General features: G+C 35.3%; 5 protein-coding genes and 1 pseudogene across 10 annotated transcripts; 4 read left to right on the top strand and 2 right to left on the bottom strand.

The window, feature by feature from the left end:
* The first annotated feature begins 3670 nt into the window (after window positions 1–3670).
* Window positions 3671–8057, top strand: LOC130720323 (uncharacterized). Its single transcript, XM_057570951.1, has 3 exons — window positions 3671–3856; window positions 4409–5347; window positions 7573–8057. The coding sequence occupies exons 1-3, from the start codon at window positions 3851–3853 to the stop codon at window positions 7852–7854; spliced, it is 1227 nt and encodes a 408-aa protein (XP_057426934.1). The 5' UTR covers window positions 3671–3850; the 3' UTR covers window positions 7855–8057.
* A 13867-nt stretch (window positions 8058–21924) lies between these two features.
* On the top strand, window positions 21925–27240 carry LOC130720577 (IQ domain-containing protein IQM6-like). The gene is made up of 9 exons (XM_057571228.1): window positions 21925–22168; window positions 23522–23828; window positions 24132–24246; window positions 24393–24458; window positions 24539–24627; window positions 24719–24806; window positions 25224–25454; window positions 25698–25799; window positions 26077–27240. The coding sequence occupies exons 2-9, from the start codon at window positions 23527–23529 to the stop codon at window positions 26800–26802; spliced, it is 1719 nt and encodes a 572-aa protein (XP_057427211.1). The 5' UTR covers window positions 21925–22168; window positions 23522–23526; the 3' UTR covers window positions 26803–27240.
* An 8047-nt stretch (window positions 27241–35287) lies between these two features.
* LOC130717844 (notchless protein homolog) lies at window positions 35288–41964 on the top strand. Its single transcript, XM_057568221.1, has 13 exons — window positions 35288–35846; window positions 35933–36014; window positions 36121–36210; window positions 36315–36440; window positions 37151–37278; window positions 37525–37724; window positions 38112–38175; window positions 39052–39162; window positions 40515–40652; window positions 40878–41020; window positions 41106–41160; window positions 41297–41353; window positions 41445–41964. The coding sequence occupies exons 1-13, from the start codon at window positions 35679–35681 to the stop codon at window positions 41526–41528; spliced, it is 1446 nt and encodes a 481-aa protein (XP_057424204.1). The 5' UTR covers window positions 35288–35678; the 3' UTR covers window positions 41529–41964.
* Window positions 41965–49752: 7788 nt separating this feature from the next.
* Window positions 49753–59489, bottom strand: LOC130719320 (homogentisate solanesyltransferase, chloroplastic-like; annotated as a pseudogene).
* A 2509-nt stretch (window positions 59490–61998) lies between these two features.
* LOC130720185 (homogentisate solanesyltransferase, chloroplastic-like) lies at window positions 61999–68243 on the bottom strand. The gene is made up of 10 exons (XM_057570807.1): window positions 67930–68243; window positions 66184–66308; window positions 65944–66090; window positions 65489–65714; window positions 65233–65306; window positions 64193–64285; window positions 63872–63989; window positions 63712–63774; window positions 63242–63274; window positions 61999–62379 (listed from the first exon to the last, which is right to left on the bottom strand). Exons 1-10 carry the CDS (start codon window positions 68134–68136, stop codon window positions 62305–62307), a joined length of 1161 nt encoding a protein of 386 aa, XP_057426790.1. The 5' UTR covers window positions 68137–68243; the 3' UTR covers window positions 61999–62304.
* Window positions 68244–68688: 445 nt separating this feature from the next.
* Window positions 68689–71188, top strand: LOC130721130 (uncharacterized). 6 transcript variants are annotated; one of them, XM_057571869.1, is made up of 5 exons: window positions 68689–69022; window positions 69301–69364; window positions 69802–69925; window positions 70057–70157; window positions 70805–71188. In XM_057571869.1, exons 2-5 carry the CDS (start codon window positions 69303–69305, stop codon window positions 70812–70814), a joined length of 297 nt encoding a protein of 98 aa, XP_057427852.1. In that variant the 5' UTR covers window positions 68689–69022; window positions 69301–69302; the 3' UTR covers window positions 70815–71188. The 6 variants fall into 6 exon arrangements, 3 of the variants coding, with proteins under 3 accessions (XP_057427852.1, XP_057427850.1, XP_057427851.1); XM_057571867.1 differs by having other exon boundaries at window positions 68693–69022; window positions 70682–71188; XR_009013348.1 differs by having other exon boundaries at window positions 68696–69022; window positions 69802–69909; window positions 70682–71188.
* The last annotated feature ends 901 nt before the right edge of the window (window positions 71189–72089 follow it).

Raw genomic sequence — 72089 nt, 5'->3', positions numbered from 1 at the left:
TATTTTAGAACGGTGAGAGTATAAAAGAACATAATATTGGCTGAATAACTTTAAAATGAACACATAGCAAAATCAATGATATATAAACATATTTCTTTATTTTCAATTGTAAATTTGGAAGAAGACAATAAAAAGTTATGCTCGCATTTGCGTTGAGATCAACTTGGATGATAGCAACGCAAAGGCGAGCATACCTTTCTCTCTAATTTAATTATGAGATAATAAATTCATGGATTATAATTAGATAATTGTGTAAGTTATTTTTTACAACGTATGTACCTTATAATAAAACACTAATTTTAATAGTAATATGTTATAAATGTTTGGACAAAGAATATTGATACAAATTTTGTCCCCACAACATAAAATTCTATTCTTGGATCCGTCATTGGGCATAATTCTTACTTTTTCTGTCCTTGGATCATTTTAATTTTCTCAAAGTGACCCTAATTTATATTTTACTATTTCATAGAGTCTCTTATGATTTTTAAAATAATGATTAATCTTCCTAATATTTTTTCTATAGCTCTATGAGTTAAATTCTACGCTACCTAAAACCAATCTATACTTATATTCTCATTTCAATATATATCCATTAAGCCAAATCCTTGGCCAGTAGCAGTAAGGAAACAAAAAAATAAAAAGAAAGAAGAAGTATAGATGTGAGAAACAGAGGAAGTAGTCACGAACCTGACTAAGAAAAGAAATATATTTGATCCACGTCCTACTCATTTGCATGTTTCTAACATGGCACCTCATGCTTGTTTGCATGGGTGGATTTCTTCCAAACACACCACGTCCTTTCTTGCTGTAATGGATAAGTCATGCTTCTGACATAGCTTTACAACTCCTCCTTTCTTGCATGTGTTCAGCTACTCATAGTTGCTCCACGTCCAACTTCTTACATGTCACTCTCCAAGAATGGCACCTCAAGATTGTTGCTTGCTGCCTATCCTCCAAAGCCTCCACGTTATGGTTCCTTATTGCATGTTCCACACCTTCAGCTTAGGTGCATGCTCCATTGCCACCTCCGGCTAGGCTGAAGCATATAAATAGAACGAGACTTGGAAAAGATACATAAAAGAATATAAACGAGAGGGAATTGATTGACGTACACTTGTTTTCTGTCATTAACTTTTAGTGAAAATTCTTGAGTGGTTATCTTGAGTGTTAGGAGATTCTTGTGTTTTGGAGCGGAAGCTAGATCTTGAAGCTTAGGATTTTTGAAAAAGCGATTAATTTTCTAAGGATACGAAGTACGATAATGCGTTCGTGTTGGAGCTAAAGAATCGAAGAAAAGCTAGCCGGTACAAGGAGCGATGACGTGATTGGATCGAAGTCGCAACTTAGGAAAGAAAGTGGCTAAGGTAAGGGTAACTCGGTTTTAGCGCGTTTTTGAGTCTTGCATGCTTTTATCGCACTGCATGCGTTTGAGATGAAAGTGTTTAATTTGATTGACAATTGATTGAAATATTGGTATGCTTGCTATGTTGTATACTTGCTTATGTTGAATGTTTTCTGAGACTTGTGTCAAATGTTTTCTAAGGCTAAGGTCGTTGTTAAACAATAGAGACATGCGTCTCCGTTTCCTAGGCTTCGGCCATTGGTTATTGTTGAAATTATGAATAACATGTGGTTATTCTAAGTTGATTATTGGTTTGGAAATTGTCGTTGACTGACTTGGCATATTGGGAAAGTGGCAATGAGGTGGGTGTGGTCCCACGTGATTGTCCCGTCTTTCTAGGCGTTATAAAGTGGCGATGAGGTGGGTGTGGTCCCACGCGATTGTCCCGTCCATAGTGACGCTAAGTGGCGATCAGGAGGTGTGGTCCTATGATTGTCTCGTCTTGTGTGACACTTAAGTGGCGATCAGGAGGTGTGGTCCTATGATTGTCCGTCATGTATGACGCTATAAGTGGCGATGAGGAGGTGTGGCCCTATCATTGTCTCGTCTTGCGAGACGTTATTGATCGATCCATTTTTTTGGTAGCGGCATATAGTTGCATTATAGGGAACTAACATCTCACCCTATGTTGTTAAATTAAACTATGATTTTAATTATCATGTTTTGTAATTGAGTTTCAACAGCATGCTTTTCTCTTTTATATGTAGTAATTGCATGGAGTTAACCCTTTCTGTTTACTACTTGTTGTTTGGGCGCTTAACGCTATTAGGCGATGGAGAACCTTCGATGAAACTTGACATTTGTACGAGTCGGAGAGGAGAACTTAGAGAATAATGGAAGACTCAAAGAGTAGAGTCGGGTGTAAGGCTAGAGCCTTGGGCTAGAGAGCTTACCGTTTTTGGTTTAAGCTTGCATAATGATTTTACAGATTTATATTGACGTTTCGGGTAGGTTCCGAGGTATTACTTTCCTGCGGTTCCCGATGTGGAAATCGTAGTTAGTATGTCAAACATATGGATTCATTGCATAATCGGTTCCTAGTTGAATCTGCTACTACTTGTCAGGATTCGTAGGATGTGTTCTTTCGTTCTTACCTTCGGGTACTTGCCTTGTTCAAGGCTTGATGTAATTTGAGTTACAGTTGGGTTTAGGCATGACATGTTTTGGAAATACTTTGAAGAAAAAAAAATATATACCCATATTTATGAATACTTTTGAAAAACATTGCATATCTATTTTAGCAGGTTACTATGGTGACCCCGTGAAAATCGGGGCGTTACAAGTCACAACTACCACCATCCACCGCTGCCACCAACACCGCCATCTCTACCACATCCACCACCCAACACGTAAAAGCCTATGTGAACTAGTGTTTGAGTAAAAAATAAATGTCTGATAAGTGTTACTGTAGATTCAAGTGTATATGTGAGATAAAACATATTCAGTAATGATTCATGAACCACTATACAGTAGAAACACCCCTTTTTCCTGCGGATTTTGCTACGGGATTTCCTGCGGATTTTGCATCGGAAAAATTTGAAGGTAAAATTTGTAAGAAAATCCGCAGGAAAGTACTATTTTCGAACGAATTTTCGCAGGTAATGATTTTGCGGCGGTTAAATAACCGCAGTGTAAAATTGAAATTCCTAAATTAGGGATTTGACCAAATAATACACTGAACTAACCACCTAAATACACATGACTAATCATAAAGCACATAACCGTGTAAAGTTGAAATTCCTAAATTAGGGATTTGGCCAAATAATACACTGAACTAACCACCTAAATACACATGACTAACCATAAAGCACAGAACCGTGTAAAGTTGAAATTCTTAAATTAGGGATTTGACCAAATAATACACTGAACTAACCACCTAAATACACATGACTAACCATAAAGCACAGAACCATGTAAAATTGAAATTCCTAAATTAGGGATCCGAAGCAAAATCCGCAGGAAAATTGGTGTTTAGGGGTGTTTCTACTGTATAGTGGTTCATGAATCATTTTTCAAACGTATTTAACCTTTTTTTGTGCTTATATATATTGTCAAACGGGAAACAATTCTTCCGATCTCCCCGAATCAAAAACATTCACATAATGTAAACTTAATTCTCAAAATGAAATTTTTTTCATTTACAAAGACTCTATTTTATTTTATTTTTTAATTTCGCGGAACTAATGCTATTAAAAAAAAAAACAAAAAATCACATTAAGAAATGGGGAATGTGTAGTTAAATTGAATAGCACATTCCTCAAAGTAACCTTTGGACGGTTATAATGAAACAGTTGGCCATAAAAGAAAAAACAGAAAACACATTGGACGAAAGAGCTTCCACCGCTCCGATTCGCCGCCTAAAATTAGCTACGAATTCTTCTGCATTGACCATGTTCCAATCAATTATCCTATAGACCTCAAATTTTAGATCTCAGAACATAGCACATGTCGGTAAGTTCTTTTTCTTCGAATTTTTTCGTACAATTTGTTATGCTAAAATCAACTGGCTCTGTTATTCAGTTTCAATTTTGTTTCCATGTTCAATACCGATCATTCAGAGTGGAACTCCACTGGAATTTTTGGAAATTTATGTGTTGGGTGTCTTGGATTCTTTTTAAATTTATCAGATTTTCTGTTTAATGTGCGAATGTGTTACTGTTGACAAATTCCTCCTTCCCTGGTGATTTTAACAATTTATGATGATATCTGAAATCCTGAACTATTCCCTTTACTGTTACAAAAATTGTAGAACAGAGAGAAAACGCCTCCGGAGTCCAGACTACCGGGCAGGGTGCCGGGGATACCAACTGATGCCCACTCATAGATAGGAGTGTCAGGGGATCTCCCTAATGAAAGTTGTCTACCAACTTATATTTTACTTACACAGAGGATATAGAAAGAAAATGAATTTAGAAAAAAAATATTGAAAGTTTTTTAAAGTATGTGATATGGAAGAATATGTAAATGATGTGTTCTTTTTTTCCTTTCTGAACTTGTTTTTAGGTTTTATCAAGCATGGAGCTGCCTACAACTAATGTGGATCTTAGTCCTGAGAAGATTAAAGATGAGAAAGAGGGAGGTCCCATGATCCATTGTGATCTCTGTGACACAGAAGTAATTCACAAGATGGCTCAAATGTTCGTACCGGGACTAGCCTCTGCCTGCGTTGATAACACAACGGGAGATCCCTTCAAGACTCCTGGTTCAGTGGTTAATGATCTGAGGAAGGATATGATTGATTACCTTACCCAGAGAAGTGAATCGTTTGTTGCCGAGTCTGTTATCTTAGAAGGTACTGGTCCGGATGATGAAGTGTCGGATCATCCTTTTGACATTGTTTCTTATTTCGTCGATGACTTTGTAGATTCAAAGAGGAATTTGTTTAGTAAGGTTTCAGGGTGGCTCCTAAGCGACAAGAGAGAAGACAAGATAGATGATTTTGTGCAGGAGATAGAAATGAATGGTTTTTGGTCGCTAGATAGAAGAGAAACGATAGCAGAAACTTTGCTTAAGAATGTTGACTTCAAGAACTTATTTCATTGCAGCATGAAATTTAATTCAGCTGAAGATCTTGCCAAACATACTGAGAAGTGCAACTTCAAACCTATGATCTGCCAGAATGAGGGATGTAATAACAGATTTAGCACACGTCATTTGAAGGAGCATGATTCAACTTGTCCTTTCAAGATAATTCCCTGTGAACAGAAATGTACCGATAGCTTAATGAGGCGTCAGATGGACAGGCACTGCATAACTGAATGTCCAATGAAGCTTGTGAATTGTCCTTTCTATTCAGTGGGGTGTCGATCTGCTATCTCACAATGTATGATTGAAAAACATTGTGCAGATGACCTTCATTCTCACTTATTGCACATCCTTAAAGGCATACATAGGGAAGCATCTGGTGAAGATCTTAAAAGACGAGTAGAGCAAATTGTACAGGTTAGTCAGTCAGATTTTTTACTATTTAAAATGTTAAGCATAAAATTTGTTGTGTATGAAATCATTGTAAACACTTGAAAATATTTTCGATTTTAAGTATTAACGGACTGTTAAAGGAATACTGTGTCATTTATATACGTGAATGAGGGTTGATTAATAGAGTTATTGTTTAAAGTATGGCCATCAAACTTCTGTCCACTTACATTCTTTGTTAATTATTCACAAACATCATTAAAAAAATTTCAAGGCTCACTTTTCATTTTAATTTTAGTGGGTTTTCAAATGCCATCATAATACCTTTCAGTTCCAAGAGAGGCCTAAGACCTAATGGTGGAGCTTAGGTTAAAGTTCAGGCAAAGGGTCTTGAATATTCGCTTCTTGAAACAAATTGTCCCCATAGACTTGGTGCCACTTGAGCTAAGTCTCTTAGGTATTATTTATGAGAATGGATAGTTAAATATATGCTTTATTTCTTAACATTGGCTGCGGCTGTTTTAACAGCCAAATTAGCTACTACCACAACTTCAGTAATGTTAAAGATTGTATTTGATAGATGAATTTATCTTTTATGCTTGTCAATGTAAAATAATTGTACACTTTTGTCTAATGATGTGTTATTACATCATTTAATGAGTTTGTTATCTCATATAATTGTTAATATAGTTAAACTCATTAAATGAGGTGCTACGGTAAGATTACATGCTATTGTGGAAAAAGTTACTCAAACAGTGCATCAAAAACAAACACTTAAAAAATTGTGGTCTCAATAAATTCCACTTCAATTTTGGTTTTCAATATCACTTGAACATGCCTAAAGGGAAAATGTTTCTAACTTTTAACCGTTTGAACGAAACAAGTCTCTTGTATATTATTACTATCTTTATCATGTCGTTTGCATTAGAATTTAAGCAACAACATGCTGCTCTGAAGCATTTGCTTTCTATATTCTGTTAAAATTAATGCAGAATGCAGTTTCTTGAGATTGAGAAATATGAACCCATTACAATAGAATTTTGCATTAACTTGCTAATCACATCGAACACAACATCATTGTTATTGGTGTCAACATGTTTGCTCTGTCAGTTTTATGACTTTTGTTGGGTCATGAACATATGGTTTTCTTGTCATTGCCCTGTTCATTTTCCTTGATAAAGACAATACACAGATTCACAGAAAGTTATATTGGTGGTTTTTAGTTTGTAGCTATCTAATTCCTCTGTTCATATTCTTACCCAAATTCTAGTGGCTCTTTTGACCTCCTTTGTTATCTTGTTTCTTATTTTGATTTCTGCTGATCTTAAACATGATTGAAATTTAGACCTACTTAATTTTTAAAGATTAAAATGATCAATGATGCACACCAATTTTCTGCTTGGTTGACTGGTATACATTCTGAAGTACATTGGATAGAAGGTTTAGACAAAAAAAATGGATAGAATGTGTGTAATAGTAATAATTTGATAGTTTTCTTAATATTAATTTTTAAACATTAATAAGGATGTGGTATAAACATTTTGGTTGTGGCTATTCAGATGTTTTGTATCCTTCGCTATTTATGTGAATGATATTGTGTTCTAGTTATTTCAGAACTTCCTCATTAGATTTCTGCTTTGGAGCAGTTGGTTTACACTTGACCTCTCATTCAGCAATTTTCTCAATTTCTGCTGACTGGCTTTTTGTATATAATTATGGCCAGAAAATATTTTTCACAAATAAACGGCATCAGCAAGAGTTTGAGGGAATGAATTTGATTTTATCTTAAAGTGGATAGGCTTAGTTCGTAGCATTAAATCGTCTGTTTGTGGAGCATTCCTGCATATTCTGACCGGCAATAGATACTAGGGCTTTGCAATATTTGATTGATTACAATTCTATATACTCTCCATATACTATTGAAGTTCCATGGAGATGCGTAAGAGAAATGTTTCCAATAAGAATAGTTTATTTCTGCTGTTTTTTCCGAATTAACCTGTGGATACATATAATTCAAAGGAATATGTAATTGATTCATATAAGGTAATTTTTTCCTTTCATCTAGAGTTCCACTAACTTATATGTTTCCACAAATAACTGCAATTCAATTTCTTGATCTGTATCTTTAATTTTTAGAAACTTAAAAAGACTTCTACCATGAGTTTCCATTTATCTTCTCATATTACTTGGGACAGGCATACCTAATTTTTCTTGGTATAATCAATACTGAAAAGTTATGTTTCTTATGATAGGCATCATCAAGCAGCAGTTTAGCAGAGGCTAAGGAAGTGAGATCTTTAAAAAATATCGTCAAAGCTCTGGAAGCTAAGCTAGGACCTTTGGAAGTGAGTGCGGAGAAAACTAGTGCAGAAACAGCTTCCATGAATGAAGATAGTGAAGATAGAAGCACCGGAACAAAGGGCGGTGAGCAGAGCTTACAAGCTTTAAATTCACCAGACAAAGTTGAAGTGAGTGCTATCTTGAATAAGAATAGTGCAGAAAATGCTGTGAATAATGAAGACAGTAAAACATGAGGAAAATGGAAAGGGTAATGTGAGGAACAATGATTTTGAAATTGTTAGCATACAAACTTAAAAAGTAGAATTTTTTTTTGTTTGATATGTTATGTTGCCTATTCTTTACATGAGAGGAGGGGTTTTTCCATTATGCAAGTAACTGGTCACATATGCTGACTTTTTCTTACTGAGCGTTAATATTATTCAATTAATATCTCTTATGGTTCTCTTCTCCCTTTGACTGTGAAGTTCTGAAGTTTTTGGAGATGAGCTTGCAGTGTGAAATTAGACATTTCTTGAAATAAATATATGAGGATCATTTCTCCAAAATTAAATGTTGCAAAAGAAAGTATGAAATTTATTCGGTATAAGTTCCTTTAAATCAAGGAGTTAAATATACTTAGACCTTTTAATTCCAATCACCTCTTTCTCCTTCAATGGCTGCCCAACTTCAGCTTCCTTCCCAAACCAGAAGCTGAATTGAAAATGTTCCCAAAATTTCTGATAAAGGGACCAAGGGGTGCCAATTTTCATACCAAAGAGAAATAGAATTTCCATTTTACACCACACATTTTATCATGTCTCGTCCTAAAGATCTCACTTTCAGTATTTTCCTTCATGTCCGAGAAAAAGTAGACTCCGCAAACATGGCTCTATGAGGTGAAACTTAACCAGCGTGTGTGCACTGAGTACTATCTTTGGGAATTCTTCATCATGATTCTCTACTCCATACCTTAGTTGATGCATCATCTTCCTCAATTAAGTCATTCTCTTAATTGAAACTCTAAACCAGTACAACTTTCTTCCGTCCTTAGCAAAAGTAGTCTCGAGCCCTTTTTTAATCTCAAGCCAAACCTTTCGACCTTCATCTCTCTTGTAGATATTCTGAATCCTGAAGGAAAGTTCTTACTGTCTTTTCTCCTCTTATTTGATAAAATAAATGAAGGTATATTTCATTGCTTTGGTGGAAAGAATAACCGCCAAAATCAAGATCAAAAGATGGACTTGCAAAGGTCTCTCCTATGTCGGTAGGCTCCAAATGGTAAATTCTTTTCTTTTTTTCTCTTTATGCGTATTGGTCTTCTCTCTTCATTTTGCCTAAGGGTTTTGTTAAGCAAGTGGAATGAGTTTGAAGATTCTTTTATTTTCTAGAAGGGGACTGAACTCAAAAACATCTGGTGCAAAAGCGGCTTGGGATGTAATTTGTAGGCCAAAGAAGGAAGGAGGGATGCAACTAAAAGATATTTTGAATCGTGAATCATGATTAAACATATACAGAAATTATTTTTGTTCAAACATTTCCTAGATAGTTATGTCTTTTGTGCGGATTAGAACTTACACAACAATATATCGTTATAGTTACAGTCACTGTTCACCGGGGCCTAGGTCGTCGGCTACCTAGTCATCGGGTTACTAACTTCCATGACCTTCTGACACTGAGCAGGTGTCAATCCCCATACACGGTCTTACGAATTTTTTGAAGACTTGTGTTTTGGGTAAACAAACACATGGGCATGGTCATTGTGACCCTCTTTAAGCCTTCCATGTAAGACGAGTTATATATCATCCCTTGACACATGGGGGTGGAGACAACTCGAGGTAAATTGGAACGAATAAGACTCTCAAGTCGGCATTTATGCTCGATGAGGGTCTTTGTGGTTAAATTCTCCTTTTGCTGGAGATGGATTTTGGTCGAGGACGTAATCGATCTTTCTGGAAAGTTCGGATCAACAAAACAGAGGTTTGAATCTAAAAGCTTTGAATATGCTGGGTTACAAAGCAGAGAAGGATGTGATGGGTTAGAAAGTTACATTTTGTGTCTAGTTAATGACAAAGCACGAGATCTTGATATTTCTCCACCACCTCTCTCACTCAAGCAGTCAAGCCTCAAGCCACCACCACCTCTCAAGCCTCAACCCTAGACTCCAACCATCGTGTTCCATCACGCCGCAGTCGCACCTCCACAACTCCTTCTCCTTCTATGAGGGCTCCACCTCCTTCTCTGAGGTGGACGAAGTGACCTTGTCACGGCGGAGGAGATATCATCACAGTGAAATCAATCTCGTCGCGGTGAAGGGCTTTGTCATGACGGTTGCGGAGGCGGTTTTGGAATTGGGTTCATCTTTGCCTCTGGTTCTAGATTCGTCGTCGCTGATCTCTTCTCATTAAAGTTAGATCTGTCGTCAGCCACCAGCACCAAGCCCGACCTCCTTCTCTTCTTGGTCTTCTTATCCCTTTTCTCATTTGCATTGGAAAGCATGCGGTGGCAAATCTCGATGTCGATGGTGAAGACGGATTGCCAGAGGGAGGGCATGCAGCACCACGGTGAAGATCTTGATTGATTTCTTATTTCTTCATAAATCGTTTATAAAGATTTTTTTTTGTATTTTGGAGGTATTCATTTATTTTTTTAGTTGACTTGTGAAGGAAGTTTGGTCTTATGGACTTTGGATGTTGTATTATGTATTTTGCCTAGAACTCCTCCTCTTTCCTCTCTTTTTTCTGATTTTTTCTTGGATCGATAACTGTGCGACCCAACTGGTCTAAACCACTAACGAACCAAAGTGAACCGACAAACCCGATTCTACTACGTGGACAGTGGCAGGCTGATGATTTGGTGTACTTTCACCTGACTAAGACCGACGTTTGGGCCCGAATCCACCCGTAACTGGCCGATGAACAACCCTGTCACATAAATCATTTCTCGTTCTTCTCTTCCGATCTCTGTAGACTATGATGATATCTACGCTCAAACTCAATTGAGTATTCCCTCCCTTCCACAAAAATTGTTGTTTAAGGTTGTGACACAAAGATGAAGATGACAATTATTAATAGTATAATGTCACTATAGTACCCTTATTTAATTTTAGGCTAAAAAGCATTTTTGGTCCCTGATGTTTCAAGTTTGTGCAAATTCTGCCCCTATCTATTTTCGTCGATGTTTCTACCCCTCATGTTTTCAAAAAGTGCACCGTCTACCCCTCCGTTAGGGGTAGATGATGCACTGTTTGAAAACATGAGGGGTAGACGATGCACTGTTTGAAAATATGAGGGGTAGAAACATTGACAAAAATAGAATAGGGACAGAATTTGCACAAACTTGAAACATCAGGGGCCAAAAGTGCTTTTTAGCCTTAATTTTACTACTAGTACTATGTGCAAGAATTCAATTCTACTTGGATAGAGAAGAATGTAGTTTTTTTAAAAAAAAAAGAAGAATATAGTTAATAAAGAAGAGTTGTAGTTTGTTGATATGAGAGGTGATAAATGAGAGAAAATGTATTAAATAATAGTATAAGTGAAAAAAATTTAGCAAAAAATGCATTGACTTACTAAAATAACAAATATTTTAATATATTGAAAAAATGTCTAAAACAACAATATTTATAAAAAGATGTGAGTATACACCAATATTTATTGTAATAATTAATTAAAGGTTGAAAGTGAGAGTGACCGAAAGTTGTTCAACGGAGTCACAGGCTCACAGCTATACCCACGCGCACAGCCACAATATATATATTAGTAATTAAGGAGCACCGAATACCATTGTCAACAACACATGCATATTTCCGACAGTCTGAGTCTGAGCCAACTTTCATAATTACAGCTACTACGTGCGTCCTTTTGGCCCTTACATGGTACAACCTATGGTACGGACCTTCCACCACTACATACGCGGCTTCTAGACTAGGCATGTCCTCTAACCTGCAGGCCAGATTTATCAATACTCTGAGGTTGGTGGTTGAGTTTTATTCTATCTATAAAAAAATGCTTTAGATATGATCTTAAGTTTTAATACCATTTTCATATATCTAAACTTTACTGATGATGGTTTACAAAAAAATACAGGTTTAGATCCTTATGATCTTAATTACCATGTAGATTTTATAGGCCTTTTCACTCATATATCTAGACAAACCTTAATCTAACTGCTCTCTCTTATGACGTAGGTAGTAAGTGTACGTCGTAATTTGGGGTATGTGGACAATGACGTGAGGAAAGTATCTCGATTTTTTTTGATAAGCCAAAATTATATTGAAGGAAAGTATCTCGATCATTGACTGTTTTACAAGTTTTGAAATAAGTAAAATAAAGACAATATCCCTACGGCTTGAGATCGTCAACCGCTAGTGGTCGCCAAAGGCTGTTGAATCTAAGTGGAGATATCTAAAATTCTCCTTAATAGGTTTTGATAATAATAATGCAAAAGTTATGAGGATATAAAGTAAGCAAGTACTTAACCATGGTGTTTTGAAAATTTCACGAACAAATTCATTCATGCACTAAATCAATGAGATCAATCAACTTCGCCTTACCTTGATCAATGTAAACATCGTCTATCATCTCAAAGTAAAGACTGTCTGACTTATGGCTCGCTTGACCTAAAAAGACAACTTCGTCTATGATAGCTCCATCTGATAAAGTACATTGAAGATCTTAGACCATATACGGGCCAGAGTGATACTGACATCTATCATATGACATTAAAAGTGATATTGTACGTCTGCCCTATGTGCTTTTCAGCAGACAAAAGGAGCTTAAGCAGAGTCCACCAAGAAACATGTACAAAAGTGGAAAGCCTTGTACAAATACATCTAGAGTACTACTTTGTGCATCACCATATTTGGCAAAGATTAAAGTTAAGCTGCTCATTGAAGATCTCAAGTATAAGCCAGTCAAATGCACTAAATGACATTTGATACTTATTCAGAAGCCATTGGAAGCTTGAAGGCTAAGAAGAAAGAAGTCATAATCCTAATCTCCCAACATATACATTTTTTTTTGGGATTATATATAGAGGACTTGAATAAATTTTGAAGACTAGTTCTCTCATTGTATATCTCACGCAAGTTGTCTACTTTGCTTAAGTCTTCAAGAGTTTCATTTGTAATACTCTTAGTGTGTACTTCATATTAATCACTCGGCACATACACGAAAGTACTTGAGCTTACATATTCTACTATCATCTCTTATAAAGAACTTCAAGTAGAACAAACCTCACACTTTATCTAAGTTGTGAAGAATGAAGAGGCTTGGAAGAAAGAATACTTGTGTAAGGAGAAGTCATGTAGAATATTTATTTGAATTTAGTGAATAATCATGGTTGGATACAAATGACTAGACGTAACGCAAGTTTAGGGTGAACCAGGATAAAGTCTCTTGTGTTCTTCTCTTATCTTTTTATTTTTATCTCTTTACTCTTAGATGTTTCCGTTGCAACTAACAAAGTGGTATTTTAAGAAAAGAGTTTCCAAAAGAACTAAGTTTATTGATCTATGCAAAAACAAAATTTGAAACACGATTCAATCTCCCTTCTCTTGTTACTCTATTCTATTTCAAAGGCCCCATAATATGAAATTACCCATGGAACCTTGATAGGATCGCGTCACCTCGAACAAATATGTCCCAAATTCTCTTGCCCATTTATTAATTGGTGATGAGGCTTAATAAGACGACCATTCATTCAGGTCATCTCATTCCAATCCACAGGCCCACAAAATACCGTGCCTGAAATATGAAGGCATAGCATGTTTTATAAAATAATTACAGCTTTTACGGCGCTCTACCTGTCAGCTCGCCCAACCTGGTGCAAATAACTTTTAAATTTTTTTATTTCCTGGATCAAATAACCATTAATTTTTTTGATTTGATTGAAAGACCTGTTCAAGCTTTCCAATGTTGTCACATATATATGTTGGTTTGATTATAAATGTCTAATTTTTATTAAGAAAGATTTTAGGTTTGAGTTTTATATATATACAAAATATGAAATAGTAAGCTCGGGTAAAATTACAATCGATGGAATATATTTGCGGAAAAAATGCCTCATATTCAAAGTACCAAAGAATAAGAACTTAGTTTGCTCGATGATGATGCTCTCGCGGTTTGGCAGGCAGGTGTGTATGCTCTTTGGGAGGCGCGTAACCGTGTTGTTTTTCAGGGTGGTGAGGTGCCTGTCCCGGTTGCTGTTGTGGTGCAGCGTTGTTGCATGCTAGCTGCTGCTCCTGTCGTGGACACAGCCGTGGTGCCCAGACCAAGCCCGACGCTGCCATCTTCTAGGGTAAGGCCGACGCACGGAATTTACAAGCTAAATTTCGATGCAGCGGACGGGGTTGGTGGGTTTTGGTTTGGTTGTGAGGGATAGGCATGGTGAGGTGCTTGCTTCTGCAGCTCAACATCTCCTTCATGCTTCTTCGCCAATCCTGGGGGAGGCTATGACCCTTAGGTGGTCCATGCAGCTTGCTGTTCAAATGGAGTTTCGATGTGTGCTATTTGAGACGGACTGTTTACAGCTCTTCCAGCGTTGGAAGAAGCCGCCAGATGGCAGATCGTATTTATCTAGTATTATTAGTGACTGTTTCATGTTATCTCGTTTTTTTTATTACGTTGACTTATCTTTTGTTCGTCGGGGGACAATTCTGTTGCTGATTTCCTAGCTGGTAACGCTTCCAATTATTCTGACATAGTTTGGTTGGAAGAGGTTCTAGTTGAGGTTATTAATTTGGTTCATGCTGATGGAATGGCTTCTATGCCTACTTTTGCTTAATATAATTGCAGTTTTCATTAAAAAAAACTTAGTCTGCTCATGTTTTAATAATTCAACCGCCTAGTACATCTGTAAAGCATGGTAGTTTATATGTTATGTTCTTTCTTTTCATTATCCATTATCATAGTTTCGTCTTCTTCTGATTTGATAATTTTCTTAATTTTCATCCCAGAGGATCATTCTATTTGGAATCTGAAAGGTTAAAATATTGAATTCTACTTTATATCCTTTTATTTCTTAATCGCTATGAGCTTATTCAACGCGGTATTTTATTTCCTTGCCATCGAGTTTGATAGAGGCACACACACTTATAGACACCGACACCATCCTTTACTAAGATCTAGTATATACACTTCAGTGCTTTATACATTAATTATCTACATTACGCACTCTTGGTCGTAAGAGGATAAAAATGGAGATCATGCACACTGAGTTAACATGAGAAAATCACAAGTGGATTGGACACCACATCTTTCATCCAAAACTTTAAGGCATTGGTGTGTGAGTCCTCTCACTTATAAAGTGTTCAACACTCACCTAATCTTCTAATGTGAGACTTCTTTACTCACACTTGACAACTTTACATTCCAACAATCTGCCCCTCAAATATAAGTCCATCTCAAACGGAAGCCTCCAACTACTTGCACCGCCGTTGGATTTTCATCAACGGGACACATCACCTAACCACCATTGCTAGGAAGACTTTCAACACAAGGAGTCGTCATCATGGTCGTACTAACCATCGACTCTGATATCACTGTTGGGCCGCAAGAGGATAAAATCGGGGGATCATCCACATTAGGATAACTAGAGCAAATCATCACAAGTGGATTTGATACTATATCTTTCACTAAAAACCTTAAGACATTGGGTGTATGGGTCCTCTCACTTATAAAATGCTCAACACTCACCTAATTTTTCAATGTAGGACTTCTTTACTCACACTTGACATCCCAATACGCACACAGGTTCATTTTGGCTAAACTTTTGGGACGATTGTTTTGGGGCCGTAGAAAAATCTTACAAAGTTAGTTTCATTCCAATTCTTTGGATGAGTCACAATCCTCTGAAGAGCAAATTCAAAATTCAAATGTACTATATCATCATAACTTTGCTGCTGCATAACATGGTGAAATTGCTTTATTTTTTTATACTGTTTACATTTTTTTGTTTAACTATCATGGCTATGACTAGAGGAGCCGCATTTGCAGGTGCAGCTGAATGTAGTTGTGATCACACAAATTACCAACTGCATCCAACATAACACGTGCGATTCCTCAAGAGGAGGAGCTAGCGGCTGCCACCAGCACAGCAACCGGAGCTACCACCACTTATGAGGTGATCATAGAGTACCTACATGCTTATCATAGAGCCAATCGTTCATTTCAGAACATCGCTTTGTACTTAGGGTGCATCTGGTGGTCACCCATCATATGCTAGACAGGATGCTCAGACTGTTCAAGCCCTTGTAGTGAATCTCTTATGCCTCTCAGATTGTTACAAGCAAACAACTTATAGCTGATGAGTCAGATGAGAGTTGGGCCACATTCGCCACTACAATCATTAACTGAGGGCTTCATGCTGGGATTTCTGGAGAGTGCGTACCTAAGCGCTTGATATGATATCGCCAAATCTCACATCCCCTACTGGTACCTTCGAGTCATAGAGAGCTTGACAATCTTTCAGCAGTGGTCAGTTTTTTGTGTATAACATATTTTCATCTATTGTACTTTCATTCTTATCAAATGTGAAATTATGTTTAATTTAGGCTAAGTACCTACGAGTTCAAGAGTGGCTGGCCATGGGGCTACCCGGAGAACGTCGAGGACATGTGTAAATAAGGGCAGAGATAGAATATATATATAGACCTTGGACTTCGTTACCTATAGTACATAGGCCAACGTGACATATCAGAGGGAGAGGAAAGTTGCATTCATTCCATTCACATACACCTCCACTCTATAGAATATAGTTTTTTTCTCTCTCACTTTGGACGATGTTTTATCATGACTATAGACGGTGTTGTGTGGGAGGCCCCTAATATGCACAAGTTTTTTCCTCGTGCATCTTTACACAAGCCGGTCCGACCGGGTTTTTTCTATTGAACCGGGTTTTTTGGGGTACTATTTAGTTACAAAATATTACTTATCATTTTAACCCCAAATTATTAGCCCCAATAATCAGTCCCAAATTATCAGTTTCATCTTTACCATCTTCATCTTCATCATTATCAAACCCAGAAAACTAAAGGATTCAACACTATATTGACAAAAAGAATTACATCAATGCAAAAGTGTTGCTTTATCAAAGCTGGACAAATACATCACCTTGTACAGACAAATTCTAAGAACACAGCAAACAACATGTCTAAGAACACAAGCAAACAACATGTACCGACAGAAGTTTAGTTGGAAAAGTTCAATGGGGTGCCAAAAGAAGTTAATATATTAGAAAAGCTTGCAAATTTAGAGAGAGCTTGATGTGGAGAACGGGAAAAAGCAACAGACCGAAGAAGGAAAGGAAATTTGTGCCTTTCCTGGAGCATGAAGCTAGATGCAACTCAACAAGATCTGGAACAGTTGTGCCTTTCCTTTACCTTCATCATTCATGAACCCTGAACCCAAATTGTATGAGTTGCTCTTCAAATGGTAACCCAGAAAACCCAAATCGAAAACTATATTTATCAAAGATGAACTAGGACTGATAAATAAAGAAAAACTGGAATTGGAATTCTTTTCTTGCAAATCTGGAACATCCCCTTCAACAACCACCTTCCACCTTAGAGCAGCCCCTGCCATGACAACAAGGAGTATCAACAACACTCCAGCTTCAACCAAATCGAAAAATCCCCCAAAGCCTCCACAGAACCACCGTGAAAACACTACCCCCGTCAACCAAACCACAAATCTGCCAGCCACCACGCAAATCCCTACCATAACCACATCTAGTACCAAAAAGCAACCCCGACCATATTCTCCCAACCAGATCCATGGTAACCCAGATCCAGTTCCAACCAAAAATCAAACATTTTCTTCCGGAGGAGGGCACCGCCGCGACCCTTGACGAGGATGAGGTGAGATCGACCCCGTCGGCACCGTCAATGGCGAGATCGAGATCGAGGTAGGGTGATTCGTGGGTGAGAAGAACGGTGGTTGTGTTGGGTGAGAGGAGTGGAGCTGGTTGGTTTCGTTGTGGTTCTGTGGTGGCCGGAGTTCCGATTGCAGTGGGAGCGCCACTGGTGGCTGTGCGACACAAACCCATAACTGCAAAAGCCACAGGATTCCAGACGATGGATTTTAGGATGAGTTGATTGGGTTTGCAGTGGTGGTGGATTAGGTTGAAGATGAAGGTAATTAGGCTGAATTAAATTTAAGAGTAAAATACACTTACCCCCTCAAGGTTTGCTAGAAAAACACCCCACCCCATTCTTATTCAAAATATACACTCCACCCCACTTATTTTATCAAGTTAACCTCATTCAAAAAGATGCTAACGGAATATTCCATTCAAATCAAAATTATTTAATGTAAACTTATTTTTCCTTTTTTTTTCTGGTTTTTTTTTCCAGAAAAAAACGTCACTTTCTAATATTTGACCAAACAAATATTCTCAATGCTTACATACTGTTGGAGCTGGTATATAAAGTAACAATTTTATAAAATAATTCAAGAATAAATTATGAAATAATTTTAAATTAAAAATTATGATAAAAGTACGTTAAACTTCCACTCCATAAAAGAATATAAAGTTATATTATTATTTTAATTAATTAATTAATTTGGATAATATGATCGCGTTGGTTATAACATGTTAAATGTTAAAGTATATATTACTTTTAGTAATTGAAAATGAGGGATGTTATTGATATATGATAAGAGAATTTTATTAAATAATATCCATACATTACTCAATGAATTCATAAGCATCATTTTTTTATAAATCTAGGAAAAAAAAATTAATTAGTATTTATTTGGTGAAATTTTAATTAATATGAAATTAATTTCGAAATATTTTTATATAATTCACTATTTATAAAAATCCTTTATAAACTGGGTATTATTAGTAATTGTGATGTTATATTCTTTTTTGTTGAAACTAACGTTTTTTTTTTAAATGGAACTGACGTTAAACGATTTTTATTTGAAAGTGAGGGTTTTTTTTTTGAAAAAAGTAAAATAAAAAATAACCAGAAAAAAAAAAGAAATGGAAAAATATGTTTACATTAAATAATTTTGATTTGAATGGAATATTCCGTTAACATCTTTTGGATGGAGTTAACATGATAAAATGAGTGGGGTGGAGTGTATATTTTGAATAAGAATGGGGTGAAGTGTTTTTCTAGCAAACCTTGAGGGGGGTAAGTGTATTTTACTCTAAATTTAATCAAGTATTACCGGTTCAACCAAAAAATCCGGTCCAATAGAAAAAACCCGGTCGGACCGGCTTGTGTAAAGATGCACAAGAAAAAAACTTGTGCATATTAGAGGTCTCCGTGTTGTGTGTATATGATTTTATGACTTTGACTTATGTTTTTGTAAATATTGTGTTTGTTACTTAACTTATGTAACCTATTTAACATTATCAGATTCTAAAACCTGATAGCGTTAAGACACAAAATATACAAAACTTAAATATTTGGTATGTGATTTTAAGCTATTGGATTTTGTATTTTTCAATATTATTAGTGGACAATACCAAAAACCTATATATGATGTTTTAATTAGCCCACTCGAATTTTTTAAGTAACGTTTTAACGATGGACATTCTTAAAAGATGATGATTTATGAGAGAATGTTAAAAATACTGTCATATTTAATTGAGAGGCGAATTTGCATAAGATTTAATTGTGTTGTTTATTTACAATTGTCATTCCTCTCCTCCCCCCCTTATAAATGTTATTCTTCACTTCCTTTACTTATATCTACCACTCATATTGAAATTGAGATTAGATGTCACAAGATCAATGAAATACTCATTCTCTATTAATTACTTGCACATTAGTACACTTTATAACATATCCAAACACACGCGCATAATTTTTTTTTATGAAACAAATGAGAAATAAAATAAAACTAGATATAAAACCCGTTCGTTGCACGAGTTTGTTTATAATATTTTTAAAAATTATATACAATTATTATATTTAAAATAAATATATAAATATTTAATTATAAAATATAATAAAATAGATAATAATTGAGGTGTGACATTTCATTGAATAGAATTAGAGTTTTATTGGTGTAGATAATTAATATTACTCAAATTTAATAATTGATGCAAATAATTAATAGACATTTCATTTAAGATTTTTTTTATATAATAATATAGAAAACAATTAATTAAATTTGAAATATTTTAAATCAAGTAATAATTTTTGCCCGATTTGCATCAAGAGAAGGCTCTTCGCATCGCATTTGGCGAGTTCTCCCGTTGTTCATTATAGCTTCGTTGTATTTGGACATCGCGGTGTAGTTTTTTTGTGTTCTTTTAGCCTTCCTCTTGTAATAAAAAATAATAATTTTTTCATATCATAAATAAGTTATAATGACATTTTTTTAATTTATATCAACAATAAATAATTTTAACAATTATAAGTGTAAAAAAATATTTATTAAATTTAATTTTATTCAACTTTGGTCATGGTTATTTTCCTCTGTTTATGCTTCATCAAATCAATTTTACTAATATAAAATCGATCAAATAATTGTTTCAATGCATACACATATTAGGAGCACAAAGTTAAAGAGGTGAAAAAGGTGCAAACAACAACCTTTCAATAACCAGAGATAAAGTAAAAGTTAAACTAAGGAAAAAGATGTAATGTTACAGTTTGAATGAAAGAGTTATATTTAAAAAGTAGTTCTGCAATATAAATCTAAAAGTAAAAGAATTTTTTTTCCACCCATATCATGAAATGCTATTTATTTATATAGTTAAGCATACACATTACACAGTAGTACATGTGAAATACATGTTTCTTCAAGTTTTAGTATAAAATGAAAGGGAATGATGAAGAATAACTAAGATAAATTAAAAAACCAAAAAAAATAGTAAAAGAAAAAATGTGCAAAAACAGAAATCCTTGAAGAATTTTGTTTATACATACAATATATATTAGAGCCTCAAATTAAACACCCCAGTGTGAGCAAGGAAAAGGTGAGTAAGAAACCGAGAAGGGTTAAGCAAGGTGGGGTAAAAGGGTAGAAACAATGGTGGTTTTAGAGCATAAAAATATCAAAGTAGGTGAGAGAACAAAGAAGAAACCATAAAAGGACAAATAGGACCTTACCAAAGCAAGATATGAAAACAAATAACAAAAGAAATACATGTAGCACCCAAGATGGGGGTTGAATGAAAGTTACATAAAACTCAAAAAGATGAGGTGTATTTATACTTGAAGATTAAGCATTGAAGAATATGGAAGGTCTCACTAATTTTAAATAAGAGGATGAATGATTAATGGCTCATAAAAAATGAAACTGGTCCTTATTTATAACTGATAGTATTAATTGAATTTGGGAAAAGGAATTGGTGAAGATAAAGATGACATATTTCCATTAGTTGAAGGGAATTTGCACTTTCAATAACGATATGTATTCAAATTTGCACTAAGAAAGATTGACATGCAATTATTATATATATTTTTCAAATATAGAAGCTATATGTATTCTTTTCAAGAGTGACATTATATTATATAGCATGTGTAACGTAAAAAACACAAAAAAAATTAGAGAGATTCAAAAGTTTTTTTTTTTTTGTTGAAATGGAGATTCAAAAGTTACATTATACTAAAAGTTGAATAGAAATTTGTTCAACTTCATTGTTTAAATGCTAGCATGTGTAACATAAAAAAAACAAAAAGATTGGAGAGTTTCAAAAGTTACATTATATTAAAAGTTGAATGGATATTTGTTCAACTTCATTGTTAAATACATTTAATATTTATAGCTGAAATGAGCTTTACATATATATATATAGAAGATTATGTGTATCATGCAAGTTTCTAGGAAAAAGAAAAACCCCATGTGGTTGCTGGTTGGACACCTTGCATTTCTCACTTCACTCCAAAGTTCAAAGTCCACACCCACCTTTTTGTAGTATTTCCATGTCATTATCATTATTCACCTCCCACAATCCCTTCCATCCATTTCTATATACTCCCTCCGGTCCTATTTATAAGCAGTAAAAAAAAAATCACATAGTTTAAGAAATGTAGTTAAACTAGATAAAATGCATTAAATATGTCTTGAATCAAAATAAACTTCTAAAATTACCCTTTGTTATTAGTGTTGGAAAGTGGGAAAGAGAGAGAATAATTAATGAGACACATTTTACAAGTTAGAATTAATAAGGGCATCATCGGAAAAAAATAATTAATATAGCTCAAACTTTCATTTGGTTCTTATAAAAAGGACCAAGATTTTTCTTCTCTTTCATGCTTATAAATAGGACCGGAGGGAGTATAAAAGATGGTGCAAGAATAGCATAGAAGCCAAGTTGTTGCAGGAACCATTTACATTCATTAAGCATTGCAAAAGAGAAAAAAACAACACACCTAAGCCACCCTGTAACCTTGTGAGCCTCCGAAAAAAGAACACAACCCCATCATCATCCTCTCCCTCCCACATTGTTCGGTCTCTCTTTCATTCTTACCTTCCATTGTCTGGGTTTCCTCTTCCTATTCTCTCTCTGTCTCTCTCTACACCCCTTTGTTTGTTGTTGGCTCTCTCTATCTCCCAGAGCCTTTCTTCATCTCCCCTGGTCCCACTGTCACAAATTAACAAGGTATGGTTATTCATGCCCTTCATAATATTGAGGGTAGCAAAAAACATTGATATTGTGGGCCTTGTATAGATATTTCTATTTTCATGTTTTAAAAAATTCAAGTAAACTGTGAGGGGAGAATGTTTTCTGAGAATATTTCTCTGCCTAATAATTTTATTTTTTTCATGTATTCAAACATTTAAGTAAACTGTGAGAATGTTTTCTGGTTCTCAGAATTGAATTAGAAAATTTGCATTGTTGTAACATGTTTTTCTGGACTTGATGACAATTAGGCCATTATTTTTAATTGTTTTCTTTTTGCTACATTGTTGGTGTAAAAAGGGTAAAGTGGCTTAAAAGCTGGATTCGGTGCTCCCCAGGGGACACTATGATCATTCTCCATGTGGGTTATTGATTTATTCCAACAATGACAATGTTCCTTGATCCTTCTTTTGCATTGCTTCTGAAATGTGCAGAATGAGATAATGTTTCAAGTAACTTCCCTAATATCCACTGCAGCAACAACAACAACCATAAACTTTTTGTTTTCATTAGATTCATGGAGTCTATAAGCTTCAAATAAGGCTGTAATATTTTATTATACAAATATTTTCAAATATTCACTAACATGGATATTTACAAATGTGTGTACAAGGAGTTTAAATTAATCATATCTTGTGCATTGATTGTATTGTTTCGTAACCAAGTATTTGAAGATTTGATTACTCATTCTTATATTGTTTGGACTCTGTTGAATCATTTCCGTATCTGTTTCATTCCTCTTTCCTTAAAGGATCAAAATGCTGAGAGTTAAAACTATGAAGATCTTCGTAAACATTTTTAAGGGAAGAATTTTTTTTTAATCTAACATAGGTATCTTCACGTTAGACAATCGTCTTCGAGCCCAGGACATCCACATTCTTGTGGGGCTAGCTCTCCCGCGGAGTTTCTTTCATACACTAGACTCGGATACGAGACCTTACTTAAGGGGAATCAAACAAGCACCATTTGAATATTGATCCTTATATCTCCACCATATTATATAATGCAAAGCATAGCTTCCAAGCCTCATGACTTTCTCCTACTCCCTCTTCTCTATTTTGAAAAATTTACATGTTCTACTAGGAAGATGAACGGTCTAAATTTTGTTCATCGGTATCTTGATTTATTTGAAGATATATATTCATAAGTCATAACAATTTATTAAATGGGAAAATTGCTGATTTGTATTGTACCTTTGAAGTTTATCTTGACATCTATCTACTTGGTGCATGAAGATAAATAAAGCATATTAGCATACTTTCTGTTCCCTTGGTTTGAGTGGTTTTGTGGTTGTGACTCAAAACCTGCCTTAACAGAAATCACACTGTGCAGGGAAGATGATGCTTGAAGGATCGGTCAGCATTAATGGCCGGGAGTTGGAGACAATGCTTTCTTTCAGATCTCCCACTGCAGATGTGGATAGTGAGTTATTTGGTAAACCAGTAAGCACAATGAGTATAAACACATATGATAAGTTGTCAAGATCATATAGTAACTTGTCCGAGAAGAGCTACTATTCACCGTTGCTGGAGCCACGACATCAAAGAGACCTAGCTGCACTCAAGTTGCAGAAAGTTTACAAAAGTTTTCGAACAAGGAGGCAGCTCGCAGATTGTGCAGTTCTAGCCGAACAGAGATGGTTAGTTCCAATATACTCACTTGGCTAAACAAACAATTGAATTTAAGTATAAATTGATTCATTTTATTTGTTCATTTCTAGGTCAGTTGATATGGAAGTGTATATGTTCATATTTGTTTTTTGAAAACAGAATATAGAATTCGCCACCCTTAAATACAAACTTAAATATGTATATGTTCATATTTAAGAGTCTTTACTTCGAAATATCTCATCAATTACTGTCAAATTAAGTTTGTAATCTCTATCAAACGTTAAGGTGTTTGTAATTGTGTTCATCTTACAAGATTGCATTCATGTGTATAGGTGGAAGGCTTTGGATTTTGCAGAACTAAAGCGCAGTTCTATATCTTTTTTTGACATCGAGAAACCAGAGACTGCGGTTTCACGTTGGTCGAGGGCTAGAAAGAGAGCTGCCAAGGTAATGGTTTGAATGAGAAACGTGATGAAAAGGATATAAGGAACTGAATTTATGTTTTTTCCGTTCTTATATGATTTGTGTTATAATATGTTCTTGAAGTAAGTTGAAAGTTTAGTCATTTTTTCCATTTGTTCCCTTATTAATAGGTTGGAAAGGGTTTATCTAAGGACAGGAAGGCTCGGAAACTTGCTTTGCAGCACTGGCTAGAGGCAGTAAGTCTCAAATCTAAAGTAACAAAATTAAAAAAAATATATATATGTTAGCTTCTCTAACTGGTTGTCAATTTGAACAGATTGACCCTCGGCATCGTTACGGCCATAACCTTCAATTTTATTATGTCAAATGGCTCCATTGTGATAGCAATCAACCTTTCTTCTACTGGTAATACTAAAACAAGAATAAAGAATGCAGTTTGTTTTCTACAAGTAACTTACAATCAAACTAATGGATGTTTACCTATCTACAAGTGTAGGCTTGATATTGGGGAAGGCAGGGAATTCACTTCTGAGAGATGTCCTAGATCAAAGCTTCAGCAGCAATGCATTAAGTATCTTGGTCCAGTAAGTTTTCTCGTTCCCTTTAATATCCCATTTTCTTTCATCCAGATGGATCAAGCTCATGTAACTAACTCTCTCTAACAGTTACAAATAGATGTCTATCAGTAAAACTCTAAATTATTTAAAAAAAAGGGAGCCTATGAATTAAAACTCCTGCTATGTGCGGGGTCCTTGGAAGGGTTCAAATACATGGTTCATTGTACACAACTTTAACTTGTTTTTTATTTTACACAAGAAGCTGTTTCCTGGACTTAAACCTGTGACCTCAGTCACATGGTAACATTTACCATTGTGTCAAGGCTCCCCTTAATTATGAGCAGGCCAAAATTTTAAAGGAAATTGAATGAAAAACCCAGAGCTATTAGATAACTTAACTGTCAAGTAAGATGTGAAGGTGTTCTTATCTTTGTTCTTTTCCAGGCAGAAAGAAAAGTTTATGAAGTAATTATTGAGAATGGGAGGCTCTTCTACAAAGAGAGTGGGACAGCTGTTGAAACCACAGGAGATTCTAAGTGGATTTTTGTACTCAGCACATCCAAGACTTTATATGTTGGGCAGAAGAACAAGGGCACATTTCAACATTCAAGCTTCCTGGCAGGTGGTGCCACATTGTCTGCTGGTAGATTAGTGGCGCTGGACGGTGTTCTTAAGGTATGAAATGAAAATAAACCTAAGACTTTCATGATAAATCAATACGTGCATATTTGGATTTGTGTTAGACGGGTTCTCCAAAGCATGTCCACGGAGAAGATCCATGTTGTAGCTTCTGCTTTAACTTGATTTTGAAGTCTAACATGAACTCGAAACGTCAGACCAAAAATGCACTACATTGAATTACTTTTTCTATTTTCCTGTTATTTAGTATACTGACAGTAAACCTTTTCTACTCCAAAGGCAGTTTGGCCTCACAGTGGGCATTATCTCCCAACTGAAGAAAATTTCCTCGAATTCGTGTCGTTCCTTAAGGAAAACCATGTGGACCTTACTAATGTACAGGTAAAAGATGAATTTGCCTCAGAATATAGCATCTTTCAATCTATTGCAGACTTTCATTCAATTTAACATGATAAGAGGAGAAAATTAAACTTCTAGAGTTGCATACATCCACACTCATCATTATCTCACGCTAGTTTACTTTGGAATAGAGAGTTAAAGATAGCTGTTATAACTTGATCCATGACATAATGTGTAGTGAATTAGCCAATAGTCATGTTCATTACATCTAGAAGATAAAATATTTTCAGGATATTAAATGTCTTTTTCTTGTATCTAGAAAAACCCGGAAGAAGAAGATGACGCAGCCAAAACAAAGCAGGATCTTCTCTCTCGAGGATGTTCTTTAGAGGCCAACAAGTTTCCTCCAAATGATGAAACTGAGAGTTCCAGCACACTGACCGAAGAGCTAGCCAACGGGGGCTCTAATAATGCCGATGATGATTCAACCTCTGATCCACCGTTGTCAAGATTGTCACAACGACTCGGATCAAAGATAGCTAGACTTGAAATACCAAAACGAGGCAACGTGCCGGTGATTTTCGGAGAAGATCTTCTTAAAGATACCCAATTCTTTTCTCCAGTTTATGAACCTGATTGTGGTTATGAGACAGCAGAAGAATCATTTATCAATGAGGAAGAATTCATGGTTTCCAAGTCTAACTTGTTTGATGTAGATGAACATAATGAAGAAGAAAATACTATTCCAAAAGAAAAGATAATGAAGAGGATAAATTCACACAAAGGCATGAAATCATATCAGTTGGCATATCACTTGTCTACCAAATGGACAACAGGTGCTGGTCCTAGAATTGGTTGCATGAGAGACTACCCACCTGAGCTTCAGTTCTTAATTCTGGAGCAGCAAAACTTATCTCCAAGGACAAGAACAACAGCTCCATCACCCCGGATCCCGCCATTGTCGCGCTTCAGCCCTCGTGTTGCTTTCCCAATTCCTTCAGCTGATTCTCAAACCCTTCATGTGCCTGAAGCAGCTGATCTATAGACAACAACAACAACAACAAAAGTCTTATCCCACAAAGTGAGGTCGGGTATATGGATCAAACAATGCCATTCAGCTCGATCAAAATCCCAGATTATTGAGGAATATTACTGAAGCAGCTGGTCTATGAACTAACAAAAACAGTGCATAACATAAGGTGCCAATTAAGGGATGTTACTTCTGTTGGGGGTTCTTGGAGTTAGAGAAAACGGAATAGGATTTGTTTTTTTTTTGCAATGTGTGTTTTCATCGCATCCATTCTTTAAACCCATACAGTTTTTGTAGGTGTTGTGGTGAATGAGGGAACACAAAAGAACTTCGCATGTTCTAGTTTCAAAATGTGAAGACAGAATATGATAAAGTTCTTCCATGTCCTAGAGATTGAAACAATAGCAATTTGCAAATCATTAATGATATGTATAATTATAGTTATGTAGCAAACCCGGTGGACATTGCTGAGCATTCTTTTTTTTTTTGAAATTAGCTGAGCATTTTTATATAAGTATGAATGTATACATATTGTACTATTTAGGCAGTGACTATTTGCGTCTCCTATTTTGCTAAGTGCACCATCCCAAAACTGGAAAAAGACCAAAATACCCTTCAGTAATTTAAATTTAAAAAAAAAAAAACTACCTCATCTTCATCTTTCCCTACAAACCCTCCCCCCTCTCTCAACCGTATAACCCCTCTTCCTCTCCAACCAAATTTCAAAATTTTCAACCCTCACAAAATCAAGTCTCTCAAACCCATATTAACCCACAACCAAGTCAAGAAGAGGAAGAGAAAGGAGGACAAAACCCACAAGAAGAACAACAATGTAAGTTATTTCTTACAAGTTTTCGAGGCTTAGGTTGTATTTTGTGTCTTCATTCAGTCCCTCGATTTGATTCTTCCATGGGAGGATGTTTCGTGACTTGCCCGCACTCTAAACTGCGGACATGTTTTATGACTACCGCATGTTGAAGTGCGGATAGCCTGTGAGTTGTAGAAAAATATGTTCCGCAATTTTAAGTGCGGAGGCTTCCGGAACTATTATTCCAACACATCAAGTTCCGCACTTTTAAGTGCGGGAAAATCAATTTTATTTAGGTAGCAGTACCAGACCTTAACACGATTGAAATGACTAAGTTTTTCACTTCCGCACTTATGTTAGCGGGAGTGTGTAATTTGTTTCACTACCGCATGTTTAAATGCGGGACTAACCAGTTACGTCGGGAAGTCGCGAAATCGCGATGAAAGCTAAAAAAAAGCTGAAAAAAAGCTCGGAAAAAGGTAAAACTTACATGGGTAAGCTTCTATTCTTGACTTGAGATCACCCAAAAGAAGTTGGGAGTGGAGGATGAAGAGGAGGGTGAGGAGGAGGGTGAGGTGGAAGAATGAGATGGTGTGTGGGAAGTAACCTTTTTATGTTTTTTTTACTAAGGGCAATGTTGAAATTTTTAAAAAAGGAGATGGCGGACTTAGTAAAACGGAGAGGCATAAATAGTCACTACCTACTATTTATTGTGAAATCATGTAATTTAATTTAGTGGACAAATATTGGTAAAATCACGACAGTCAAATTTGAGATCAAGAAGTAGAAATAATTTCTTCCAATACAAATTAATGATAAAGGCAATTTTAATTACTGAAAAGCAATTCTAGGGAGACCCAACAATAATTTGCAATAGAAGTAATGAGGTTTGGAAAAATCAACCCAGATAAGTGTACACCGAATTTCTATTCAATTATTGCACACGGGGCTATACTCCCAAACTAAGAAGAGTGATCCCCAAGTTCAAAAAAAAAAAAAAAAAGAAGAGTGATCCCCTAAATAAGAAGTATTACAAGAATTAAACATAAGAGGAACACAACAAAAAGAAGAGGACAATCATTAATCCTAAAGGGCATCAGCAAGCCCATTCCACTCATCGCAAAAGCATCAACAACTGAGTCTGCCTCTCTAAACTCATGCTAGAAAAGAATTAGCTTAAAGTTACCGAAAATCTCAAAATCCTCTTAATATCCTTAACCAGAAAAGCATAAGGCTTAGCAGCCTAACAATCATTGTCTATAAGTCTAATTGCAAAATCAGAATCAGGTTCCACAATGATCTTGCTCAAGCCTCTTGTCAAAGCTAGCTTAGCACCATGATAAACTTCCTAAAGTTCAGCATGATTAATAGAACAATTGCCCAACATGGTTGAATCAACAAGGAAATTGCCCTCATGGTCTCGTAGGACACCCCCACCTTATTTTAAAAAGAAAAACTCTATGCATTGCATGAGCTACTTAGTACTATGAAATTAAAAACCAATCTAAGACATTAGAGACTTTAAATTTACAATTTTCAAGCCTCTACATGACTTTGAGATCTTAATTTCTTTATCACTCATCCTCAGCAGAGTTACTTTTAGGCTTAGTTGTGTCATTTTATGTTTTTAGCATCGTTATTTTCATTTTAGTCTTTTTTAGTGTCTTTATTGCATTTTTAGCCTTTAATCTTGTCTTTTTGCGATTTGGTCCTTGGTCTTGCATGTCAGAGGAATTGATGGCAGGAATGGAATTGTGGAAATGAAACATGTTCTATATATAATTTGTATTCCTTGGCTTAATGTTGCTTAATTTGATGTTTACAAGTTATAAAGAAGAGCTTGATTGTTCATTTAGTGTGCAACCCAACATTTATTGCTCATGAAGCGTTGTCTGGGAATCTTTTGGAACAAGGAAAGTAAAATGTTGAAGGAAAAGATTCATGAGGAAGGTTTCATAAGTTAGCATTGAAGAGAGTGAAGGTACATGAAGGCTAATGATGATCCTTAATTGCATTGAAGGCAAGAACTTGAGCTCATGGAAGTTGAAGAAGAGCTTCTTAGTGCGTGGAATGTTTCTCATAGCAAAAATATTTTCTTAATGATCCGACCGGTCAGATTGAAGATATATGTATTGTGAATAACATATCAAAATTTCAGCTCGATCCAACGATTAATGAACCCACTCGTCGTGTACCCATTTAGCAGGTTTTTACCCGACCCATAATGGGTATTTTTTGTTGGTACCCTATGGGTCTGAGACTCATTGCCATCCCTACCACACGGGCCATTTTAGGAACACAGGTTGAAACTGTCAGCACATGAGTGGCTAGTCAGTAGCGTGACCATTTTGCACAAATGTGCATGCTAGAAGTGCACGCACATGCATGGCTCATCAATTTTCTGCTATGAATACCACACTTTGTAATCTTAGTTGATATGATCTACTGGGAGGAACTTAGAACCATTTATATACCTCAATATCTTGTATTTCAGGTTAGAATTATGTTTCCCTTAGCCATGCTTGGCTAAGTTCCTTTTAGCATTTGGGGATGTGAATCATTTTCTTGTTCATGTTCTAATTTCTTAGTTTGTATGAAATAAGGTTTTCCTCTATGAGTTCATGATCTTTGTTTCAATATTAGCCTGAATGCATGCAAGTTATTTTACTTACTCTTTTCACAAATGGAAGTTTGGTTTATAATAAAGGACCTGAGATGAGATTGATTAGTTGTGTGTGCCTTAGGAATAAGGGTGGAGGCTGGTAGTTGATGGCCTAAAAATAAAACTTCATCTTCAATTGAATTATTCATAGGTACCGAAGGAATTAGACTGAGATTTAATTGAAAGCTTTAGGGCCTATTTGGCGTAGCGTTTTTTTGGTTCAAACGTGTGTTGCGTTGTCTAAAACGTGGTTCTGAAGTTTCCTGTAACCGTTTGGATGAGCGTTTACTCAAACGCACCAACGCCAATCCACACAAAAATAGTGTTTTAGGGGAAGTGAAAAATCCGAGCGGTGGCGTTGGGCGTTGGCGTTCTCAAACCTCTTTTTCGCACACCTCTGTTTCTGCTCAAACCTCTGTTTCGTACACCTCTGTTTCTGCTAAGATCCATCCACCAGAGCACCGATCGCGCTCCAGCGTTCCCACTCCATCGTTCTTCGTCGTTTTCCGTTTGCACTGCTTGGATCCACCTCTGATTTTTTAAGTTTTTTTATTCAACAGATCCTTCCTCTGTTTGATTAATTTCTTTCATTCAACATAGTGTATGACGTAAAAAAAAACATAGTGTATATATATTATAATTCATAAGGGTAATGTCTTATTTTTAGTTATAATTACAAACTTGATTTGATTATTTTTCATTCAAACAATATTCATTTTTTTAAATCACGTTTGTTATAAATCATCCAAACATAAATCACGTTTATTTAAACACAACTTTACTCAAAATCATTTTAATAAAATCACGTTAATTCAAACACCACATTTCTAACGGGATGCCAAACGGGCACTTATTGGATTTGAGTAATCTACACTTAAAAAATTAGACTAGATCAACCATAGAATAAATTTCATGAGCTTTATACACTCTTAGTTACTTTGAACATAATCTGAATTGGTGATAGCTTTACCATAATCGTTCATTTGTTTCATAATCAAGATCATCTCCAAACTGAATATACATTTCTTCTTGCAATTTGGTTTAACACATAATCCTTATAGTTCAATAATCTCTTATATTACTTCGATCGATCCGTACATTTGCGCAATCTATATCACGTTTTTTGGCGTCGTTGCTGGGGATTCTGTTTGTTGAGTGAATTTTCAAATTTTTTTTATTTAGAGTTTTTGTTATGATTGCTTCATTGAATGGGTGCTACTAACCTATGTGTGAAAGTGATTTTTACAAGGTTCAATGGATGGTTTTGATTTGAGTGGATTCCATGGATATGACCAACGACTTAGGGCTGTTAATACGGGTAGGCCAACCCATATGGGTCAACCCTTACGGGTTGGGTTGAAAATGGGATGAGTTATGTCAACCCGGGGTCTTGACGAGTTAGTAAAATATGAACCCAACCTGGCTCGCTACGAGCTCGCGGGTTGAGTGAAATAAATATAAAAAATCTGAAAAATGGAGGAAGTGGATTAGGAAATGTTTAAAATGTTATAAAAAAATAATGGGTTAAGCGTCATATTGATCTCTGTCTTTGTCTCGCCGTCTTTTCTAGGTCCCTCCCCGGAAAATTTATTGTTTTGGGTCCTCGTCTTTGAAATATTTTTGGGGCAGATCCTCGCCGGAGGGCGGAGCTCCGGCGAGTGCATGTGTAACATGCTGACTAGGTTTAATGAAGTGATGTGGAATTAAAGAAAAATAAAAAAATAATAATAAATACACAACATTAGATAATTAACAAAATTAAAACCTATTACTAATTCTAACCCTAATCTAATTAACAAAATTATTTTCTCCCCCAAATTAACCCAATTCCCCCAAATTAACTCAATTCTCAATTCCATCACAAAAACAACACAGTCTTGAACCCAGAAATCATCACAGAGCTTCTAGAAAACTCCAATGGCAGCCTCGTCATCCTCTCCTCCGGACCCTCTCTCTCCAAGCTCATCTCCTCTCTCCTCCTTCTCCACTCCTCTTCTCAAGGTACACTCCTCCTTCTCTCCTTCTTCCACCATCCTCAAATCCATAATCAACTTCCACCTCAAAACCCTAAACCCCCAATTCTACCAAATCCCCTCCGAAATGGACACGTGCTTGAAGGAGACGAGGAAGACGAAAAAGGTCGACGTCAAGATCTGACGGTGGAGAATGGGTTGGAAATTGCAGGTGGGTGAGGGTGAGGGTGAGGGGTGAGGGTGAAGTTGCGGGTTGGGGTTTGGGGGTGAGGGTGAGGTTGCAGGTGGATGAGGGTGAGGGTGAACAAGACCCTAGATTTTCTACGTTTCTCACTCTAGAACCATTCATCGAAGTTTGATTCTGCTATGTGTTTTTCATGAACAGGACCTGGATTCCAAATTTTCTCAAACGATGAACAGTAAGACCTAATTTCATGTACCAAAAAATTCATACCCTCATTACAATTCTGACTTGTAATTAAGTGTTTCTCCTCTTCCTCCTCCTACTGGTTCGTACCCTCATTCCAATCCCCCCGTCTTTTGAATTCTAATTTCTCTCCCTAGTGTGTAGTTTTGCCTCGTAGCGAAGCAGAGGAAGAATCAAATCCCATTTTGCAAAATCACGATGCTGCTGTAGAAACCCCTAAATCCAAATACCTCCTACATGTGAGAACAAAGTTTCAAGTGTTCAGAGTTTTGAAATTGAACCTGTACGAGACCCACCTGTACCACTTCCAGATTCATCATCCCTTGAAAGTTGAAACTTCCCATTACCAAAACCTATAGGAACGTGAACAACGTTTCACTATCATCCCAAGTGACATAAGTTCTGCCATCAATTCCTCAATTTGGTAGGGATGATTGGGGGTTTGGGTTAATTGGGTGGGGAATTGGGATAAGTTTGGGGGAAAATTAATTTAGTTGATTAGATTAGGATTATAATTAGGAATATGTTAATTTTGTATAATAAATCTGACTTGTAATTTTTTTTAATTTTTTAATTTTTTTTATCACACGTCAGCTGACTTAACCCAGTCAGCTTGTCATTTAAGCATTCGCCGGAGCTCCGGGCTCCGGGGAGGATCCGCTCCATATGATTTTCAAATATATGGATCTAATGCAATAAATTTTCTGGGGAGGGACTTATATCAGACGGTGAGACAAAGACAGGGACCAATATGACGCTTAACCCAAAAATAATTTAAAAAAAATACTTACAGATTTTGGTATTAAGGTGTCTCCGAATGATAGCTCAAGTGGTAAGAGTTAGGGGACATGTGGGTTGAGTGAGGGAGGTCCAGAAATCAACCCATGAAAGGTACAATTTATCTTTCCAATGCTCCAAAAAAAAATTCACAAGTAAGAGGTTTATCAACGCAATTATTTTTTTGTCACGTTTTTATAAGCCAGTCACATTTGCAATATAGTAAAAGAATTTAATTTACAGGATTTATCAACATAATTATATTACTGCAACATTTGAAATGAGATAAATAATAGAATAACAATAAATAACACAAAAATTCATCTCAAATTAAAGAAATGTGAATTTCCATTTTTCTATAAAAAAAAATCCATAAAACTAATCTTGAATTAAGACAAAATAAAATAAATTATTTAATGAAAAATAACTCTAGCCCACGGGTTGACTCGCTTGACCTGTGACTTGACCCGTCCAACCCGCGGGTTAAACGAGTCAGGTTGCACTTACCTAGGTTCTTTTCGAGCTGGAATACCAAGCCCAACCCGGCTCGTTTAGCCAACCTGTCGAACTGGCCAGTGGGTTATAACCCATATTAACAGCTCTGTCCAACGTCATTACTAGACAACCCAATATCTTTTGAGAAGGTGATGACAATTTCAATCTATGGGATCTACCAAGTCATCAATACTATGGAGAGTTTGAACGTCAACCATTTGACCAAGAACAACCCCATCAATATCAAGGGAGAGAAAGAATAGCTTAGAAGAGGTAGTGGAGGAGTTGACACTCGCCACTCAAAGTTTCATAATTGAAATAAGAAACATCTTTCGGAATCAAGAAGCTTCCATTAAGAATTTGGAGACTCGGGTGGGTCATTTAACCAAAATCATGGTTGAAGGGGTCCTAGAATATTTCTTCCCTCAAGCTTTGGAGGAGGAAGAACAATCACTCATTACTCATGAAAGTGATATTGTGGAGATAAGTGAGGAGCCACATAGTGCAGAAGAATCCCCAAAAGGAGACTTCATCAATGGCCTTGAATCAAAAAATGATAATACAAGCGATTAACAAATGAAAAATGTAATTGAATGTGGTGATGTTCATGATGTATCCATAGAGGATTTTGTCTTTGAAGACAAATTGCAGAAAAATGAGGAAAAAACTCCAAGTCATAACATCAACTCAGGGACATGTGGATCAATGAAAAACATGACAATAAACATGTGTGTCATGAGATCTGAAAGTGCAGACAATGTGATGGTGCAGTTGTGTCAAAATTTGCACGATCTAAAGAATGTAATGCATTTGCAATAAAAGATCTAATACAAAAGATCATCCGAATATTTAACAAGTAAAATCATTCAAATAAATATATATATTTTTTTAAAAATAAGTGAGAAAGTTAATCTTTAAATTTATAATTTTAAATTTGTTAATAAACTCGTAAAGTTATAAGTCTTTTTTTAAAAGTTATAAGTTACTAACTTATTTTTATGAATTAACAATCATATATTTAACCTATTTAATATTAAGAGTTCACTTATTTGTTTTTTAAAAGAAGTTTGAAAGTTACGTATCAAGTTTATTAACATATTACCAATCATGTGTGTAATATGTGTGCGCGTATGGGGCGTGTTGAGTACTTTAGTACCCATACCGCACCCGTTTCCAATATTTTTTACGGCTATTTACCCATGCATACTCCATACTCATCTAGCGAGTTTTACTCACTCATTGCGAGTATTTAATGTGGATACCCAATGGGTCCAAGACTCATTACCATATCTACGACATCACTTGACGAGTCTCAACTTATTTCTATAACCGTGAGATGCTTTTCGGAAATTACGCAGGGATGCACGAAAATCAAACTTCGCTGAGTCCAAGTCTAGGACCACGAAAATATTTAACCCTATGAACTATTTAAAGTTTAAACCCATTCAAAATACCTAAACCTCTCCCCCGGCTGCCTAACCAACCCTCACTCATTTTCGTCGTCAGGCCTTTCGGCTACTCCGCCGCCGCACTACCTGTCTGGTGCTATCCCTCCTCCGCCGTGTGCCGCCAACCCATCCAAGCAGCAGAACCTCTCCGTCGTCTCACCCCACCGCCAAAAAACCCACCGCGTTTTGCTGCACGGCGCGGTAGCCGACGGCTTATCATCGCCGGCGCGGTTTCTTGTATTCATCACAAACCTTCCACCTTCCCAAACCCTAGAAAATCTCTGGTTGCAGAGTTGAAAAAATGCAGACAGAGACGACAGAGGTAGTGATGGAGAATAGGGAGATAATCAACAACGTGATGTGCCTTTTGACTGACCCAGATGGAAATCCTCTTGGTGCTCCTATTTACCTGCCTCAGAATGCTGGTCCACAACAGCTTCAACAGATTGTCAACAAGCTTCTGAACAATGTAAATCCTTTTTCTATTCTAGCTTTCATTTTACATAAATTGGTTGTTTATTGCTGTTATTTTGAGTATCTATATTCTCATTTTAGGAGGAGAAATTGCCATATGCTTTCTACATATCGGACGAAGAGCTCCTTGTGCCACTTGAAACATACTTGCAGAAAAACAAAGGTTAGTAGTCACATTTGGTTTCAACAAAGTTGTTCTTTTTACTTGTTTTTTGATTTTTACTAATGTTTTTCTTTTTGTTTTCGATGTTAATTGAACATTATTTCAGTCTCGGTGGAGAAGGTATTGCCTATAGTTTGTCAACCTCAAGCTATTTTCCGGATTCGTCCAGTGAATCGCTGTTCGGCAACTATTTCTGGTATGCTAAATCATGTAAACATCAATGTGGTTTGGTTCTTTAAGATCTTAATACTGTGTTATTGTCATGTTCTCTGGAATTCATGTCATTGGGATTGTTTGTAGGTCACGCGGAAGCTGTTCTGACGGTTGCCTTCAGTCCTGATGGGCGGCAACTGGCAAGTGGTTCTGGTGATACCACCGTTCGATTTTGGGACATGAACACTCAGACACCATTGTACACATGCACAGGTTTGGCATAGAAATGATAAGTTATTCTTGGAGTTTGCCGAACTTAATTTCTTTATGTTTAATTAAAGCAAAGAACAATTGACTGATGTTTAAGCATCCTACTCTCAGTATAACTGAAGAGATCAATTTAAGTCATGCAGAAACTACAAGCTTGCGTCACTGGGTTGTCCTTGTGATTGTTGTGTTGCTAGAAAGAAATTCTTGAAAGACTGTGTAGGCTAAATCTATTTCTTTTAAATCTCTATTAACTGTGAGTATGCTACAAGGAAAGGCATGGGATAGTGTATCAATGCAGGGGGAGTTAGAGGATCAACACAAGGAGGACAAAAAGGGAAACACAGATATTATTACTGTTAAGTCTGGAGCTTAAATGAATGCTTAAGTGGCAAAGAATAGTGGGAGAACTTGGTTGCAAAGAAATGAGAATATTAGGGGGATGGATATGAAGTGTGAAGGCTGGCAGTTACCGAGTGAGGGTTTGGGGGATTGGGGTGGAAGTTACCAGTCTCTTGAATGTCCTGTGATATCTTTTTTTTTTCTCTTTTAAGGAATTGGTGCCTTGGAGGTCCACCTCTGTTATAATGAGCTAGTCTTCATTGCTCCATAAATAAATATATGTTTCTATCAAGCTCCTATTAGTTTTGCGCACACACTTTTGGATCTTTTATGAGAATATTCCATATATAGCTCCGTACTGTGCATTTATGCAGGACACAAGAATTGGGTCCTCTGTATTGCATGGTCACCAGATGGCAAGCATCTTGTAAGCGGGAGCAAGGCTGGGGAACTTCAGTGCTGGGACCCACAAACTGGAAAGTCGTCAGGCAATCCACTAACTGTAAGGTCTTTGACCCTGAATACCAATTTGTATTATAAATCATGTTTCATTTTTTTTCCTATGGAGATATTTTAGATGAACTACAAATTGTTTATTTTATTTTTATCTTTGGGGTACATAGTTGAACTGTTATTTTGGTTATTCAAAGTACTTAATTTCATAACATGTTGTTTGAAGAGTTGTCAAGTATATCCATTCCATTATAATGTTTGTTGGAGATCAAAAATTGATGTATACTAAATACAGGGCCACAAGAAATGGATAACTGGTATATCTTGGGAACCTGTCCACCTGAGTTCTCCTTGCCGTCGCTTTGTAAGTGCTAGCAAAGATGGGGATGCCCGTATATGGGATGTCACTTTAAAGAAATGTGTTATATGTCTCACTGGCCACACACTTGCAATAACATGCGTCAAATGGGGTGGAGACGGTGTGATTTATACTGGGTATTCTCTCCATCTTTACTTCTGGTTTCTCTTAAGCTTTAGAATCAGTTTTTCTTTATACCCATTTTTTGATATTGCTTGAATTGGGATATTAGTAAAGTAGCTTTGCTGTATAGTTGTTTTTCTTCAAGTTCACAAAAGACTCATTTTTTATTTATCCAGTTTTGGTGTCTGTTTTCACAAGCTCAACAATTCTTGGGCACTGATCTTTAGGAATATTATTGCCAAATGCCTCCTTTGGGAAAAACCTCATTGAAGTGAAATTCCCTTTTAGTTATTCTTGATCTCATCTTTCTATCTTCAAGTAGTCCTGATTACTGCTGGTTTGTGGTACGAGTTTTCCCCTTTCGTATTACAACTTAAAGCCTAACTGTTATTTTATTACAGCTCCCAGGATTGTACAATCAAGGTTTGGGAAACCACACAAGGAAAGCTAATACGTGAACTGAAGGTGAGTGAGTCTCGTCCCTTTGTACAGTTGAATGCTATTTGTGTTGTACCTTCTATTAATTTGCTCTAAACTCGGTTTTATGTACGCGTCCTATTTCTCACCTGGTGCTACCTTTTTCTTCATTTAAGTTTTTGGATATCGTCTTTTAAGTGCCTTTTATGCTACTAATTTGAACTTTCCTATTTCAGTCCTGAAATATTACAACTTACAAGTGTGTTTAATGTTGATTCATTGTTAGAATGTTAGTGTGAAGCTTTTATACTATCATTTAATGTGTCGATACTTGATATATGTTTTAAAAAAGTGACATTCCCAGTTTGATTATAAAACTCTTCGAACGATCATGTGTTACATCAGTAGAAGATAGTGTGAAAAAGGCTTATATTAACATTGGATCAGAATTAAATCTCTAGTACTTTGGTTTGTTGTTCATCCATGCTACCTAATCAGACAATTCAGAATCCTGTTTTTCAATTTTTTTATTTTAATAAATAAATTTAATAGGATTATTTTTTTGAAAACATATAAGAAGCTATAAATATTGTTTTTAATGAAACAAAAAATTTCAACTAAGTTGAGGGGTTGGGCAACTTTGTTCCTTCGAGTTTCTCTTATTTCTTGATTGTTCTGTTTTGTTCTTTTGTTTCCTTATACTCCATAGTCCATTCTACTATTTTCGGTCTCAACGATTTCTTATATTAAAAAAGTATATGTAATGCAGAATAGCAAAAGAAGAGTTCTGTCATGCAGGAAACTGACTGTTCTTTTTATATTTATTTTTGCATCAGATAACCTTGTATCTGTTGTAAACTTCCTACTGATAACTTTTCTTTTTCTATACTTTTTTTTCCCTTCGTATTTTGGTATTTATTTTAGGGACATGGACATTGGGTTAATTCTTTGGCATTGAGCACTGAGTATGTTCTTCGCACTGGAGCTTTTGATCATACTGGAAAACAATATTCGTCGCCTGAGGAAATGAAGAAGGTATCTATTAGTATTTTTGATAGTGATGTTAGCCCTTTTAACCGTAGTTATTGGTTACTAAACTGACACAATATTCGTCGCCTAATGAAATGAAGAAGGTATCTATTAGTATTTTTGATAGTGATGTTAGCCTTTTTAACCGTAGTTATTGGTTACTAAACTGACATGCTCTGCCCGGTCAGAATTGTTATCTAAACCCAGTCTGGGCAGGTTTTTTGAATCCTTGCCTTCATAAAGAAAGGCAAGCTGTAATGCCAGCAGGCAACTTGCTTCTTGCAAGATATTATAAATTTACATTATATTAATATATCCTCATAAAGTTGTAAAGAAAATATAGTTATATTTTACTGTTTTATCTAGATAAAGATGCTTAAAACATGGTCAATTAACACTAAATGTTCTAAAGCTCTAATATTCTTCCAAATTATTGTTGATATATTATTTTACGCTTTTAAAAATTTTCACCTCTCCCCAATAATTTCAGAAACTGAATTTCAGTGAGATGTAGTTGAACCCTAGGTAATGTTTTTGTCAAACAACCACTTAATCCCAAAAGCTTAAGCTGTTGGGTATGGGCAACTTTAATGGATTTATATTATGTTCTAACACGCCCCCTCACGCAAGAGCCCTTTGGGCTTGAAGCGTGGATAAATGCACAGGCCCGCCTACCATGTGCTTAATTAAATTCCACTTTTTAATTAGAAAGTGAGGGGAGCAAGGATCGAACTCTAGACCTCTTGGCCATAGAGGCTCTGATACCATGTCAAACAACCACTTAATCCCAAAAGCTTAAGTTGTTGGGTAAGGGCCACTTTAATGGATTTATATTATAATCTAACAGTTTTTAATCAAGACAGGCAATTTATGGTGCAGCTGGTTCAAATGGATGGTTTGTTCCCATTTTAAAAAAATTACTTGTTCCATTAATCTATATTTCTATAAAATTATATAACAGAGATATTTAAATTTACTAACATGATTGTTGTTATTTCCATTTATTTATCAGAAGAAAGTATATAGTTCCTTTTGTGCATAGGATTTTAAACTATAAAAAATGTGAGTTCAAATTAAAAAAACTAAAATAAAATATATTTTTATTGGCTTATTTTTTTGAATCAATAAACAACAACTATGGCATTGAGCTCGATTAAAAAAATAAGTTATGAGGGATATTATTGATAATTAGATCATCTTTTAATGATATCTTGTCATGTTCTTTTTGGTCTTCCTCTACCCCTCTTCACAAGACTAAAAACCATGTTATCAGATTGTAACTGTTACAAGTTCTTTGTCTAGGATCTTTTTCTTCCATCTGTGTTTTCATAATGAGTTTATGCTGCTCGTCAATGTAGGTTGCTCTTGAAAGGTACCAAAAAATGAGAGGCGATGCCCCTGAAAGATTGGTCTCTGGATCTGATGATTTCACCATGTTCCTTTGGGAGCCCTTTGTCAACAAGCACCCCAAAACTCGTATGACAGGTCATCAGCAGGTACAAGTTTTTCCCTATATTTTTCTTTATAATTTTAATATTAATATTTCAATTCAATCAGAATAAACCTGAATGATCTTTTCTTCAAATTGCAATGTGACTTCCGTTTGTACCAGTGTTATTGCTTAATGAAACGGGATTTTAAAGAGTTTTCTGATGTAACACAGCTGCTTGATAATTCCATCTTTTAGGCTTTATGATATAATTAAACTTCTTTGCTCACAGCTTGTAAACCATGTCTATTTTTCACCTGATGGGCAATGGGTGGCAAGTGCATCTTTCGATAAATCTGTGAAGTTATGGAATGGCACTACGGGGAAATTTGTTGCTGCCTTTCGTGGCCATGTTGGGCCGGTTTACCAGATCAGGTATACACCATAAATCCTTCCATCTTATTTCGAACTATTTCATTTTAGAACTGTAATTAAATATATATTGGCCTTTACTGTGCAGCTGGTCTGCTGATAGTAGACTTATTCTAAGTGGCAGCAAGGACTCTACACTTAAGGTAAGCGCAATTTTAATTTTCCTTCACGGGAAGATTCATAAAAATATCATTTTACATATTTGGTTCGTTTGTACGTCCAAAGACATCAAATTTCATTTGCAAAACTGGAACTTTGACCTTTTGTTTGGTTTTCAAGGTTTGGGATATTAGGACTCGCAAGTTGAGGCAAGATCTTCCAGGCCATGCTGATGAAGTATGTCTGTTTATTTACCAAAAGCATGAATAGTTTTTGTTCAAAGTATTCCATCTGGTAGCTAACCTAAGTTTATTTTCTTGTGGGGAAGGTTTTTTCTGTTGATTGGAGTCCTGATGGGGAGAAGGTAGCCTCTGGTGGTAAGGATAAAGTGTTGAAGTTGTGGATGGGCTAGGCTACTTTTTGGATGAATATCTACAGCTGGTGTATCTCAATGGTGTTGCCAGTGCATGGAAATCAAAGGTTGGCTTTTATGTGGATGGTAAAGGTTATGTTTAAAATTACTCTGCATTGCCCTTGAGTGTAGGCACTGCACTGGTAGAAGTTTTGCTCAAATTGAGTCTCAGGTAAAGAAGCTGATTGAATTACTTGGGGGCCTATAATATACTTTGCTGTTTTGCGGGGTGCTTTGAAGGTTTTTGTTGTACTGCTGTAGGGTTCATTGGTAATGATGAACTCCAAGAACAGGGGACTATATGTAAAGGCTAGACTGAGGATAGATTTTTGTTGGCGTCTTTGAATGGAGTATTTTAATTTTTAAGATTTGAAATGTAAGAGCAACTCCAACCCCAAAATTCTTATCTGGTTTCTTAACACACTATTCAGCACTATTCCTGTGGGCCCGTACTGCCACATCAGACTTAAAAAACTCCTAAGAAACTGAAGCAGATTTTGCTCCAACCCATGGTTTCTTAAATTACTATTTGAAGGGTCCCACCCGTGTCCCACCATACAACATAAATTAATAATATTTATTTTCACTCAATTTAGATTTAACATTTAATACTAAATCAATACTTCAACTTAAAAATAATTTAATTAAAATTAATACGAATTTAATTTAAATTTAATTTTACTTAATATTTAAAACAATTAAATTTAAATATTGGCATGTTAACTTTAAACAAAAATAAAAAAGTACATTATGTTTTTTATAGCAAAAACAATTTTATTGAATGATAGAAATAAAGACGAAAGAAAATACATGACAATGAAAAATAAGCAACAATACATTTGAAATGAAATACATAATAACACTTGAAGGTTAATTTTCATTATTCTCGTTTTCGGGAAGTTGCCAAATATGCTCAACCAAGTAAAGAAGCTGAGAATTGAAAAAACGGTCGGTAAAGAAGCTGAGAATTGAAAAAACGGTCAGAAAAACGGTCAATTTAAAAAAATTCAAAAAAAAAAGCCCAAACGGGCAGAAAACCGGCTCCAGCCGGTGGGATGACCGGCTCAGCCGCCGGTCATCCCACTATATAATCTATTTTTCCTCACTCACTTTCCATTCCAACCCTCAACCCTAGCCGCTCCTCTCTTCTTCCTCTCTTCTCTCATGCTCAGATTCTTCTTCAACCTCTCTCACTCACCTTCTTCCTCAAGCTCTCACTCACCTTCTTCTTTTCCCCTTCCTCTTTCCCCCTTCCTCTTTCCCCCTTCCTCTTTCCCTGACCTGCAGCGTCTCCTTTTCCCCTTCCTCTCACCCTAAACCCTGCAGATCCTTCCTCTCTGCCTCACTTCTCCTTTTCTCCTTCCTCTCGACGCCTCCTCTTCTCCTTCCTCTCTCCCTCACTTCTTCTCCCTCGATCTCTCTGGTCCACGCCTCCAAAGCCCCAACCGATCACCAAACATCAACCGCCGCCACCAAACAACCACATGCAGTCACCATCGGCCACCAAACAACCACCACCGCCACCATACAGCCTCAATCTGACCCCCACAACCCCTGTTTGCAAGCTTCAAAGCCTTGAAGCTTGCAAAAATCCTTCCTTTTCACACATGCAAGGGCCATTACTCTCAGATCAGAGCTTCCAGAACTCACCAGAGAAGATTTTTTTTTATTTATTTATGTAAATATCAATTTTTGTGTTTTAAGTTTCAATTTCTTCATGTAAAGTTTCAATTCATTCAATAAAATTGCAATTTTCGTCCTCTGATTATGTCTCTGTTGAATTTACATTGTTCAATTTTATCCTTTCTGTTATGTTTGCCTCTGAAAGCTGTTGGGGAAGTGAGAGAAAATAGATTATTTTAATTAAGAAACTGAAAAAGCATAGTTGCTTGCAGAAGCAACCATGCACTGTAGTTAAGAAACTGAAACTGCCAACTGAGCAAGCTCCAATGGGTTAAAAAACTAAGAAACTTTTCTTAGCAACTCCAGCTGGGTTAAGAAACCAGCGTTGGAGTTGCTCTAATGAAATTATATTGCATCTAATTAATTCATTTCATTTACGAAATTCTGTTTTAATTGGTATTTGTGAAATTTTAAATTTCAATACAATTATGGGAGATGAAAAATATATATTTAGGGGTTGGTTTGGACTTTGGATCTTGTTTCAACATTTTACCTGAAAATGCCTGTCGAATATTTGATTAAATGTTTTATTTGACCTTTGATGTTATGGAGGAAAATGACTTAATTGGTATTAGGGTTAGGGTTAGGGTTGGGTAGACGCTCGTTTTTAGAATATAGTTATTTGCGCGTGTGGTCATGATATGATATTGTTGAGTGATTTTTCGTTGTTTTTTTTTTCTCATCCTAAACTTACTTTTTTTCCCTGCCTAAGAAATAGTTTTGTAATAATTTTTACCCGACAATTCTAGTTAGATATAGGTGTCCACGTCTAATTTTCACTATAATTTTAGTAATTTGAAATTCTCATTCATCAATTTTAGTACTCCATTTTCCCTCTTCCACTTTTTCTTCCTCCTCCCACCCATCACCTTTCTCCTACCATTTTTTCCTCTGAACACATCCCCAAAGCTGTTGCACGAACATATCCATGATCTTATCTTGACCGGAGAAGTTCCACTAAGGATGAGTCCACCCTCATCACCCCTTCTCAAATCAAATCAATGACAATACGACTTCAGAGATTGCGTCATGAGATTCATGCAAACCCACGCCTTCAAGTCATTGAAGGTGACTTTTTCATGTATAGGCCAGAAGTACATTGTGAAGAAGAAGAAACTTGTTTCTGATGCTGAAGAATCAGAAGCATATAGAGAATCAGAGCTTGTCTCCAACTGCAAGCCATCAAATGTGTAGAAAACTGAAACAATGATGCCCCAAATTTATTGTTTCAAAGCTTTATGTGTACTATGTAAATATTTAAAAATGTCATCGAAGGATAGCGCAAGTGATAAGAGCTGGTGGACATATAAGTTGGGGATGGGAGGTCCAGAGGCTTGCAGAACTGTAGTTTATCATTCTAATGTACTGAAGAAAAAAAGTTTTAAAATGTATTGAGTAAATTTGTATTCTTTATTTAACATGCATTCAATCTTCAATCATTTTAAAATGAAGTACTTATCTTCTTTTTAAAAACCTAAATTTTTTAATGGTTTTAAAATTTTAAATCTCCAAAATATTAAAAAAAAATCAAAATATCCTTTCAAGAAAAATTATAAACAAAATATGTATCATTTAAATAATTTTGATAATTGAAAAACTAAAAATAGATCTTATTTGCAAAAGATCACTTAAAAGAACAATTCTCAATCAAATTTTTAAGAATATACTCCCTCAATTCCTATATAACTGACATTTTAAGATTGTTGCAGAAGTATTTAGAAATAACAATTAATGTTCTTGTCTTATTAAAATTACTATCTAACTTCCTATTATATCATTTATCTCTCTTATTAATTCTAAGTTTTTAATTTTCCTATCACCAATAAATGAAAGATACAATTGGTAAAATATAATTAATGCTCTCTTGAAATTGTAAAAGTGGTAAATAATTAGAAAAAAGAAGATCAAAACAGTAACAATCATATAGGAACAGAGGGAGTAGTACATTGGTTTTGCACAATCAACACCAGAAGCATAACATGTGACAATGGCTAAATCCACAAGTATATGGCTTAATTCATAGGATATTTGAACAAGTGAAAGAAAAATAAGACAAGTAGTGTATTGCGGCAACAAATTAGAGATAAAAAACTGAGTGCATCATAACATAACAAAGCACATAACAAGTAAAGAGCTCATGTGGGCCTCCTCGTACTTCAACTTTATTTTAGGTCCATATGAATTCTGCATTGCACCTGGAAAAACGTGGGAGCAGAAACTAAAATCTCATAAGTACTTAAACTTGTAAATAATCTATATACACATCTAAGAGATCTCTCTATATACACATCTACTCACCTTTGCCAAGAAGCACACTTAACTAGATGAAAGGAAATATTGCATACTCAGCATAGAGTAGATTCCATAAGAAATGATAGAATTGTTGAGATGCTTCCTGCAATAATATATATAATAGGATATTTTAAAACCAGCTTAAGCAATTGTCAAAAATGGGAGTTATAATCGTCCACTAGTAATGCATTATTAATAGTTGTTGATAAAAAAAAATTTAATTGACTATTCAGAATCAATGATTATTAAAAGGGGATTAATGATGAGCCACTTTTAAATTGGTTGACCTCATCACTTCCCTAGTGAAAAAAGTAAAGATAAAAGGTAAGAGATGAAAATTCACCACTACAACCAGCAAAGATGCTGTTTGGTTAAAAAGATTAATACAAAATTATTAACAAGAGAAGTTTAGATTTTTTCTTATTATTTTATGGTTGATGTGGAGTACTTCCAGATATTTCAAAATAAAATGGACACTAACACTTTGTTTTAAAGTTTTTGAGGAAGATAAAGAAGACTATGAGAGAAAGGGTAGAAAAGAGGAGGTAAGTCCTCCACTTGTTTGAAAGTTTAAAATTTCATAAAAACGTCCCACTTTGTAAAACTCTCAAACAAAGGGGGAGTTTTTCCAGAGCCTCTCATTTTTCTTCCCGTCCTTAAAATCCAATATACAAACAAAGTCAAAATATTTTCACACCAAAAATTGTAATCAAGTACCTTTTGACATAATGGTTTCTATACACATCCAACAATAACTACAACTATTAGAACGAGTGCAGAAAGTTCTTTCAAAACCAATCCACATGATCACGTCATCCTCACATAAAATAAAATAAAACTAATTTGCACAGCATTTGCATTGAGAACCTCTTCTTTTAGTGCCACAATATGAATATTTAACCATCAAATAAGTTGTAATGCGTAAAATAATATAACCAATTTTCCGTGTAGTCATTAATGTTACAAATATCAATTTTAGGTTTGTTCAATTTTTTAACCTGGTCATTGTTTGCTACATCAGATGTTGATAAATTTATGTTGTTTCCCATCTCTTCTATGGACTACTTGATCAGTCACATCTCTTCAAGGCTTTTCAGTTATAAATTTATTTTGTCTTTATAGTTGTTCAATTACTCATTTTCATCTAAATTTTGTGCTTATTCTAACTGTTTAAATTTGTGTGCTTATTCTAACTGTTTAAGCAGCAATGTCGAGAGCAAATAGTTGCTACCTTTACCTCAAAGATTGTTAAGTATCCCTAACTTTTGCGCCTCTCAATGAAATCTATTGAGTCATGCTTGATTTTCCAATCTTATTGGTACACTTTGTGGTTGTTGTTTGTTGGTTTTTATTAGCATTATCAATCTTTTACCTATGCATTAATTTGTAGATTAATGGGCATGCACTCTGTAGCACTAAGAAGCATGAAAGACATGTAAAGATAAATAAGATGAATGCCACTAAGTTGGAAATTTTGGGGTAGTGAGACATTTTTTGCGACATGTGTTATGTGTTAATGAACGATGTCTTGACAATGTATTTTTTCCACATTGTGAGGATCAAGTTTGCTTTGTAGGGAATAAACTGAGGAAGGTCCCTCACATCTATCATGTTTTCATAAGCAGATAGGAAGACCTTGCCCTATTGGCCATGGATAAAGTTGAACCACTTTCAATTTACGATTTGAAATACAAGTCGGGCTGTCGGGATGACGTAGGAAGATCCACCGTCAAACACCATAGCACAATCCATTGGGGATATGAGCCAGATTCCTTGGCCTTGAAGGAGCTTCTGGCTTGCGGTTATTGGATGTAAAAGACGAGTGATTTTAATGTAATTTTAGCTAATATTATAATCTTAACTGCTTTTTACTAAAGTCCTTGAATTAGTTTTTAGCCGTGTATCAATCCATATATTAACTTTTTTATTTTCTTTGATGTTTTAATCTTTAATATATGTTATACTAATAAAATATGTTATACTAATAAAATAGGCAGAGACTATTTGGACCATCCCTCTTTACTATCCACACCATCCCCTTAAGTGCAAAAATACATTTATACCCCCAAATATTTTAAAAAATAACTGCTCCAATTAAAAAAAAAACCCTAATCCCAACATAAGGGAAATCGACGTCAGTTAAATTCAAAACCTTCCGCAATCAAGATAGCGGTAACTACCGCAGTCAAGATAGCGGTAACTTCCGCTATCAAGATAGCTGTAACTTCCGCTATCAAGATAGCGGACACAACAAACGTGAGCATTAGACAAAACATAAGGGAAATTGACGTCTGTTAAATTCAAAACCTTCCGCAATCAAGATAGCGGTAACTACCGCAGTCAAGATAGCGGTAACTTCCGCTATCAAGATAGCTGTAACTTCCGCTATCAAGATAGCTGTAACTGCTATCTTAATAGCGGAAGTTACAGCTACCTTGATAGCGGACGTTACAGCTATTTTAATTGCGGTAGTTACCGCTACTAAGATAGCGGTAGTTACCGCTACTAAGATAGCGGAAGTTACCGCTACTAAAATAGCGGTAGCAATTAAACGTCCGCATTTTAAGTGGCGGAACGAACCAGAACCCACATATTCAACCCAGATTTACGCGAAAAACCCGTAAAAATCCCAAAATCTCACCTATTTTGAGCTTCTAATCTTCTCTTGATCTCACTCACTTATCTTCTACACTGATTTGAAGCTTCAAGGTGTGTGATATATTGATTTAGAAGATGAAATATGGATGGGGGAAGGTGAGAGTGGAAGAGGAAGAAGGAAGAAGGAAGAAGAATGTGAGATTGTGAGAGTATTTTTTTTTACTGCTTTGTTTGTTTTTTATGTGGGGGGTATTTTTGGAATTATAAAAAAAGGGGATGGTGTGGATAGTAAAGAGGGATGGTCCAAATAGTCTCTGCCAATAAAATATACAAAAGAAATATTTTTTTGCATAACTGAAATAATAAGGTGGAGGTGATCTATTTCTTTTTAAAAAAGAAAAAATTATTGTGTTCTCTTCTATAAAAGAATAGTGACATAGATATTATCTAGATACATTATGTGAACCAGATAATAGAGAAAATAATTTCTTAATAATACCATTGCAATGTTAGTATATTTTTCATAATTTTAGTATTTTTTTTTCTGCAAAAGATTTATTGTAATATGGAAGTGTTGAGATACTCGACATAGGATTACAAAACCATATAAAAGAGAGTTAAACGCAAAAAGAAAACTTGGGTAGTTTATGTTGTGTATGATGCTATTCGAAAAGTATGAGCATGAATTAGGAACGCGGAAATTCCTTGCAATTCGTGAGTTTTTTTGAATTGTAAGTCCTCCGCTACGTTAGATCATATGTGGTCAAAATTACATTCTTCTAAATATTTGTTTATACTTTTTTTCTCTTAATTTTATTTACATTATTAAAAAAAACTCCTTTTTTACAATTGAATATTTTGATAATAGATCCATAGTATCACATGTAAACGATGCAGAGGCAAGAGAGGGATAGATCCATAGAAACACTTTATCCGCGTCACTTAGATTTAGAGGACTAATTGTGCTTATGTTGCTTCTAGTGGCATATCATCATTATTCTTGCCTGGAAGTAGAACAATTCATTCTAAATTTTGCATTCCATTAGATGCTACAAAGATCTCAACATGTAATATAAAGTAGGGAAGTCTACGAGCAAAGCTTCTGCTTTAAACAATCCTTATTCTACGGGATGAAGCTCAATGTTGAAAAAGTTTTGTTTCGAAGCTCTCGAGGTTACACTCTGAGATTTAATGGGGTTGAAAAATGAAGACAGCGTACATAAACCTTTTGGAGGAAAAGTAGTAATACTTGGAGGTGATTTTAGACAAATACTACCTGTAATAACTAGAGGAATCAAACATGAGGTTGTGAAAGCTACTGTAAACTCTATCATGGTGGAAGCATTGTAAAGTTATGAAATTGTCTAAGAACATGTGGCTAACCGCAGCTGAGACGACTGATGAGAAAAGAAATCAAGGAGTTTGCAAATTGAATTCTTAAAATTGGAAATGACGGCCATCCTGATTTCGAAGCAGGAGAGTATGATGTTCAAATCCCGCCGCATCTGCTCATCCCGATTAGTCCTGACCCATTAATGGAATTGATTAAATATACATATTCTGACGTTCCGCACAAAATGAAAGACCCGCAATTCTTTCAAGATAGAGCAATATTGGCCCCTACACTAGAGGTTGTTGAAATGATAAACACTTACATGCTTGGTATGATAGCTGCTCCAGAACGTGAATATCTGAGCTTCGACTCTGCCTTGCGATCTGATGAGGATTCTGAAATCCGAGGTGAATGGTTTACCACAGAATTTTTGAATGAAACTAAAAATTCAGGCATCCCTAACCACAAACTATTATTTGAAGTGGGTATTCCAATCATACTCTTGAGAAATATAGACCAAGCATCATGTTTATGCAATGGAACCAGATTAATTGTGTATGAACTTGGTGTGTTATTGGTGCAACTGTTATCACGAGAACAAATGCTAATGACATAGTGGACATTTCAAGAATGAACTTGGTACCTTCTGATTCCAAATTTCCAATTAAATTTAGAAGAAGACAATTTTCAATTGCAGTATGCTTTGCGATGACATGAAAAAAGCCAAGGACAAACACTATCTCAGGTTGGGCTCATCCTACCGAGGCCCGTCTTCACTCATGGTCAGTTATATGTAGCTCTCTATAGAGTACGTTCAAGAAAGGGTCTTAAACTTTGTATACTGGATGAGTCGGGCAAACAACATACCAGTACTGTAAATGTAGTGTTTAAAGAACTTTTTGGAAACGTTTGATGCATACAACAAAATTTCATTTATTTACTTCATTTTTCTTTTCATATATTATTACACTGTTGATTTATACACGATTAACTTATTTATAATTTAAAAATTAGATATATATAAAAATATATTAATTTATTACAAAATTTCAACATAAAATTCCGTGCAACGCACGGGTTATCGCACTAGTAAAATAAAATAAAACTAATTTGCACAGCATTTGCATTGAGAACCTCTTCTTTTAGTGCCACAATATGAATATTTAACCATCAAATAAGTTGTAATGCGTAAAATAATATAACCAATTTTCCGTGTAGTCATTAATGTTACAAATATCAAGGCCCAAGTTCATCTTATGAGTTTTGATAACAGTAAATAAGATGCTACAATTATTTTCATGCAGGATATATATTAAAAAAAACAGTAAATAAGATGCTACAATTATTTTCATGCAGGATATATAATATGTTACCTTGTTATAATTTGCTTGTTCTAATATCTTTACCTGAAATATGATAAAACAAATTACCGTGGTCATTTTACAATTGCACAAGCTTAGCAAATTAGTTCCCAAAGAAGCTATTAAGCATACATAGTTTTTGAGATAGACGAAAAATTTAACACTATAGGGGAAATAATTTGCTCTATGATCTCAACGTACATAATCATTGCAATCTAATCAGCTTACCATGTCTCACAAAAAAGTTTTATAGTGTGAAAATACTACATTTAATGGTGACAATGATATCTTCAAGAACTTGAATCTAGATCACGCTAGGTGGAAATGGAATGGGAGGGTACCTCCTCAGCTGTAGGGCCTCGCCCGGTCCCGCTTGTAAACAACGATTGCCCTTGAGATGACATAAGAGAACGGTGAGCAAAATGCACCAGGCGGGCTCAAGGGCGAGCTATTAATATTCAGGCCATGTGGGAGCGCTCTTCAAAGGGCATTGGGAAAGGCGTTTCCTCTTACGTCCCAGGAGGGTCAACCTCCTGACTTAAGGTTTAATATAATCCTATTAGAGCGAGTTTGGTTTAAATAGTAGCTTGTATGGCCTTTCAACCTCCTGCATTATTTGTGTCACCTACCAGAATGAGTTTAGTAGCTTTTATAACTTTATGGCTTAATAGCACTTTTGGTCCCCCACGAATGTCTTTTGTGCAAAATGAGTCCCTAAACTTTAAATATAGTATTTTTGGTCCCCAATGTTATACTCCGTCAATAGTTTTGGTCCCTTTTCCATTTACCGTCAAAAAACTAACGGTTTTGTGGAAAAAATCCATTAAAATAATAAAAAAAAAGGCTTAATTGCACATTTGCTCCCTCATCTTTTGCCATTGTGCGAAGTCCCTCCCCCATGATTAAAATGAGCGAATTTCCTCCCTCATGTTTCAAATTGTGCTGCGGTTAGTTTTCCATCCAATTACTAACGGCGGTTGCTATTTTCACCACCTCCTTTTACTAACCACACCCCTCAATCAGAAATAAAAATAAAGGAAAAAATAAATGAAATAAACGACAAAGCAGAAGCAGAAACGTTCAATGGTTCTTCTTGTGCATACACTGAGCATGGTTGAATGCACACCATGACCTCGCAGACGATTCAGTACCACAAATGTTTTCGCAATCCCACGAATAACAAGAGAGAGAGGCACCGTGGTTGCAGCTCCTCCGCTATCTGACTGAAGGATTTGCAGATTGGGAGAGAGAGAGAGATAGATGTTGCAGGTTAGAGCTTTCTTCGCATCTTCTCGCTGCAGATCTGGTAGGTGGGTCGAGGTTGATCAAAAGGAGAAGATGATGGGGTTTGGGTACTGCAACGGTGATTCTTAGAGCAACGATGGTGGGTTTGGCGTGTGCAGCGACTCGAAAAGGGAGGGGATGGTGAGGTTTGAGTTAATCCCTTTGACACACTCGTTTTTTCCTCAGAGTAACCCCTGTATTCGATTAGGATTCAGATTTTTTCTAGGGTTTGGGTTAATCTCGACCTGGGTTAATCCTTTGGCCCACTTCTTGCTGAATATTTGGATTTTTTTTCTAGGTTTTGAATGTTTTTTCTGGGTTTAAAACATTTGAATGGGTCTGATTTTTTGGGAATAAGTTTGATTTTCTGGAGATTAGGTTTTGATTTTCATGAAGATGTTGGAAGGAGGTCTGGGTTTGGTTGAAGAAGATGGAAGATAGAGGTTTGATGATTTTATGGATGATGGCCATGAATGATTGGTAATCCGGAATTAAGATGAAGAAGAAAGAGATTTGAGATTTTTTTTACAATTCTTGTTTTCTAATTTTATTTGTTTAATGTGTAATTAACATATGCTTATGTTTCATCTCAATCTTTGACTTTAAATCCCATTTTGCAGGTCATCACTCATCATTTACCAGATACAGTACGATTACCTTAAGAGAATGAGTTCTATAATTTTCTTTTTCAAAAAAAATTAACCCTTTAGTTTCTGGGTTTTGTTTGATGATAGGGATGAGGTTGAAGATGAAGATTTAAGCCTCAATTTCATTTTTTTTTTTAACGGTTTATCCGTTTAAAACAGGTGTAGGTGTAAATTGGAAACAAGGGGTGCAAATAGTAAGCCATGTCAGCTGCTCCGTTAAGTTTTAAACGGCTCACTAACGGAAGGAGCTGATTTTCACAATTTGAAATATGAGGGAGAAAATTCGCTCATTTTAAACATGAGGGATGAACTTCGCACAATGATAAAAGATGAGGGAGCAAAAGTGCAATTAAGCCTAAAAAAAAATCCAGAAACATGTTTATCATCATGTTCATATATGATCTTCACCTTCAACCTCTATCATCTTCAATCCTAAAAACCCTAAGTTCAAAAACCTGAATTACAAATAGAACTCAGAAATTAAAACTCAAAATACCCACACTTTATCCTCTCCATTAATTAAAACCCAGAATGTTTGTAGATGTGAGGAAACCAGAAAAAAAAAATTCAGGCTTGAAGAAGCAGACAAAACCCAAAAACCATAAGTCACCATAACCAAAACTAATTTCTCCCAATCAAACATTGGTGGGTTCCATTGCTCGTGAACTCCACCACCAAAATTCTGACCCATGAATTATTCTCAACCCTTGAATTGTTCTTGAAACCCCACCAAGCCCACCAAATTCTTGAATCAATCTTGAACTTTGCTGGTGCAAAGGAAGAAAAAATCCAGCCTCCTTCTTCAACCTTCATCAACCCATAGAGCAAAATGAAAATCTCAAAATCGTCAATCTCTCCTCTCCTCCCTACCTCCCTCTTCATTACTGCATACCATAACCAAAACAGTAAACCCAGAACCGATTTTCTCCATCCTCACCTCGAAGAGTATAATAGAGAAGAAGAGAAAAACAGAGAACCCACCCACCTCGATCTAGTTTTCTCTCAATATGTGTCCTCTCTCGATTTGGGTTTTCTCTCGATCTGTGTTTTCACTTGATTTGGGTTCCCTCACCACCAAATCTTGAAAAGATTCGACCTTTGCGTTGTAGAGGACCACTAGATCTACTCATTCGGCGCATGTGGGTGAATGGGTAAGCCACTGAGCCAGGGTTGTGAAGAAGAAAGGAAGTGAGGTTCATACAGAGAGAGGGACAAGGCTCAAGGAAGAAGAGAGAAAGCGAGATTTGTGAGAGATAGCAGAGAGAAAGCGAGACTCATAGAGAGTGGGATAAGGCTCACGAAGAAGAAGAAAGGATGCTGCGAGATTCATTTTGGATTTTTTTTAAGAATATGATAAAAGATGATTGAATGATGTATGTAGAAGATGGAGAAGTTGATGAATTTTCTGGAAAATCCAGAAACCGTTAGTTTTCTAACGGAATAAGGAAAAGGGACCAAAACTGTTAACGGAGTATAACGTTTGGGATCAAGAATGCTATTTTTAAAGTTTAGGGACTCATTTTGCACAAAAGGCATTCGTGGGGGACCAAAAGTGCTTTTAAGCCTAACTTTATTTAGAGATTGTGAGGTTTAGGCTTATGGACTTAAGATTATGTGAGATTTTTCAACTTCTTCCCTTCGAATTCCACATAGTTATGTTAAGTCGAACAGTAGATATCTAAAATCTCTTATGTTCGATTTTGGTGATAACGATGTAAAAGTTATAAGTATGATTAGACACAATATATTTTACCAAAAACTTTAAGGTACTTAGTGTATGAACTATCTCACTTATAAACTGTTAATATTTTCTTTTTCATTTAATACGAGACTTGTTACTTCACACTTGATATTCCAATACAAATATGTAATTAGAGAGAATAATTAACAAAGTGGATTTTATTCAGAGTAGTGTGGTGACTGGCTACTGGCTAGAGTGGGGAAACTATAGCAACATGAAGGATCAAATGAAGAAAAGATAAAACATGTATATATGGAAATTATTTTAAACTAGAATGATAGCCTTAATTAACAGTTAACAAACCTGGTAAATCAAGCTTAATGCTAAAACTACATGAGCAGGTATCATAAACCAACCCCTGAAAGCCTGTGAACATTGTCAGAACTTACATAAGGTTCTGTTTTCATGTTAGATAATGTCAAGAATTTCATTTGGGTGATGGACACAAGTTTAATTATAATCACCTGTGGCATGTAAATTGCTGCTAATATGGAAACACCATAGTTCATCAGCAAAACTCCAGAACCAAGGAAAGCAACGTTACGAACTCCTAATTTTACAGCAAGGGTCGATATCTGATACCTGTAGAGAATATTTATTACATGCAATGCAATGCAAATCAATATTAAACTGCAGCTAGCTTAATGCAAGCCCATATATAATAACTTGATCCCAAAACTTAATTAATTACCAACATCTGGAAGATCTTTTACTAAAGCCATTACCACCGCAAGCAACGTCACAAAGGTTGTGATGAAAACCATAGGAGGGCTGCAGAGAGTGTTATTCAAGAACAAATATACGTTAATTAATAGAAAAATGTCACTTCTTCTAAGAACAAAATTTGAAGGTACTTCGTCCTTTTCATAATAAATAATAATCAATTAGGAGTTTGAAGTGCATTAACTATTTTTGGCTTAAATATATTTTAGGCCCCGACTTTGTAACTGCATTATCATGAGAAAATTGTTTTTTTTTTTGAAAGATGAAGGAATATCTATTAATGACCACAAAAAACCCCTAAGGACAACACCCTCAGGGAGAGAAGATAACCCAAAAAAACGAGTTATCTCAACGATCAAAAGAGAACCCAACTAGGCCGAAAAAAGGAACAAAACCGGGTTAAAAACCAAACCGTACAGCAATGGAAAAACCAACAACACACCCAAAGAAAACCCAAAATATAGCCCGGAAAACTACACAAATCAAGCATTGGAGTGATCCTCGTACACCTTTTCCAACCCTCGGATAGCCTCTAGGTCGGTTCCCTCAAAATCAAGCCCCAAGACTTTGCCGAGAAGCCACGACTTTTTCGACCGAGTAAAGTAAGGGCCACCGCACGCCGGAAGAGATGCCGACGCTGCCAAGGGAGAAAAGCCCTCAACATCATCCTGCACCTCCACGCAAGCCAGAGGCTGAGCAGCACTCACGCAGGAAGGGGGAAACTTTTTGGGACGGCCACGCCGACGAGGCTGGAGAGCAGGCTCCACAGCAGACAAGACCTAGAAAATTGTTAAAATTAAATTAAGTCATTTTACTTACATATCATCAATTTTGATAAGTAAACAGTTCAGTGGTGAACACTGAAATTTTTTTTTCTTTGCCAGGGGGTTTAAACCCTGATCTTCACCCTGTAAATCTATATATTTTCCTTAGCTCACCAAGAGTAATCATATGAACTTTTAATTTAAGATCAGTTTTGATTCCTCTAAAATACTTTAATCAATTTAGTGTGTATGTATGTTCTCTTCACCTTCTTTCTCTTTCCCCTTCTTTCTTTAAAATACTTGAAATTGATTAAAATATTTTAGAGGGATTAAAACCGGTGGTTAAAAGTCAAGCAAGTCACTTTTTAGGTGACTAGACTCATCATTGGACTTTTAATTGATCAAAATTGATGATACGGAAGCAAATTAACTTAATTTGATTAAAAAATTTCATTGGTAACATTTTGAATATTGTTTTTCAGGGGGATTCTTCTTATAAAGTTAAAGATCTAAAACATATTTAAGTCTTTTTTTTTGCCAAGAATACCTTTATTATTTGAATTTTCTCTCTCTTACCACTGACAAATTGATATCAATTTTCTCTCTCTTACCACTCATAAGCATTAATATGACAAATTGATATAAATTTTCGAAAGTTAATATAAATAGAGAACAAATTTAATTCTACTAACTACGTACATAACCACTTTTCTGAAACTCTGTGAGTAGTTATTTGACTCTCTGATAACAAAGAATGAAGGTTGTCACAATACTCTCTTTAATATTTTCTTTCCAACACTCTTTTATAACTAGTTGAAATATATGAATGTGGGCTAGACGCAATTGAGTGGAATCCGGTTGTCAAAATTAATTTAATAAAAGCGCATTATTTCTGTACCTTCTAAAATAGGAGTGTTTAAAAATTCATTATTTACCGTATGAAAGAATAAATTGCAATTATAAAACTTGTTATAGAAAAATTATGACAAAATTAACTTTAAAATATGAAATACCTCCACGTTTAAATGCACTAACAAAAAAAATAATAAGCTCAAACCCACCTCCACTCAAACGCAAGCCCAATGGTAGCTCTAATGGCATAGTATACACCAAAGTTAAGTAGAACACCCCGTGTCTGCATCAATAAACCTCTTATATCTATCAGTCTTATTGATCAACTAATCATCAACAATATACACATATATATAGAATAAGTGAGTTTGATTTTAGTTTTTTTTTTCCTAAAAAATAATGTTTAATGACGGTAATAAAAAAAACAATAATTTTAAAGATGACCGACACCAAAACGTCACTTTTTCGCCGAAAAATTAAAAGAAATTAGAGACTAATTTAACTTTATATATAAATTTATATCATACCGTGGCAATAATAAGTAATGCTGCAACTGGAAAGCGTTTCATCTTTTTTTTCGAAAAGAGAAATAGTATAAATAACAGATAATGTTGAGAAACAACCCCTCTCAACAACATGGGTGCAGTAACCTGGCCAACCAAAAGAGGCTGACAAAAACCAACCATCACAGCAAAAACCATCCCAAAAACCTCTAAAAAAACCAACAAACACCCACCAAAACCCATCCAAAGACCCAAAACCCCTACAACCCAGAAAATCAAGCAAATGCGTAATGCGTAAAGAGAAAAAAGTAAGGGCCCGGAGGTGAATCCTACGACCAACAAGCCAGCTGCTGTGAAATATATAACCAAGAGCCATGCTAAACGAACAGAAATTTCTCCTGAAGCTATTGGTAAATGAGGTTTGTTTATCCTGAAAATCAGTGAATATATATGTAAAACTAATTTAGAAGACTGATGGAAATTAGAGTCTAATTTTGATGTAATATTTTTTTCCACTGCACTGTTAACAATTGGATTTCAAAGATTTTTTATCATGTCAGTTAATATAATTAAAAGAAAATCAATCTCCCATATTCATAAAATCTAATTAGTTAACCGTGTAGAAAAACTTTACATTGTCGATGCATGCAACTTTTTACCTAGAATTAGAATTTAACTTAGATAACAACGTGAATGAATATAATTCCAAATTCAAAGAAAAGAAATGATATTATGAGATACAAACACATCCAACATCCAACAGACATCTTATCTATTTAAAATTTTTTTTTCTCTATTATATGAGTGTCCAAATGACCTTATACAAATTTGAGTTGAACCACGATAACGTTTAGTGGACCAATGATATTTAATTAAGATAAGTGATAATATGAAATTTCTAGTTTATTTATTTTAAATATCATCGATCCACCAAGCATTAGTGTGATTCAACGCAAACTTTAGACAACCACTATATATCATATCAATTTTTTTTATATTTTAATTTTCAATTTGAGTGTCTATTAAATGTGTTAAATGTCTGCATAATTCGCACAAATTATTTTGCTACTGTTAAATAACTGTAGTGTGGTTAAAAACAACTTTTTTTTTGAACGATGTGGTTAAAAATAACTCAATTAGTGAGAAATGTGCAAAAGGGAATTAAGGAAAGAAATAAGAGAGTTGTAAGTTTATACTTGTCAACACTAATGTCATAGATTTGATTGATGCCAACTATATAAATATTCGCACAAAGCAGGGCAAAAAGAGTGGAGACTGCTTTGAACCAAAAAGACCACTTCATCAAATTTGAGTGCTCAACCAAAGCTCTTGCCCCATAAGCACTGCAATAACAAACTAGACTTTAGTCAACTAGCAAGAAATACATTGTTAGAGCGCAAGTTGTGAAGTTATATATGTATACATATACTTACACTAAACAAATAACGGTACCACGTATAGTATAAGGTCTTAAGAATCTCCAATATGCATCTGCAAAATCTAAAACTCGGTTACCAAATGGACGAATAGACCCGGATCCAGCAGCTCCGATCGCGACTTGAGCGCAGGCCTGCCAGAAGAAACTAATTAATTAGAGCACTACATTGATAAGGATGTTGAAAGAAAATAAACGAAGGAGATTGCCGCCGCGCACCAGGAGCGTTGCAGCGGCCACATATCTGAGTCGAGAAAGGGTTAGAGAAAAATAAATGAGCAGAGATAAAGAATAAAGTAGAAAAATAAATAATATGTTTTAAAATTAAAATTAAAAAGTTTACACATACTATTAGATGCATTTTTTTAATGTATGTTTCTTTTCTTTCTAGACGGTTAATAATACAACAGACTCTTGACACTTTCGTTTCGTAACATATGATAATTCCCAATAAATTAAGAATGCGTTTGTTTCAGTTTTTTTTTTAAGAATAAATCAAACGCACCCTGATGGAAATGGTTCTCTTTGGAAGAAGATAACAGCAGCTTCTTCTTCTTTGATCGTAAAGCCCTGCTTCACCTGCAGTTGAATTAAGGTGTTTGGAAAATCCTCCTAAGAAGAAACGAGAAGAAGGTTTTGCTTTTAGCATGGTGGGTAGCAGTTTGACAGAACAATGCACAGAATCCCGTGTGGGGATCATGCCACGGTGAAGACGAAGTGGAGTTGGAGAGGAAGAAAGCTCCATATATGTTAGAGGGCCCAAAATTTTGCAAATCTTTTGTAGAAATAATTAGGCTGCTGTATTATTGAAAGACCACAACAGTTTCTTCTTCTCTTTACTTATGGATTTGCAGCTGAAGACAATGTATTAAGCAGTGTGGCCGTGTCTCTATCTTATCCTCTCCTTTATTTCTATTTGTGTCATAATCCTCTCCTTTTGATGTGTTTTCCAAACCAAACCAAAAAGGGAAATCTAGTAAAAAAGTCCACCTTAATTCTTTTGTTTGGACCTTATAAAAGGGTATTAGAATCTTTTGACATGTCATGATTTTTTTGAAAGTGACATGTCATGATTGAGTTTGATTTTAAAAATATTTAAAATTGAAATTAGTGAGATATGATTCCATGCAAGTGAAACTCTTTACGTTATCAATGGATAAAACTTAAATTCAAATTAAGTATACTAAAAACTTGTACATTTTGAACATAAACACAATCAAATCAAATAATTGTAACACTTAGTTAGTTTTTTTTACATTGAAAATATTAATTGTACACTTTAAGGATTGATTAGAGACATTTCATTTCTCAATTCATATATATATATATATATATATCATCTAACTATTACCACTTGACCTATTATTCGGAGACAAACAATTAGTTAAGCAAAATAAAGTTATAAAAAATATGTAATTTTACACAATATATTATACACATATATATTAAAATACATATGACTTTGTATATTATTAAATATTTAAATATTTTGTGTCCAAATTATGTTTGAAGACACTTCTTCTTCGCCCTTGTGAGATTGAATTGCTGGCTCTGCCGCTAATACTTTGTAGAGGAACCTAGGTTTGAGTATGTGAGAGATACTTGTAAATCTGTAGAGAATAGGGATGTTTATGAAATTAACTCCATAGAAGTGGGAGAGGTGGTAAAAAAGCTTGGGATATATATAGGTTGAAGTACCCATTGTACTTCGCTTCAATATAAATCTTCTATTACTTATAAATATATATATATATATATATATATATATATCAATTAAATATCTATAGTAAGACACCCTAGCATAGGGTTATTCAATGGTAGAAAACCATTATTTAATAATGATTTAGATGTGCGCGCCTCAGTTATTTTAATGATGTTAAGGGGCATGATGAGGTAGACTTTTTTTTGAAATTAGATAGAAACATTGATAAGTATTGTAGATCAAGGGGCCGGGTTGAAGAGAGGGGAAAAGGGATATTTCTTTGAAATTATTGGGGAGAACACAGAGGTTGATAATGAGTTCGTTGGAAATTTGTCTGCGAACTCTAATGAACTATATGAAGGTGTTACGGTTCCTTGATATATAACACACGCACAAGCACGCACACACAGTGGGAGGAGAGAAAGTGAGAGAGCAATGCTTTTAAAATATGAAAACGCATATATAGAATAGTTACAAGTATATTCAAAGGGTTGTCTAAATGACCTAAGAAAGGTTTGGGTTAAATAAAACCCATCATCCAATCACATTGAAGATAAGTGAGTTGGAATTTATATATTTTATTTATTAATTTATTTCCAACTCACTTATTTCTAATGTGATTGGATGATGAGTTATTTAACCCAAACTTCCTCATGGGTCATTTAGACAACCCTAATATTATATTTTTAATGCTACTCTCCAAAACTAGAGATTCCTTCGAATTGTTGCTAACATTAAGTATTTCTCATTTCATCTCTATTTAAAAGTCACTTTACCCAATTCTTAAAAAAAAAAGAAAAATAGTTACTACTAATAAATTTGTATAAAAGTCTTATTAACTTTTCTACATTACCCTTAAATTTCTCTCTCCAAGTTAAAAAACTTTTCAAAATCACACTATATTTCATATTAAATATGAGGGTAAGTTTGGAAAAATGTATTAGATGTTTTTTCTATCATATCATTTATCACTTGCAACTCATATTTTATCTCTTTTTTTTTTTTTCTCTTTTCATCCTATCTCTGTATGAACTTCTTTTCCACCTAAAATGGAGTGTCAACAAAACAAAACAAAACATTATGCTTTAATTTGAGAAAACAAAGCACATAAAATCAAAACAAAACATAGACCAAGGTTTTTTCTTTTTTGAACATAACATAGACCAAGGTTGGTTGAAAGCAATCTGGATGCAAAAATTTCGAAACATCTTCAAGATCAACATGCATGGTAGCTTAAATTCCAACAAATTAGATTTAAAACCGCACATTGCAGAGTCGCTTTTATAATGGAAACGAAACTTAGTAAGTTTACACAATTATACGAGTCATTTTGATGCCGTGTCATACAATCATTTGTCATATAATTCGATTTCACCAGATTCGCAATGAGCTTCTCTTTTAATTATCTGTACATCATACAATTATTTCTCCATTTTTTCCATCATGCTTTTGATCCAATTCTCTAATACTTTTTGTTTTGTATTTCATAATTAATAAGTAAGGATTTTTTTATGAGATAGAACTGCTGTACATAAAGCTGCACAGGCCTGAATGTCCAAGACTTTGCTCTGTGTACTATAATGAAAGAATGGTTCATAAAATAGCACATTAATAACATCCATAGAGATGTAAAACCAATACAAAATATTGACCCTATTACATTATGAAATCTGCCCTTAGTATACAGTTCTCATGGCATTACATCTAATTAAAAAGAAATGCTATCAAACATTATATACATTAATACTCATTTTTTAAGAGATAAAAAATAACTTATTAATTGATACTTGATACAACTAAGATCTCTCTACATTCGCATGTATTCACCTTTTCCCAGAAAACATTGTGCCGCAGTTCACTAGATGAAAGGAAATAATGCATACTCAGCATAGAATAGATTCCATATGAATTGATAGAATCCTGATATTGCTTCCTGGAATATACAGTCAGACATTTTAAAATCAGCTTGAGCAGTAGAGAAAAAAAAAGGTAAGATGAAAAGTTCACCACAGACCAGCAATGATGGTGTCAAGAAAGTTTTATACAAAATTATTTGAAAGTAAAGTTTGAATTTGTCCTATTTATTTTATCATTGACGTGGGCTTCTAGATATTTCGGAATAAAATGGTTATTAAGGCTTAGTTTGGGAGTTTTTAGAGGTACCGAGGGGAAGGCGTTGAGGGTACGAGAGGGTAAGCTCACCCCTTGTATGGAAGTTCAAAATTCAACAAATAACACCCAACTTGGGGAAAGCTAGGAAAATAACTGAAGGAGGGTCTTCGAGGGTTTTCACTTTTCAGTAACTGAAGGACAGTTTCTCATGAGCCTCTCATTTCCATTCCCTCCAATCCAAAATTCAACTCACAAACAGAGCCTAAATGTTTGGGCACCTAGAGTAGTAATAACTAATAAGTATTTACATATTGAAGAAATGGTCTCTATAGTATACAGACCCAACAATAACTGCAACTACCAGAACACGCAGAGAATGTTCTTTTAATAACCAACCCCCATGATCACATAATCCTCACATAAAATATACTATAAAAGTATAAAACTAATTTGCACAACATTTGCACTGAGTAACCTCTTCTTTTAGTGCCACAATATGAAAATTTAACCATCAAATAAGTTGTAATGAAAGTAATGTGATATGAGGAGGTTTATGGTACTCATTTCATGTCGCCTGTAGTCATTATGTTACGAAAGACAAAAATCAAGGTCCAACTTCTGAGTTTTGTGAACAGTAAATAAGTTGCTACAATCATTTTCATGTAGGAGATATAATATATTACCTTTGTATGATTTGCTTGTTCTAATATCTTAACCTGAAATACAATAAACAAATTGTGGTCATTTTACAATTGCACAAGTATAGCATTAGGTCCCAATAAGCAATTGAATTAAGCATTGTTAGTGTATGGGATAGACAAAAATTTCAACACTACTCGGGAAAATAATTTGTTCTATGATCTCAACAATTGTACGTAGTCAGTGCACTCTAATCAGCATACTATGGCCCATACTCTTATGGTGGCAGTGAGTTATATTATATGTTCAAAAACTGAAGTCTTAATCGTGCTAGGTTACATCTGAAAGAAGTATGTAATAAGAGAGAGAATAATTAACAAAGTATTATTTTATTCAGAGTAATGTGATGACTGGCTAGAGTGGGGAACAATAGCAATGATATCAAATGAAGAAAACATGAAACATGTATTAAAATTATCTTAAACGAGAATGATAGCCTTAACAGTTTACAAACCTGGTAAATCAAACTTGATGCAAGAATCATATGAGCTGGTATCATTAACCAACGCCTGAAAGCCTGTCAACAGTGCCAGAACTTACATAAGTTTATGTTTCCATGTTAGATAATATGAAGAATTTCATTTGGGTGATAAGCACATGACACAAGTTATTACCTGTGGCATGTAAATTGCTGCCAATATGGAAACAATATAGTTCATCAGCAAAATTCCAGAACCAAGGAAAGCAATGTTCCGAACTCCTAATTTTGTTGCAAAGGTAGATATCTGATACCTGTAGTTATTTATTAGATGCAAGTCCATATTAACTACGGTGCCTAATAAAAGAGTAGAACTAGATTATACTCTATACAAGCACACATACATACATACACAAATGCATATAGAGTGAAATAGAAGTCAAATGCTGTATCACCAGCTTATATAAATCAGATCAATGAACCTGCTAGACTGATGCAACTTCATGCCAAAACTTACTTGCGATCTCCTTCAACATCTGGAAGATCTTTTGTTATAGCAATTACCAATGCAAATAATGTCACAAAGGTTGTGATGAAAACCACAGGAGAGCTGCAGATAGAGATACAAGAACAAATATACAATCAGTTCTCAAAATAGATGTTAGACACTTGACAATATTAAAGCTAACATCATTGTAACTTTTATCCAGTTATACTAGGGGGAAAAAGGCATCCAGGTGGTTGAATGCTTCTGCTATGCGCGGGGTCCAAGGAAGGGTCCGGCCACTTGGTCTATTGTACGCAGCCTTTCCTTGCTTTTTACACAAGAGGCTGTTTCCAGGACAGCCTCTTGTACTAGGGAAGAACAACTTAAATTGCATGGTAGAATTGACTGACTCAACTATGCAATGGTGGAGTTTACCATTGTCACTGTTATAAAGTAGTATGACTTTAATTAAGGGCTTCTAGCCAGGCATGTCTCATCTGAGAAACCTATGGTGTGAACCAATATGACCTGCTCAAGCAAATTTGTGGTGGAAGGTGAGAAACCAGGCCAATATGGATCTATATATATATATATATATATATATATATATATATATTACTCTGATAGGTATTTGGGTTTGAGTGCTGAGCTGCTCCTTTTCAATTTCATAGATCACAGTAATTTTCTCAGTTTCTCCTTTGATGTAGGTATATATTCACTTTAAGCCAAACCATGTTAAATTGTGCATTAATATTTCTTCTGTCTTTTTTCTGTTTGCTAACCTGGTGTTTTTAGATTACAGTTAGTGCTCTCATTCTAGGCAAGTCTACCTTAGATATTTTGTTCTTTTGATTCTATTATTCTCTTGGTAGCTGATCCCACATAATATGGAATAAGGATTGGTTGTTGTTTGTTGTGGTTGATTCTATTATTTTCTTGGTTTGGAACACAATAAATTTATAGTTAGAGCCTTTGGTGAGCCTCTATTTGAAGATCTGGTGCCTATGTACTCAGTAGTTCACCAATACCAATTACAAAAATGGTGCAACAAATGGTAAGCTCGAACCCACCTCCACTCAAACGCAAGTCCAAGGGCAGCTCTTGTGGCATAGTATACACCAAAGTTAAGTAGAAAACCCCGAACCTGCATAAGCCTCTTATGTTAGTCTTCATATAAACAGATGCACTAAGTTAATTATTCAACTAAATTCATCAAAAACAGCTCAAAAGTGCTTCGTGTGGTGGCTATTTTATCTAAAAAGACACACTGACAAATTGATGTTAGTATGCAAAGATTGAGAGAAAACGAGGATATACATATCATACCGTGGCAATAATAAGAAATGCTGCAACTGGAAAGCGTTTCATCCTAAACGGAGGAACAGAATAGATAGTACCGAGTAAAAGGCCAAGCGTGTAAAGAGAAAAAATAAAGGGCCCAAAGTTCAATCCTACAATCAACAAGCCAGCTGCTGCGAAAAATATAACCAAGAGCCATGCAGAACTGACAGAAAGATCTCCTGCAGCTATAGGTAAATAAGGCTTGTTTACCCTGAAAATGAATATAAAACTAACTTAGACTGATAGTACTATCTGAATTTACTTAGGTGGAATTTTAACTAGCAGTGGGCATAATTACAGATCCAGAGAAAAAGGAACTTAAAATGAAATAACTGTGTAGTTAAACATGACTCAAGAAAAAAAATATTGAAAATTAGTAGGAAATGTGCAAAGGAAAGGAAAGTAATTGATAAGACAGTTGTTTAAATGTCTAATCATACTTGTCAATACTAATGTCATAGATTTGATTGATGCCAACTATATAACCATTCCCACAAATCAGGGCAAAAAGACCAGAGAGTGCTTTGAACACAAGAGACCACTTTATCAAATTTGAGTTCTCAACCAATGCTCTTGCCACCAAAGCACTGCAAATACAAAGAGTAAACTGCACTTCAGTCAAGTGTAACTAGTAAGAAGCTGCAAGAAATACATCGTTAAAAAGTTGTGAAGTTACTCACAAAGAACCAAGGGCAGTACCACGTATAGTATGTGGTCTTAAGAATCTCCAGCATGCATCCTTCAAATCTAAGACTTTATTACCAAAGGGACGATCCGATCCAGCAGCTCCAACTTCAGTGCTGGCCTGCGAGCATTTGTTTCAATATAAACTGATAAAGCAGGTTCGAATCTCATACAAAAACTAAAAGTAGGGTTTCAAAACATTTTTAACCCAAATAAAGTCAGGTATAACAAATTGAGGTTACCAAAGGAATAACCAATGGGTGCAATTGCAGCTGAATGCGAAAATCTTCAAGTTCAATGGTCCAAGTGCATTTGATACAGTTTCTCTAAAATAATTAAGAAACAGTCAAATATTTTGTGACTTGTGTCTAGGTAACATGGTGTGAATCACAAATTCACAATTCACTATCACTACTACGGTTCAAAAAACATTTGTCAGTTCATCTTCATTACCTCCTTATTTGCACCTCATTGTGCCTTGCTACTGACTGCTATTAGTACCAACTGGACCACTTTACTACAATTATCTACTGTCATCTTTTATCATTACCATTTTCATAGTGACTTGTTTACCACCATCGCCTCACCAATAACATATAACCCAAACAACTATAACTATGTCCTCCATCACATTAACACTCATCCTTATTTGGATCGTTCCATTGCCACATTACAATCCAACATTTGTTACGAAGGTCAACAGCAATGCTCATCACAATTTCCATTGTCTCTTCCATCGTTCAGTCAGCACTAGTACCATCCTAAATTGTCGGTATATCAATCCTATATTACCTTCCCTAACAAACAGCCTCTCACCGACAACATAACCACTACATTTTGACCGGTACCAACATTATTACTTTTTGCTTCTGTTATATAAATTGGTTTCAATTTAAATTTTAATCATTATGTAATCAAATTATCCACACAGTGAACTTGGGAGAGACCAAGTAAAGAACCAGAAGAAGAAGGATTCAAACCTAGTCACTTTTCCAATTCAAGTAAACATCAGGTCTCCTTTCCACGAGACCTCTCTATATACAAGTAAAACCCTAACTTTCATGCATAACCACCCCCATCCACATAGTTACAGGTGTCGGGTATAGGGGGGGTGCGCCTTGACCTATCCAACTTACAAAATATCTAAAGTGGCTCAATAAACCACACGGGAAAACGAACAATACATCACTCGTACAGCGCCCATACTAGGCCACATAACCATCATATCAAACAATATCACTCAAATGATATTGCTCAACAAACCAAACATCAAACCATATGAAGTCGCCCGCACCCGAAGAACAAACTGAAATCTTGTAACCTGCACATTCACAGTCTTGAGCATTAAGGCGCCCCAATCTTAGGTTGCCCATTACAGTCCACAAACAATCACATCTAGATGGAAAACACCCCATTATTGCAAATTTACTAAGCAAAAAACAAAGAATAAGATAAAGTCAATTCGGTCAGTACTATAAAACTAATCACATCCACCAGTTTCTGTACAATCAAATTCATCTTGTTAGTGGACTTATACAAAGTCATGAATTGAACAAACAAATGGTTGATTACTTATATACATCTAGATGGAAAAACACCCCATTATTGCAAACATTGCAGGAACCTTCCTTCCCAGATATTTTCACAATTTACCAAGAATAGCATATAAACACCCATCAAGTAAAACCAAAGGAAACAAAATCAAAATTGGAACTTTAATAGGGGAAACAAAAAAAACGCACCCTGATGGAAATGGGTATCTTGTGTCTCTTTGGAACAGGATTGCAGCAGCTTCTACGAGTTGAAGTAAGGTGATTGGAGAATCCTGCTAAGATGAAACGAGAAGAGTTTGGGTTGGTGGGTAGTTTGACAGAATGCAAGGAGTTCCATGTGGGGATAATGGGGTGAAGACGAAGTGGAGTTGGAGATGAAGAAAGCTCCATCACCATGCAATGCAAAGCAATCTCAGTCACACAAAGAAAGACAGAAGAGGAAAAGCTTCAGAATGCGGTGGGGTCACATCTCACCGCTGCTTCAATCAATAATCAATATTTTTCAACTGCATTTCTCACATTTGGTAAAGTTATATTTGGATATAGTTATAGTTATAAATAAATAAAATACCAAATGTTATCAAAAACAAAATTATTGTTAGCTGTTATCACTGTTCAGAAAAATCGGTTCGGTCATTGAACCGATGGATGCACTGATTTAATATTTAAAGGTTCAATCGGGGTCCAGCCGGTAGTATTTAAATAATATTTAAAAATAAATATTAATTATTAATACTATTAAAAATATAATATATACTATATATATATAATACTTTTTTGTTACATCTATTATATATAACACTTAATTAGACACGTTTTATAATAAAATAAAATGAGAATTTAAATAATAAAGCTATCAATATCCATAATTCATAATCCATAATCCATAATATATAGAAACTGGAATAGTTCAGGGTCCCACTAATCCAGGTGGCATTTCACTATCCAAAGTCTTCATTGTTGTGTGTTTTCTCTCTCTCAACATTTCAATTCAAACTCAATCTCTTCATGGACATTTATCCTTCAAACCCAATCTCTGCTACTTGCCTACTACAATCAAGAACCAACAATCTGAGAGAAAACGCAGATCCAGAGGAAGGGAGAGAAAACACATCTCTTTTCAAACTCAAATTCTGCTAGAGAAAACGAGCACGCGATTCTGATCCCGAACCCCATATCAATCAAGCACGCGATTCAGTCAATGGCAACCTGAGAGTTCACGCGATTCTGGGCTACCCATCTCCTACCCGTGTCTCCAATCAAGCACGCGATTCTGGCTCAGGTAAACTGTTTTTGTGATCAACTCTTCTTCCTTCCTGCAATGCTCTTGGCCAGGGTTTCTGGGTTCTTTTGTCGTTATGTTCAATCAATGGCCACCCATCTCTACAGTTTTATTGTTAAAAATTCAACTTTATTTTTAGAGGCTACCTCCTTTTGTGTGATTTAAAGAGTATATGCCTCCCATGTTTCTGATTTTCTGTTTTTTTGTTGCATTGCATATGTTCTATGTTTTATACTTGTGATTAATTCATTCTACTTTCACTTTTATCATCATTACAGGGATGAGGTTCTTTGAGGAGCATGATAAAGATGGTAATGGCCAACTAACTCTTTCAGGCTTCAGGTACCATTTTGACCTTTGGTTCAACAGAGTGACTGAATTGATACATATGTCCACTATAGTTCTGATTCCCATTAAATTTTAGAATGCAAATCCTCACCAAAACTGAATGAATCCAAAGTATGCCATTTGAAATTTTCTGCCCTTTTGCATTTCGAACCTAACATAATATGCCATCTCATGATATTTGAATATTCTTCCCTTTTGAATTTCAAATCTAACAGAATAGCTGAATTAGTTGTCAATCATTTTCTCATTTTGACCATGTCCTTAAATTACTCTACCTATCAAGCTTCAAATTAGAGAAATTATTTCCCTCAATCACGTTATCAAAACAATTGGGAATATACGTTTGACTAAAAATCTGGGGAAATTAAAATTCCTTTCTTATTCCTATGAAATTTAAACCTGATCTTTCTTTGCTGTGTTGATTATTGAAGCAGCCTACTAAGGTGTCTGAATGGGAAGAACATGCAAGGTATTCCATGTGAGAGCTTGAACATCACAAAATATGATCGAAGACTGAGCATAGGAAGAGCTATACACAGGTTGAACTTCTCTCAAGTATTTTCCCTCAATCTTCTTTGAATCTGTTGATCTTACTGACTTATCATTTTTTCTTTGAATCTTTTACTATCATTAAGGTATGGAGAAACTATTATTGTGTTTATTTATAAGTGCTTTTTGAATTGCAGGTGATTACTACAAGATTAAGGTTTGGAACTCCAAGTTTTACAAGTGATTGTTCACTCTCATGGGTCACCTTGATTACATATGTACCGTCCTCACCAGCCAGGTAAGTTTCTCCTTTTCATAATTACTATTTCAGTTACATCTCCAAATTGAATTTGAAAATTGATACGTTATTAATCATTTTCCCATGATAATTCAATAAAATTTCTATTTCTGCTCCCATGATTTTCTCTTCTCCCATGATATACCTCATAATATTAGATGCCTGATTGAGCAATAAATGGGAAATCACAATTTGAATTTGAAAATTGATATTGAAAGTTAGTGCACCTAGCCAATTTGCTAACTCTGTACAGACTACAAAATGAAGTCACATTTAAGTTTCTAAGCTGCTTAATATTAGATGTTGATTGAGCAATAAATGGGAAATCACAATTTGAATTTGAAAATTTACATTGAAAGTTAGTGCACCTAGCCAATTTTCTAACTATGTACAGACTACAAAATACGGTCGCATTTAAGTTTCTAAGCTGCTTCATATACTACACTCTTGCATTGTCCTCTGCACTGTTTCTCACTCTTCTGTCACAAGCCTTAACTAACCTGATTTCTGCATTTTCTATCCAGTTACAACATTATCTTGGAAGTTAGAACCCGAGTGACATCCTATCCAGTTCCTATGCATGGCTTCCAATGTGGACAACATAGCAGAAGAGGATAACTAACCTGATTTCTGCATTTTAATCGTAGGAGAGCTTAAAGAATGTTTGGATCGTTGGCAATTCCGGGTGCCTTTCATTGAGTGGATTCTTGACATTGGGAGCACACTGTTTGATGGCGGAGATGAGAAGAGGAGAGGCACTTCAGCTCAATCTCGCCCTTGAGGTGGTGATGGCTTGATGATGGACAAGAACATTGTTTCAGAAGATCCAGTCATTAGAGCCTTTGCTTTTCCCCTTTATTTTCATTCCATACCCTCTTTGTTTCTGATTTTTATGAGTTCATTTCTTATTCGTTGCTGTTATTTTCTTTCATGGTGGTTATGTACTTTAATCGTGCAGGACAAGGAATAATCAAAGAAAGGGATTCAGAAATAGCTTAATGCATTATTACGGGAAAACAATTTTAATTTAATTTTTTTTCTCCTTTTTGTTCTTATTACGAAAGCTACTTCTGTGTTGGGTGGGACAAATGAGACCAACAATGTTTACAGATGAGTCTTCCTAAAAATTTACAGTTTGTAAGAGTATACATTTCTCTATTTGGTTATTCGTATGCATTTTATGGTTAGCCTAGGCTGGTAAAGTTTCCTTAAGTACATGTATTTTCTAACATGAACTCTATTTACATGCACTAAATGCTGAATTTTTCAGTATGCATGAATTTTCATGGTAGTGATTGGGGCTATTGTGACATTGGCTCAGGCTGTTGTGGATGTTCTGTTTGAGCTTGAACTACTTGAAGAATCTGATTCTAAGTTAACATTTAAGAAACTCATTCCAGGGGAGAAGTCCTTGAGGCCATGGAAACCAAGGTGGTGATATGCGAGGCTTTAAAGTGAAGAGGTTTATGAAAGGTTGTTGATATGTGTGGCTTTAAAGTGAATTTAAAAGTGTAGAGGTTTATGAAAGGTTGTTTAACACAATACTATGGATACACAAGCCTTAGGGACTTTGATCAATTTTAAATTTGCAAATCTAACAGTAGGCTTGTACATTGTTTAGTAGACTAGTGTTTTTTCCCGTGCGTTGCACGAAGAATATATCTATTGTATTTGATATATCAATTAATCATGAATGTGATTATGCGTGTTTGTTTAAATCTTAGATAATTAGGGCAAATCTTTTAAAATTCGGTTTCAAGATTTGTTTTGGAATTAGGAAACACGTGTCAACAAAAGATAAGTTATCTAATTTTTTTTCTAATATATATTAATATATAGAGGAGGAGATGACTGATACAACATCTTAGATAATTAGGAAAAATATTTTAAATTTTAATGGATTATAATCTCAGCATTACATTTTTTTTAGAT

The sequence above is a fragment of the Lotus japonicus genome, chromosome 5 (genome assembly GCF_012489685.1).
Source record: "Lotus japonicus ecotype B-129 chromosome 5, LjGifu_v1.2".
Taxonomy (NCBI): domain Eukaryota; kingdom Viridiplantae; phylum Streptophyta; class Magnoliopsida; order Fabales; family Fabaceae; genus Lotus; species Lotus japonicus.
This window is presented reverse-complemented; position numbering and strand designations above follow the sequence as displayed.

Coding starts and splice junctions, on each gene's coding strand:
- LOC130720323 (XM_057570951.1), top strand. Junction 5,348..7,572: donor GAGTAGAGCAAATTGTACAG/GTTAGTCAGTCA, acceptor TTCTTATGATAG/GCATCATCAAGCAGCAGTTT.
- LOC130720577 (XM_057571228.1), top strand. CDS start 23,527: ATGATGCTTGAAGGATCGGTCAGCATTAATGGCCGGGAGTTGGAGACA. Junction 24,247..24,392: donor CTAGAAAGAGAGCTGCCAAG/GTAATGGTTTGA, acceptor CCTTATTAATAG/GTTGGAAAGGGTTTATCTAA. Junction 25,455..25,697: donor CGCTGGACGGTGTTCTTAAG/GTATGAAATGAA, acceptor TCTACTCCAAAG/GCAGTTTGGCCTCACAGTGG.
- LOC130717844 (XM_057568221.1), top strand. CDS start 35,679: ATGCAGACAGAGACGACAGAGGTAGTGATGGAGAATAGGGAGATAATC. Junction 38,176..39,051: donor AGCTAATACGTGAACTGAAG/GTGAGTGAGTCT, acceptor TATTTATTTTAG/GGACATGGACATTGGGTTAA. Junction 40,653..40,877: donor GTATGACAGGTCATCAGCAG/GTACAAGTTTTT, acceptor CTTTGCTCACAG/CTTGTAAACCATGTCTATTT.
- LOC130720185 (XM_057570807.1), bottom strand. CDS start 68,136: ATGGTGATGGAGCTTTCTTCATCTCCAACTCCACTTCGTCTTCACCCC. Junction 66,309..67,929: donor AGATACCCATTTCCATCAGG/GTGCGTTTTTTT, acceptor AAATGCTCGCAG/GCCAGCACTGAAGTTGGAGC. Junction 65,307..65,488: donor CATTTCTTATTATTGCCACG/GTATGATATGTA, acceptor AGGCTTATGCAG/GTTCGGGGTTTTCTACTTAA.
- LOC130721130 (XM_057571867.1), top strand. CDS start 69,303: ATGAGGTTCTTTGAGGAGCATGATAAAGATGGTAATGGCCAACTAACT. Junction 69,926..70,056: donor ACAGGTTGAACTTCTCTCAA/GTATTTTCCCTC, acceptor TTTGAATTGCAG/GTGATTACTACAAGATTAAG. Junction 70,158..70,681: donor GTACCGTCCTCACCAGCCAG/GTAAGTTTCTCC, acceptor TTTTCTATCCAG/TTACAACATTATCTTGGAAG.